At 41.7% G+C, this 70838-nt stretch overlaps 1 protein-coding gene across 1 annotated transcript; it reads left to right on the top strand.

The window, feature by feature from the left end:
* The first annotated feature begins 12886 nt into the window (after positions 1-12886).
* mtss1lb (MTSS I-BAR domain containing 2b) lies at positions 12887-63261 on the top strand. The gene is made up of 15 exons (XM_030765004.1): positions 12887-12971; positions 23067-23128; positions 23667-23740; positions 50987-51071; positions 52074-52165; positions 52435-52509; positions 54264-54272; positions 56158-56315; positions 56754-56861; positions 57125-57222; positions 58770-58986; positions 59333-59407; positions 60756-60935; positions 62044-62209; positions 62444-63261. The coding sequence occupies exons 1-15, from the start codon at positions 12903-12905 to the stop codon at positions 63259-63261; spliced, it is 2286 nt and encodes a 761-aa protein (XP_030620864.1). The 5' UTR covers positions 12887-12902.
* Positions 63262-70838: the final 7577 nt, after the last annotated feature.

The following is a 70838-nucleotide window of genomic DNA, read 5'->3' as shown; positions in this document are numbered from 1 at the left end:
TCCTCACATCTAACAAATTTCTTAACTCAACTTAACTCTTTTCTTTAGGATCCCTCTCTGTTTTTCTGATGCTTCTCTCTTCTCAGGCCACTGTTATCTATCCCTTTTTCCCTTCCCCTCTTTACTCAAACTCTCTCTGTGCTATCCTAGACCTTGGATCAGATCTGATTCTGTGTGTGCCTGGTGTTGTTTTATAAACTGTTTTGTCTTTACGCTATTTTAACCTGTGAGGACCTGCTGAGAAGCAGTGTCTCCTCTGGGGGAATGCCAGAGGTGGAGGTGATGTACGGGAGGTGTAGATGTTTCTTTGCCACAGCTTGTCACATTTCCCCACCACCAACAACGTAATACCTGAGAGTCTGGTTTTGCTTTTTTTCCCCCACACCTTTGTTTTAGGAACTAATCTTGATATTTTCTGTGGTGTTTACCTGACATCATGCCTTGAACCAATTCACTGCACTAACTGAGGGTAATGTCTTGGTCACTGATTGGTTTAACATGTGTCATCATCTCCTTTCAAATGCTCAGACCACAGATCATCACCAAACCAGCAGAGGAATGTTTGACCAACAGTGGCAGGACTGTGTTGTTTGCGGCCACAATACTAAGGAAGAATTGTGATGTGATCAAGTCAGATGAATGTGATTTATTTGAGTAGGTAGTTATTACAGCTCTCAGTGATCCAGTTTGAATATGCGGATTAAATAGATAAATCTAACTCATGCTAAAGCTGAGGACTTAACTGAAACCATCTACAGCCTACTTGGTCATGACAACCAGTGTTTGCAGCATTCATTAATTTCTTAGGCCGCTTGTCATAGTTGGGATAGTATAGATGCTGGAGCCTATCCCAGTATTCATTGGGCAAAACACCCTTATAGGGTATAATTTAATGTCTCCAATTTGCCTGACCTGCACATCTTTGGACTGTAGGAGGAAACCCACACGCACCAGGAGAGTGTGCAAAGTCACCCTAGTCGCCTGACCGGGAATCAAACCCGGGACCTTCTTGCTGCAAGGCAGCAGCACTACCCTCTGCGCTACCACACGGCTAGCAGAAAGCTTGCATCTTCAAAACTCACAGAAGAAATGAGCACACGTTTGAAAAGTGTCCACACGGCGGGATGAGGCACATCACACACATAAGTGGCACATGTGCACAGTGGTGTAAGGCATAAGAGGCTTATTCGATAAACATGTAGATATAAACCTAATGACAGATTCTGTGTCATTTAAATGGAAAACCACCTAAAAAACCACAACAAACCTGGCGTTATAAGCATGCACTAACAAATGAAAATCAAGTCTCAGCTGCATCAACTGTAAGCTGCCTTACTGGAATGAACTCTTAACGTTTCTTTCCATCCAGTGTTTTTCGCACAGTTGCTGCAGCTGCAATCTCCCAATGGTAGGGACATCTGTGAGACTTGGATAAACATAATTCATTCTAGTGCATTTTACATGGCTGGTTTCAGTTGGTTGGAACTATTGGCTTATTTGTGCTCTTTCGACTGTAACAATTCAAGTAATACGTGGAAATTCATGAATTCAAGTTGTTTCAACATCAGTTTTCATTTTTTTTGAGTGTACCGCAGGATTTGAACCAGCAACTTTCTGTTACCAATTAATACCTCTAGCATTTGAGAAACCTGCCGTACGCATTGTATTACTGTGTATAGATTGTTTGCAGAACTAGCAAGAGAGTACAGATTCCAAACACATTGGTAATGCCAACATAACTACCAGTGTTTCTCATGATTACAAACATTTCTGTTTCCTAAGGGTGTGAATGTTTGGTTAATAGTTAGGGAATTTAACTTCACACACAAGACCAGATGGAGAAGATCACATTGATGATGATGATGATGATGATGATGATGATGATGATGATGATGATGACAAAGGGTTAACCAAAAGGAATCGTGGATGAAAATGTGTTACCATTTTTGAAGGTTTTTTTAACCTTATTTTTTGCTATTTCGTATTTACTTCTGTTTGTTCTCCTCAACCACACTCCTTAGTTTTCCAGGAGGATGGCTGAGGGAGAGGGGGAGGGAGAGAGAGAGAGAGAGAGAGAGAGAGGGGGAGTGCATGCATGTGTGTTTATGTGTGAACCTATGTGTTTGTCTGTGTATGCATGTCTGTACAGTTGCATATGTCTGTGACTGTAGGAATCTACAGTAACACAGAGACGGATCTCCTGACACACTTTAGCACACAGAATGCCTACGGCCACGCTTCGCTTTACCCTGGGCTGTGTTCATGTGTGAAAAGTGGGGAGAGGGTTGCAAGGGGTAACACCCCCCCAAACACACACACACACACACACACACACACATACACACATTTGTATATATCATGTAAGATGAAAGCATATCCCAGTATGGAAGTTATACTGAGGCAGAGCATCTGCTAAGTAAATGAAGCTTAATATAATGCAGACATACAGTGTGATAAACATATCCATTTCCTCATTAGACTTTGTTTATATACATATATATGTCATGTGACCAGGACTATCATCAAACATGTGTGTCGTACATGCAGGGTCTGACTCTGGAAGCACCGATACATCATTTATTTAACAGGATGAATTGTTAATGATTGGCACTGAACACAAAGATGTATCACATCAGCCCCTGATACAGAGGCTGGGTATACCATGTGTGTGTGTGTGTGTGTGTGTGTGTGTGTGTGTGTGTGTGTGTGTATTTGGGGAGGGGTGGGTAAGGGGTTCTCCTTTAATATGCTCCAGTGGGAGTTCGTTTTGGGGGTTTTACCTCTGAAATTGCCCCAGAGTACCTTCAGGGAGGGAGAGAGAGAGATCAGGTTGTGTCATCAAAGGACAGAGAGGAAAGAAAAAACAGAAAGAAAAAAAAATGCTGAATAATTCATGGCAAATGAGAGTGAAAGTTTAATGAGTGTTAATTTGATTCTATCCACAAAGTCCTGCTACCACACAACCTGTCAGGCACTGGAGAGAGCCTTACGAAATGTCTCCAGTTTTCCTCTGCTCACCAACACAAACCACACTGAAGAATAAAACATTGAAAACATTTTGCTTCACTACAAAGTGGTTCAAAAAGTTATTCGTGTTTTAAAGATGCCAAAAAAATACATTTTCATTTTATTTAAAAAGCAGTTCTGTTGTTTATCTGTCATGAAAACCTCCACTGGAGACTGGATAAATGTGCCAATCAGGGTTCAGTAATACAAAGTGGAAGATACAAGGCTCAGGGAACAAACTCAGACGTGGGCAGGTGGGGACACAGAACTTAGAACAGGTGAACCAGATACAGGGAACAGGTACAGATGGGATTTCTGGAACTCACAGAAACACAAGGCCTAGTATTGTTCAGAACAGAGTCAGAGAATAAAGAAAAGACATGGGTATTTAGACGCGGAGACAAACAAAGCTAACAAACAGGAACCAGGTGTGACAAATGATTGAATGATTAACCAGTTAAACTAAAGAAATAGAGCACTAAAAAGCTTTGCCAGATGGAAAGTGTTGCATCAGAGGCTTAAAATGATCGTATTTTGAGGAAAATTATCGTACCTGAGTCATAACCAAGAGAACAAATAGGGGACTTTTGGCATTATTGATTGCACATCGTACAGAGGGCAAAATTATCGTACAAATACGATAATTATCATGCATCTGATAATGCTGGCACCAACAGACCAGCAGAGGGAGGAGGTGAGAACAGAGGCGTGACATTAACATTCAGAATGCTGCAGCAAAAAAAAAAAAAAAAAAAAAAAAAAACCCTGTAAACTAACTCATTTGTTTACAAAGGTTTCTTAATCATTTATGACACGTTGTGTGTTAGGCTTTGGTTTAACTTTAGTCTGCAAATTCTCATTACTCATGAATGAAGATTTGAAAGATGCATGTATCATTTGTTTGGACTATTGAAATTTAGCATCCACTACCGGATGTGTTGATCCCAGACTTGAGTGTTGAGACTGAGGGTTTGAATTTGGATTTGATCTTTACCAGAGCTGAATCACAAATGCCAGGAATATGATGTAGTTATGGGAAGCCTCACTGTGCATGGATGTGTATGTGTGTGTGTGTTTATGTTGGAACGTCTGTGTGTGTGAGTGCCTATCTGTTGTTTTCTCTCTCTCTGTCTCTGTTTGTATGTTATTGCCTAGTAATGGTTTGGCATGCGGTTGAGGTATTTTAAAACATCTGAGAGAAGCCCAGTTCTCAAACAGATTCGTTTTGGCCTGAGCTCAACGCCAGCCATCAGCTTAAAGGTGGGGCGACGGGAAAGCCAGATGACCTCTGGTATTAATGACCTGGAAATGGGAGATGTACCCATTCCTAGATGGAGGAGACCATCTTCCAAGGCCTAAAACACTATGACTTAAAATAGCATCTTAATCCAGACCATTACTATATGAGCACCTAGAATGATCCATATATGTTCACCTACACACACACACACACACACACACACACACACACACACATATATATATAAGACATTTAAGACACACACACACACACACACACACACACACATATATATATATATATATATATATATATATATATATATATATATATATATATGTGTGTGTGTGTGTGTGTGTGTGTGTGTATTTATCTAGCACAATTACTAAGCACCAGGATACCTTGGTCAGAGTGGACAGAGAGAGAGAGAGAGAGAGAGAAACATGGAACAGAACTCGTGAAATTAATGGCCTTATTTGTTACAGTCCTGTCAGACTAGATTATAGCAGTTTTTTTTTTTAATAGTGCCTTTAAATGTCACTGTCAGACCAGTTTCACAATCCATTGGTCCAGGTTTAAACAGATGCAACAGATGCAGCAGTTAAACTGGTAATGAGCCCTTGCTTACTGTTTGATAATAAGTTAAGGTTGAGTCAACATGTCACAATAACCTGTTTTCTGTGTCATTACACAAATGAATTCACATAATGCTTCTTTCTCTCCCTCTCTCATATACATCTGCACTATAGTGTGTATGCCCATACCATTCTTCTATGAATATGATCACTGAGCTGAAGATCAGATATATACACATACACACATAAGTACACCTATGCATGTGTAATAGTGCATGTTGAGAAATATATTTATATGTACATACACATATATGGCTAGTTGACAAATGGAGGTGATGAAACAAAACTCATTTTCCAAATTTATTGATTGTTAGAAGAAATGTATGTAGTTTTATATTCTCTCTCTCTCTCTCTCTCTCTCTCCATATATATATATATATATATATATATATATATGCGTGTGTGTGTGTGTGTGTATATATGTCAATTTTAGAATTAGGAAAATTTAAATATAATTATTAGTCAGAAAATGTGCAAGGACTGATTGTAATCATTAACAGCAAATAGAAACCCTTTTCAACATATTATCACATATATTTCACATATCTATGGAATTTATTGTACTTTTTCTCCTTCAACTCCACCTCTCTACTCCTCTCTCCTTCTATCCCACTTCTCATCTCCTCTCTCTTCCATCCCAACTTCTCCATTGCTTTCTCATCCTATCCAGTTTCTCCATTTCCTTCTTGTTTTTGTTCCACCTTTGTCCTCCTATTTAAGACATTAGTTTATAAACCAAAGAGACAGCTATTATTGGCAGTTCACTTTCTCCTTCTTTCTCTATGGATTTCCTCCATCCTCCTTTCATCTTGGTTTGTCCTCTCACAGTACCTCTTTGTACTTTCTCTGCTCACATCCTAACAAGCTGATGAAAAATTAATTTTTAATTTAGATTTCAATGGCAGTACACATCCAACACATGAATCAGTTAAATAAAGTGGGAAATACGTGGCCTCACACATGAAAGAGTACAATGAAAATGATCCTAGTAACACATACAACACAACTATGATTTTTTTTAAGGTATTTCAGAGAGGTAAGTTATGTTACACCACAGGACAGTGCTGTCACCCAACAGGACATCTGCAACTTTGTGGTCATTTTTAGCTTTTACTGCCAATAGTCATGCCTATTACTAGCACACTGGAGGGCATTTTGCATTTTTAGGATGAAGATAGTTGTATTTTTTTTGTGCTGTTTTTTTTTACTGTATATATAAATATATACATATATGTGTGGAGAGAGAGAGAGACTGGATTCATGTTGCATGTGTGTGTGTGTCTGTGTATACATGCCTGCTTGCATGTGGTATGCTGCGCATTCATATGTTGAGTGTATGTGTGCAAGCATCTCTGATGTCTGAGTAACTGGGGCAGAAGTGATTGGTGTTGATGGCTGTAGGCGAGCAGAGACCTACATTCAGCAGAGGGATAGAAGAACAGAGAGAAAGCAAATGCGAAAGATACAGGGAGAGAGACAGCAGAAAGGAGGTGGGGGGTGTTGGTGCAGAGAGAACATCTTCAGACCCCCCACCCCCCTCCCCTTTCCTATCATCCTTACCCCCACCCTGATCATCAGCTGATGAGAAAAAAAAAGAATGTCTAACCAAGAAGGGGCCTGATGAGACAGGGATGAGATGATCCCTGATAAAATAAAAGGGACTATGTAAAAAGGACAGTAACAAAAAGGAGCTGCTGTGATAGGTAGATCATAACAGGAGCAGATAGCTCTGTCTGATTGGCTGAGATCAGACAGAATGATCCATGCACAATGTCAGTACTTTTCCATCTTCACCTTCCAGAATATTCTCATGAAGCCATACATGCAAGGATGACTCACAGATATACATACATACTCTGATGGGAGGAAAGAGGATAAAAGAAGAAAGAGAGGAATGTGATATGGGGGGGGGATTAAAAAGATGAGAGAGAGGGTGCTGAGTGTGAAGGAAAGAGAGAAACAGAGAAAGAGAGAGAGAGGAAAAGAAAGAGAGATTGTTTTGCGGTTACACAGGAACATGCCAGATGACGATGCCATTTCTTCTCTTTCTCCACAGTCCACTCACCAGTACTGTGTGTGTGTTGGTGTGTGTATTGGTGTGTGTTGCACTGTGGTTGAGTGTGGGTGTATTTTTGTGTTTGAGTATGCGTTCCCCCATGATGCCCAAGTCTCATGCAAGCACCCTCCCAGAGAAGTCATCCAAATCCTGGAGAATTATTTAGATAAGATCAAATCAAACTGGTGAAACTCTCCGTCTCGTGGGACATCATTGTGCCACAGTTGCTCAGGTAATTCATTTGCCTCTCTGATGTCAAACGAAAATTAGGGATAGCCAATTAACATTTTCTGAGACCAGCTGACTTCAGTCTCAAAAAATACCCAATTCACTCAACAGCTAAGAACATTACAAAGTACATAACACTTACATATTTGCACGCACAATTAGGTTGTAAGAAACAACTTGTATTACAGTAATTTTGCCTTGTATTAGCATTCTTTTTAATCCTTTTTTTTTAATTAGGGAAGGTCCACTGAGAATGAATTTCTACCGCGGAGCAACTCAGTGGGCTTGTGATTGCTTTTCTCAATGGCACCAGAGCAGAGATCTGCAGCAGAGCTGTGAATCTGTAGCTGTGCGTGCATTCTCTAACGTTCTGTAAGTGCACATACATTTCTTAACATCCCGTCATTGCAGATGTTTCTGTAGTTTCAGGACCGAAACCAGTGACTCTTTGATTCTCAGTTAGTAGCCCTATCAAAATCTGTGATCCACAGGTCAGTGTTGAAATGTATTGTACAATAAGATCCATTCAGTATGGGAACATTGTTCTAGCTTTACAGTCTTGTGTATTTTGCAGCATTTGAATACATTAGATGTCCAGCTCCCACTGTTAAAAGGAAACATTAAACTAGTGATGGTTTAAAGGTCTGCTAACTTATGACCTATGACTCCAAAAGCCTTGGAACTGACAAGCATGCTTCATTTTTTCCTCCATGTGGGAGAGCACTCTAATGAATCCGGCTGGAATTTCACACAAGGCCAAAAGTTAAAGAGCCAGAGGTGGCATTCAATCAGTGGAGGTCAGCTGTTTCCTCTGGGTTTTAAGGGGCTGATGGTTTTCGTTCTATTTCGAAAGAGAATAACTCACAGGCTTCGTCCTTCTTTTGTGACAACTGAGTGCAAATCCTTCTGTTTTCTCCCTCACTGACATTCCAATGTACATATGAGATATAGCAAGGTATGTGTGTGTGTTTTTTTTTTAAAGCAGTCATTATTAAAATGCCATTTGTTCATTCATAATTTCATTTGCTACACATTTTTGCAAAGTTTTAGTTGTTAGGGGCCGGATTCACAAAGGTGCTGGAACACTGTTATTTTTGATATTCTTCTTATATTTCTGTTCGTGTTCCATCATTTGACTTTCCTAATGCAACAAAAAGGTGCAGTATTTTTAAATCTGTTTTGAGAATGGCATTTTTCAACTTTAAACTTTTTACTCTACATAAGTGAAACTCTAGCATCTTATTCCCAAAAATCATATTAAACAACTAAGCCTCTCTCCTCTGGAGTCCTCCCTGGGTTTTGCCGTAATTTTGTGTCCATAGATACAAGATACAAGCACTACCTATAGGGCACAGGTCAAATTTAAGTCCAGAACCTTTTTAGTTACTATGCGCTGATACACTATGTCATAAGGTCAAATTTCCAAGGTTCACCACAAGGGGCACTATAATGCAGGAATGTCACACACATCCCCCCAGTGTCCACAGAGGTGCAGAAACATGATTATTTGAATCTATGTCCTTTAATCTTCATTCAGTTCTTCCAGGTTCTTGTTTGGTTAGAGAACTACAACTGAATTTCACATGTGAGAATACTGACAGAGACTGGTCGACTTGCAGTGGCGGAGAAGTGGAGAGAGAGAGAGTGGGGGTGTGGAGGGAGAAGCAAAAAAAGAGAGTGAGTGAGAGAGAGAGAGAGAGAGGAGTGGGTTGTATGAGTCATCCTGACCCAGTTTAAGGCGTGAATGGGGTAGGCTGGATAATGCTGAAATATGGTAATACAAGTTTTTTTCTTTTTTCTTCAGAAATGAGACAGAAGACTGTAATCTGCACAAGCTGAGGTTCAAAAATCAGCAGAACATTGACATTGAAGAACATTGAATTTTTACATAATCTGATATGTTGCTTACTTTCCTTTCATTGGTTATGTCTTTTAAACAAAGTCTGCACTGTTTACAATAATTATTAACATGATACATTTCACACATAGTTTAATGAAGTGCTATAACCCACTGCTCCCTATTCTGAATAAGCAAAGGGAAACCACCGAAGACAGTATAACTAGTCGATCAATTATCACCAAATTATTTGCCCATTTTTACAACAGTGCAAATAGTGTCTGTGTCGCGGTAGAGACCAGAAAGAGGCTGTCACGAGCTGGGGTCCCGTGCCTCCTCTCGGTTATACCCAAAATGCCTGTCATTGGCCTCGTAGTTTATGTGTTGATACAGTCACACCACATGTGGGTCTATTTTTGAACTGGTATCTGTGTTCCAGTTCCATGAAAACCCAGTACAGTAATGGCACCACTGTGACCACACATAAAGAAGGAATTTAAATGTAAACACTGAGCGACGCTAGTGATGGAATAGGAGTAGAAGAAGAGAGAGCTCTCAAAACGCCCCACGTTCCAAACTCAACAGCTATTTAGAGGCTTGTGGTAACACAAAAAAAAAAAAAGGCCTGGAGATCAGCTAACACTCAGCAGAACAACGGTAATGGTAAAACGCCGTGAAAAATACGAAGGAAAGGATGAGTGCGGTCATCACCGACAATCTTATATAGCAACGCTGATGTCATGTTGTGCCATTTTCATGGGGGAAAAGACTTTTGGAATGAGGTTTCCTTTGGCTTGAAACATTGGACATGTTTCTCTGAGATTCTTGAACAGTGGAATAGCTTTTTATTATAGCTGCTCTCTCCTCCATTAAAAGCATCATTATGGTTGCAGACTCAAGAATGCAGCTGGAGTTGAGTTTCCCCCCTAGAAGTCAATCTGATGCAATATACTTGGAATTTGGTTGTGTGATGTTGTGTGTGAGAGAGGGAGAGGGAGAGGGTGTGTGTGTATGTGTGTGTGTGTGTGTGACGAGAGAGAAAAATAGAGAGAGAGAGAGATTAACAAGGAACAAAACTGAAATAAAGGATTTAAAATCACCCTACCACATTCTACTTCAAATTTTTGCTCTCCCCCAGTGATTTGACCACATTTTCATTGCCATTTTAACTAATGTTTGAAAAGTTCAGGAACGTACTTGGGAAACTTGAGAAATGGCTTCCGAGCAGTCATTGATTTAGTGATTGATTTTGAAATGCACCCTATATGAGGACCTTACTCAAGGTCAATGACTGACACACAGTCCCTGTAACGCACAGACACACAAGTGCACACACTCACATACACACACCCTTACATGCATGTTTGTCACACTACAGTCACATACCTTTATGTAGCTCTGTGGTTGAAACCCAGTAATGACCTTTGACCTGTATTTTAATATAATCAGGGAAAACCTTGGGGAGAGAGAGAGAGAGAGAGAGAGAGAGAGAGAGACTGTATATATAACAACAGTGTACATTGTTCTCAAATGGTGTGTGCTTATTACACAATATAATAATGTAATTACATTATTATTACAAAGTATTATTTTCAAACAATTTATGTAACTGGGTGCTCATTGGGTTCCTATGGCATTTTTAGGCAATGTTCATCTAAACTATTATCACTTACCATTACCATTACCAGCTGATCCATTTTCTCCTCTCTTTCTATCTGTCCTTCCAGATTTTGAGTCATATGCAGTGATAACACTCATATTAAAATATTTTTAAAAACAATACCCTGAAGGTTTTGCCATCTTTCTGTGGTATTTTTCTTTCTGTCTCTCTCTCTCCCTTTCTCTCTCTATCTCTCTCTCCTTCTCTCCTGGACTCCAGACCCCTTGTGTGATTCCTGTTGGTTGTTATCTAGGGACTTTTCAGTAGAATGTGGAGCATATGTTTTCTCTTTATGCTCTGTCTGCAGCTCTTTGTCCATCTGCTCTGCATAAAGACAAAATGAAGAATAAAGGAGAGAAGAAGAAGAAAGAGATGGATGTGGCAGGAGGAGGAGAAGAAGACATTGGGAAACATTCAGATTGTCACAGGTCACTTAGAAGTGAGGGATGAAAAAAAACAGCGGAATCTCTCCATAGATCCCTCCATCCCCAAACTTCAAAACTCCGGGGTTTTGTAAATAGAGAGATTTCGCTGAATAAAAGATGAGTGACAGGTGAGGGCAGGGTTCCCCCAGCTGTGAAGAGATACCAGGGCCAAACAATGCTGAAGCCAGCAATCACTGTGCCAAGCTGAGGAATGTGTCCCCCTAGAGAGAGAGAGAGAGAGAGAGAGAAAGAGAATGCTATGTAGTAGTCTGCAGGGTCAATAGCCTCTTTCAGGCACTCTTAATCCGTCGTATAATACTTGTATAGATATAAATGAGTAAATGAGGAAGGGAGGACGAAAGCTGGTGTTGCTGAGCGGTGCCAGCCAGGAAAAATGTTTTCACACACTTCTGATAATGCTTTGGATCCTACTGCAGACCTCTAAAAAATCACTAATATTGGTAAAAATATTAATTATCTCAGTGAGAACAAGCGATTAAAATAAATTGCACCTGTATTGCATTAATGTGATCTATCACTATAGCGAATAGAAAAGTACACATATTTAACCCAGTCACTCAGTGATTTGGAGCTCCCTGTTAAGAAATTGATTACGCTACAAACGAGCTATGTAAACGTGTGCCAACAGCTCAGGAATTTCCCCTTAGTAGATAAAATAGCCTGCCGTTGCTTTCTGGTCACATGCTGTCATTATTGCCACAACCCCATTGAAATATATGATTATATTTATTTAGGTAGAAACACTCTTCCATACTGTTCTTGGACGTAGAGGGTTAAGCAAATTTCTGTTTTTATCCTTGCCCTCAAAGTGTCCGCATGACGATTTGAAAAGCATATGTTGTCACTCTGATACATCAAATAATTATGAATCCGTTAATTTTTCTATGAGGTGTACGACAGTTAAACGAAACGAGCTTTATCTGAGCTGTCAACCCTCATTAAATCAAGGCGCCGTTCTTTCCCGCAGCTGACAAACGCACGGGGCGCGCGCACGTATTTTGTTGTACCCCGTGCCATTGTTCGGCACAAGTTAAATCTGTTTGACATACCCCCCATTCCGACTGAAAATTTTCTATGTGTGCGCGCACCCCGCTTCTCCCCACCCTCTCGCCTCCATGTGACAAGAAAGCTTGTCCTGCCCCCCCCCTCCCCACGATACCCATAGATCGTATTACTGCCTGCTCACTCCCTCACCGCTTGACTCTAGTGTACCTACCCGATCGCGGGCGGCGTAGCGTACACCGGCTGCTCGGAGACCGACTACTCCACATTTTCATACTGTGCTCCGGTATTTATGTGCTCCTCTTTTATCGGTGCAACACAATTTGTGGTCGCCTGATTATTGCAGTGCCATCTGCGTGCCTTTAGAATTTCCAGTCGGGGATAGACCCGGAGAGAGAGAGAGAGAGAGAGAGAGAGAGAGAGAGAGAGAGAGAGAGAGAGAGAGAGAGAGAGAGAGAGAGAGAGAGAGAGAGAGAGAGAGAGAGAGAGAGAGAGAGAGCAACCACTCTCTTCTCTTACCATCACTGCCCAAATTCTGTTGACACAGAGAGGTGGTAGCAAGCCGACAGTCTACGACAGAGTCAATTAAATCGTATTTGGTTTTGCCTTTCTTTCGTATACAAACACGAACATCCTGCCTTTCACTCTGGGAATTTCACACCGGGTGTCAACGAGATCGGATACGACGGAATACCGTCGCTGCTACCGTGGAAATCAATTCAGCGGTGGTCTGTTATTTTTTTCGTCATATTCGTGGCATTCGATATTTAGGGAAAGCTGGATTCTATAAACATGGAGACGGTGGAGAAGGAATGTGGGGCGCTTGGAGGACTATTCCAAGCGATAGTCAACGATATGAAGGTATGTTTGAGGTCGTATTATCATGATGAATGCCTTTTTAATAAATCCTCATTTGACTTGTTTCGCATTCAAGTGAACTTAAACATTGCAAGACAGCGGAACCTTTATCACGTTACTATGGTAGGAGTTTTTTTTTCAGGACATTTTTCTAAGTTTTTTGAAGGATATTAATGAATCTATGGCAGGATGACAGCACACGCTATGGTACCTTGCAAGGTTTTGTGTCGCATCGATGAGCCATTTAACACACATATTTGCCTACATGTGCTGCGTCCACGAATTTGTGCCCATACATGAGGATATTTTCACGTGTGTAATAAAACGTCGGTGACAGCGTAGGTACTTAAGCTGTTTGAATGCATGGTAGGAGTGGAAACGGACAGAATTTTTACGGACTCAGTAAGAAAAAAGACGTGTCGCTCCAGCAGTGCTGATCTAGCACATGTAACCCTCGCCATTTCCCTTTCATCCCATTTATTTAATATCCGCTGCACCCAACAAGATTGGCGGTATCTCTGTTGAGTCTGATAGAGCGAGAGGCATTTTACTCTCATGTGGAAAAAGCGGCACATCGATTTCCTGTCCAGTGAAATTTTATTTAAAAGACATCGTGACTGGACAGACGCATGAGAGAAGTCGGTCAGGCGTCGGGGCACCCAGCTTGCTGCCGTTTCTGTCTGGATGTGCTATTGGTTTCTGTGCCCACCATTGCATTAAGCTGACGGTTATAAAAGACAAGATTAGACAAGAAACGTAGGATATCAGAGTAGAAAAGATTCAAGGGGATTTCCACCTAACTCTTTGAGGTGAATTGGTTTAACAGGGGAATCGCGTTATTTCTTAATTCGTATTATTGCGCAGTGGTTAATTGTGTAAATAAAATACCAGTTTTGTTTTACACACATAAATGTAGTCATCCTATACTATTAAACGTGACATGACATTTTTATGTTTGTGCCTAAAAAGATGAATTGGCTGTGACTTGGACGTTTTGTAGCAACCTCTGTCTGATATGTAAACCACTCACACCACTAGTATGGACATCACCGCGTAATGTTAATAATATGTGCAGAGGCCAGTAGTTTGTTCACGTTTGAGCAAGAGTCAGGCAGACACCCTGTGTTCATTGTTCATGTCATTTGAGAGACTGATAGTCTCTGTGGTGTAGCATGGGCATCAATAAGCAGTAACACAACAAAAACTGCTACATCATATCATTTGTACCCTACATTCGCAACATACATTCACATTTCTCTCTCTGCTCTCCCTTTTCCTGTGTTTTTGTTTTTGTACATGAAGGATTTCTCTATTTTACTCATATTTTTTTTCTCTCTGTTTTTAAACAGGCACACCCCAAAGGCTCATTCAAAATTCATTTCTGAGTTTTGCAGGTTTCTCCTCTGTGCTGTTCCCACTCTCTCCAGTACTGGGCACAGTGGGCTATGGACTGGGTGAATGTGGGTCAAGCAATAGCACCAGCATTCAGGTCATGATAGTTGTATGAGGTATGAGGACACAGCAGCAGGGAGAGAGAGAGAGAGAGAGAGAGAGAGAGAGAGAAACTAATTTTGTTAAACGGTATTATGTTACAATGCAACTGTGTAAATGACAGGAAATTTGAGTGTCCCATGAGGTGGTCAGCATCAGTTCAGACAAGAGACCAACCTCGACTATCCATTTGTACATGAACAAAACAAAAGTGTTCAGTAACCAGGCATAGGAAAGTAACCTGTGCTCAGTATGTCCTATTTCGCATCACTTTTAGCTTATATCTGCCACAGAAGATATTCTGGTGTCTGTATGAACGTTTGTGTAGAAGTAAAAAAGCCAGGAGGTGAGGTAAGATGGAGTGATGACATTCCAGTGACAAATTCTATCTCTGTGTCTGAGTAATGTTTCCCTGTAAAGTGGTCTCGTATGTTTGGTCATGAGTGATGCACTGTCCGATTTTTTTTTTTTTTGCTCCACAATTTGATGTACAGTCAGCAGTACATGCCTATGATTTGGGAAACCAACAATAGAAGTTTGGTTGGCCATAAGTATGAATACTGTTGGTTCTGGTGTTTAAGCACTTCTTCAATCTGTGTAAGGTTTATAACCTACTTATACACATTTGGTATATTGGGAGTTCTCTGAAAGGTTCAGCATGCATATATACTGCTAAGAGGTCAGTCAGATGCACACACACATCCACACACACACATCCACACACACACACACACATGCTAACAAACACAAACATGCACACACACTCAGAGTAAGGTCATTTAGTTATGCAATATGGGGAGAGTAGTTTTTCCAGCTGATTTTATACAGATATATTGCCATTACACTAACATTTAGTTTATTAAAATAAGATCTAGACATATTACAGTACACTGCTCTCATAACCCCAGTGCAGCTTTGTGGCTTTGTGAGTATAAGCCTTTTGTCCTGTCTCTCTACCTCTGTGTATGTGTGTGTGTGTGTGTGTCTTTGTTCCTGGGTTGTTTGACACCCTGTGGGTATGCCTAGTCACTTCTCATATGTGTATGATAATCGGAAGGAGAGTAGAGCTCTCTTTGTTTGGCACAGATTGCAACCCCACTGGTAGAGGACTGCAATATAATAATAGCTGATCCAAAATTGTCCCTTAAATGAACAAATATCTAGTAGTGCTGTGGATGTAGATAATTAGGAATGTACATACACTAATATGATATAAATTGTCTATTCAGCCCCTCTGTACTCACATCACTCTGTCTATGTGTTCTCATTTTTGTGTGTTTTTGCCTGTGTGTGGGTAGCATTTTCATGGATGTAGCCTATATGTGGTTTTGAGTGCTCATGAGTGTGTGTGTGTGTGGTTGCTGTGCTGTGGTGCTGTCTGCATGCCACTGTATTAGTATGGCTATACTTTTCGTATACTTTTTTTGAATATCATGTCAAATTAAGGAGTAGGAGGTTCAGATTTTAGGTTCCAAAGGTCTCTTAAGTCTTAGGTCAGTTGTATGGTTAGCTGACCTCTCAGCTTCCTGTCTTGTGTTTAATATTGGTACGTGTGTGGCCCACAAGTGTGTGTGTGTGTGTGTGTGTGTGTGTGTGTGTGTGTGCGCGTGCGTGGGTGTGTGTGTTTGTCAGAGAGAGAGAGAGAGAGAGAGTGTCTATGTGTCTAACAGACCTCTGAGTGAAGTGTGTGTATCTGATTGAAGTGGAGATGAAGCAAAGTTGTGTTGAAGTGCTTTGGCCATCTGGAGCAGCTATATATCACTAATGTTTACATTCACAATTCACATTCCTTCTCTGAGATGTGGCCATGCCAGTAGGCACACACAAACAGGACAGTTCGTTTGCCAGTCAAACACACTGTTTAAACACAGTGGCATCTCAGTTGCAAAACGGTGTCTTGAAACACAAAAGCTGCGAGTTGGGGACTGAGTACTATGTTAATTAAATTTTAGTAATAGGTTTTGACCACTAAGCATTGATTCTACAGGTCATTTTCTTTTGACTAGTCACACTTTTGCTCACATAATCAGTCTGTCTCCACGAATTCTTCAGTTTGATATTTCTTTCCTGTTGCCATTTTTGAACATTTTTCCATGTAGTATTGAATAATTAATTTAGGATCATCTACCCAAAATCACTCTTTATGTTGAACGCTAAAAAAAGAAAGGTGTATTATATATATATATATATATATATATAGAGAGAGAGAGAGAGAGAGAGAGAGAGAGAGAAGATATATATAGATATATATATATAGATACTCATATATGGGGCATTTAATGTCAACAGCAATGGAGACCGTGTGAAAGAGAGCACGTGTTGCCCCTTCAAACTGCTCGACCCATTTCCATTTTTTTGGGGCCGGGGGTGGGGAGGGGTGAAGTGGTAATGAGGCTGAGAGTCCTCGTGACACCCATTTCTGCGGCCACCCAATTATTTATTTATTTATTTATTGTTTATCGAAGGGATGTCCGTGACAACGTGCTAACTTTTTAAATGTGCAAGCACCCCAACGCTTTCGCTAGGCTCATTAAAAATAAACCGACCCATTTTCGGCACAGAGAAGTTTTCTTGGGACTTTGCCAGTGCTGCTCTGTGTTCGCTTTGTCAGTTCTGTCAGGCTCAACTCATCCGTTACGACTGCTGACTTGCAGTGAAAGAAAGACGGGGGGAAAAAAAAAACTTCTTAAAGACTGATTATTATGTATGGAGAATTGAATCAGTGTCAGATCAATATCTTTTGACTGCCTCCCTTTGACAGCTAAAGCTCATCCTTTCACCCTCAGCCATAGCATATGGAAGTCACAAAAGACATTATTATTTTGGGGAGGAAAGTGTAAACCTTTTAGTCATTAAGATGAACTGTAGGGCCCACTTTTTTATTTGATCTGATGGTGGATGTTCAGTTACACTGCGTTTTACACTGATACCCCATCTTCTTTGATCCACATGTGCTTACCAGTCAAAGCCCATTTTATGCCAGAGTCCTCTTTTATACAATACACATATCTGCATTGTCGTAAGTGTGCACTTTTTGTGTGTTTGTGTGTGTGTGTGTGTGTGTGTCTGTTTGTGTGTGTGTATTTTTGCATGCACGTGTGGGTGTGTGTTCATTTGCTTGCATGTGTGCGTGCGCAGTTTTATGTGCACATGCATGAATGATTGCATGTGTTCTCTTCTATCACAGAGCCTCAGTTTCTCTGAATGATAAACAGCCTGTGTGCACAGTGAGCCTTTAGCCTGATTGAAAGATGTAGTATATGTCTTCAGGCATGTGTCAGAAAGCTCCTGCTCACTCTAATGTATCTGAACGCTGGGTCTCACATGCACAGTCAAATTTCAGTCATTCTCGACCATGGATGGAGAGTGAGACACAGTAAGAGAGAGGGAATAGGGAAGAGGCCTTTATTTAAGGAACAAGTCACATTCATATGTCCTTGTATGAATGTAGGATGAGAGAGAATGATACTGAATGAAGGAAGAAGGAATGGAAAATTACAGAACTGCAAAAGAAAACACAGAAGAGAAAGAGAAAGATCATAAGCCACAGTTAAGAAAGTGAGAAGGATATATCAGAGAGAGAGAGAGAGAGAGAGAGAGAGAGGCCACTTTAAAAGGGAGAAAAAAGGAAAGGGCTTTCCGTTCAACATCGCTCCATCATTCATTCATTTATGCTGTGAGTAGAACATACACTGCGTAGGAGAGCTGATCATACTGAAAAAACAGCTATTTCTGTCCTCCGCCCACATCAGTATTAGACCAATCCACAAAGCCTCTGTGGAGCCCACCATCCAGTTTAGCCAATCTGACATTTGCTTCAATCCACCAGCCCCTCAATCTTTCCCTCCAGCTGTCTGTGCATCACCCCATTCCTCCCATTCATCCATTTGTCTTTTTGTGGAGGAGGGGTGATAGACAGGAGGATGCAAGGAAACAAAGATCATTGTTGCTTTTTCTTCTTTCTTTATGGATATATCATTCTCTGCATACAGCAGTGTCAGGTTCATGTAAATATATGGAAAAAAAGAAATAAAGGAAAATTAATTTGTATTTTTGTTATTCTTGCTTCTGTGGCAGCCAGCTAGCATCAACATCATTTTTAGCATTCATTAGCATGTCGGAATTTGTGAGTGGTCTGCCTCTCCCTCTCCCTTTCTCTCTCTCTCTCTCTCTCGCTCTCTCTCTCTCTCTCTCTCTCTCTCTCTCTCTCTCTCTCTTTCTCGCTCTCTCTCTCTCTCTCTCTCTCTCTCTCTCTCTCTCTCTCTCTCTCCCTCTCATAAATTATGTAGTACATACAGTCTTTGCTTTGTCCAACAACAACTTGCTTTCTGTCACTTTTCCTAGTGTTCATTTCAATTTTGTTGTAATTTGCCAGTGTCCCAGAGATCTAATATGCTCCTGATAAGCAGAGTTTGCGGTTGTGCTTGAATGCTGCTCTCAGATTGGGTGGAGCTGAAAGAACTGACATTACTTTTGTTGTCAAATTGGAGTTTTTCCTCACTGCCATAACACCAAGTATCTATTTCATGCTCGTTTGCCATTTCAAACTCTAGTACTTATATGATCTTTATTCATAAAATTATGACTTTGGGGTAAAAAAAAAGATGTTGGCATGGGTTCACCGGCTATGGAGCAATGTGTTAACATGTACATATTCCCTGAGACAGTCATGAGCAAAGGAGCACCGCAGTTCCATGTAATGTAAAGCAGTGTCATGAGCAAAGCACTGTAATATCAGCAAAGATCTTTAATGTTCAGGAACGAAACCCATGACCCTCTGGTTTTTAGACATATGAGCTCCAATACTCTGTTGCGTAGAGAATCCTCCTGGGCTATAGAAACTCTTTCCTAGATTCAAGTAAACCAAGTAGCTTATTGTAGCTTTGGTGCCAGCCTCCTGTGCTTACAGATGTGTGTGCCAATTTCCATGTATGGTTCTACTGACTTACAGTGATTAAGCCAGGTAAGCCAACCTTAGCAGGCCCATAAATCATGAGCTTATGAATGTGTAAACTTCTCTTTCAGCACACACACACATTCTGACTTAGTGATTTTTAGGACTCCACACTTCATAAACTCCACAAATTTATTACTGAAGTTTGATTACCCTTAAGGCTTAAGGAGAAGGTGAAAAAGAAATAGAGGTAATCATTGACAAGCACAAAAATATGGTTAACTGAAGTACAAATTCATCAGGTTTTTAAAAATTTCAGGGTTTTTTTTGCCATAAGTTAGCTCTGTAGAGGGTAATCTGAATTCTTCTTTTCACTTGGTTAATTGGTGTGCATTGGCTGAATTGGTTCAATGGATGAGATGGAGCTGGGTTTATGAAATCTCATTTTCTGTTCTATGTGTTCAAGCCCCAATTGGTCTCAATTGAAAAAAGGGTGGAAATGACGATACAGTACCACGACACAGTACACCATTCATTTTGTGAACACAACTGAATATGAGTCATTTAAACAGAGACAGAGCAGCCCTCAAATGGCTTTTCTGCTGCTTGGTCAAGAGAAGTTCTTTGTTCTTTGAGATGGTTTGTCAGTAGCTTGTGGTGAAATCACAGTCTAGTTTTTGTCTTTTCACAGAACTGTGATCTGTAGGGGTTTTCTGATGGGAAGTAATAAGAGGGTGTATCTTTTACGAAATAAAGTAAGCAATTAAAAAAAAAGTTATGGAAGCTTAATTTAGAGTCCTGTAGACTCCAGATACAGAAAAAGGGTTCTGACACTTACTCTTTTGGGCTTGAGGCTATCAATCATATGACCTCTTAAATTCAAATCAGCACCATAAAAATGTCCATTTATTTATCTTGTGTACATTGTGAATTCTTAGATGAATACAAATTTGAACCCAAACATTTGTCTTTTTTCATAGAAAATTGCCATACTGATCTTGGAAAATGATTTGGGACAAAGATTGACCCTAACTTATGAAGACATGAAATCACGCGAAGCACATGGTGAATTATTGATCAGGGTGGAGCAAAGCTGATCAGTAAAAGTGCTAATTAATCATTGACTCAAGCATACAATTGATTAGTTAGATGGGAGCTATGAAAAATGCCTTTGGATATTTAGGATTAATTTGAATCTGGGAAATTTGGAATCTGAGAGGAGCCTTTGATAATTGGTGCTTTTGTGGTAAAAAAAAACCCCCACAAGTACAATATTTCATTTAAGCCTGCCGTGGCTTCACAGAAGTACTCTGATGTGTACAGTGCCGATATATTTACACTGCAAGGAACTCAACGGCAGGCTTTCAACTGTTTCTTTAATGCTGTTCTGAAATTAGCATACGAAACCGTAAGCCGTTTTGTTCTGCCTCTGATGTAAAAGGATATTTCTTTTCTCTTTAATGTCTGCTAGCCATTCTGGCACCTTGTTAGTTATTTTCTGTCCTGGATAAAATGTAGCTCTAATGGTATTTTTCCCACCTGGTTAGGCTGAGCAGAAAATAGCCCAGTTCTCTTACAGGGACTGTCTAAGCTTCATGTACCGCAGAGAGAGGTACTTATCCCATTGTTTGTGGGTCATTTGACAAGTCAAGAAAGAAAGAGAGAGGGGGAGAGAAGAGAGAAAGAGAGTCAGAAGAAAAGAGAAAAAAATGGGTCTTGGCAAAAACGAACCCAGAGATGATCTTTGCATAATTTGGATCTCTGCTTCTGTGCTGCTATTGGATTAGCCCTCAATATGCTAATGAGAGTTGAAAGAGGGGGTCTGGGTATGCAGTTTGTGTGTGTGCATGTATGCATGCCTGTGTGTGTGTGAGTGTGTGTGTGTGTGAGTGTGTGTGTGTGTGTGTTTGGGACAGTGGTTCCTTATCGCATGTGCACAAGCCCTCCTCAGTATGATGGACCCGAGGCCGCCGTTGCAGATTAGAACACTTCAAACAGTCCAGGGGTTCCACTGGGAATATCACCCTCAGATTACAGACTGAATTAGCAGACATCAAACGTGCTGAATGAGACAGAGGATCAAAGGAGAGATGTCCATCAGCTTTGTCTTCTCTCTGTGCTGGCTTTTATAATGTCACCAGTAGCTGTGCCCCCTGTATTTGCCCCTCATATTTTTTTTTTTTACTGTTTTTCCCTTTTCTCTCCTTTTCTTGCTCTCTGATCTCTCTCTCTTTTGCTCTCTATTTGCCTTAAATGATTCCCCCATCCCTTTACCTCTTTTTCTCTCTCTGCCTCTCTTCCCTTTCCCTCTCCCTTTTTGGTCCCCTTGCCCCTCCCTTCTTCTATGTCTTCTCTCTCTCTCTCTCTCTCTCTCTCTTTCTCTCTCTCTCTCTCTGAGGGGACTCTGATCTCCAGCTGTGATGTGGAGTGAGGCTAATTTCACTCTTCTGCCCACAGTGGCCTGTCTTATCTGCTGTAGTTTAAAGGCTGCCCTACAGCATGTGAACAAAGGCAGACATGACAAAGCACTGTCTCCTCACTCTCCCCACAGATAGAGCCATACACACTCATGCGCTCAAATGTCCCTGTGCAAATGTGTACACACACACACACACACACACCTGAGAGTGGAATAATGCACTGCAAAAACTGCACAGAAGGAGTTAAAATGGGAGAAATTAATTGTAGGTTGGGTTTTGATTTCTACAATGAAAACAGTCTCGTGTAGCCTTTGTTATCAGTGTGAGTGTGCGTGTGCTTTTTGTGGTAAATAATAAAGTAGCCCTCTGATGAAAAATGAAATAACAATGTATTAAATGCATTAAAAAATTAATGTTAGTGGTATACATTTGCAGCGACAGTGAATAGCAATGTGTAAGTAAGATAGTTGTCAGGTTTTTACAGAGTTTGAGGAGGTGTGGCCAGGCGAGAGGTCTGATCTTGTCTGTTTCTGAAAAGCCAACTCTAAACATTATGACGGTGACAGCTGGCGTGAGAGCAGAGGGCACAGGGAGGGGAAGAATTCACAGAAGCGTACAGACATGGATGGGGATAGCCAGGTGGATGACTGCTTTAGATACTAGAAATCTTCATTTGGCAGTTGCTTTGATGGACAGTCTCATAGTTCTTCTCTTGAACCTTCGTTATTATTAAGTCATTCTTTGTGTTGGTAGGTTGTGTGTAGCACCCCAAGGTTTTTTGCCTGCAGTAATTTGGATGCGCAGTATTGTCAGTGATGGGTTTGGATTGAGGCCTGTCTGTGTTAAGGCAGATATCACAGAAAGCAGTGCACCCAAATTGTTTCCTTGGTAACAAGGCAGAGGATTGTAAAACATTATTTCTCTTATCGCAGGTCGACAACCCTCTTCTGCTACAGGGCACTGCTCCTCCTGAACACACTGTGAAAATGAATTCCTCCTCACAACAACAAAACCAGTGGAAATAATAATAATAATAATAATAATAATAATAATAATAATAATAATAATGAATTATAGTTTGTTTATGCCATAGAAGAGCAGGACTACAGAGTGCTTTTCAGAAAGGTGTAAATTTACATCAATGTAAATACTTTGTTTATTGGAATCACTTCTTATGATTTGTTAGGTTTTTCTCTCTTTTTTTTGCCACATTCACTTAAACTCTGTCACATGTACGAATTTCTGTTTCCCACGCCTGTGTGTAATGGCCTGCATGTGTGTGTTTGATTGTAGTGTTCCTATCCTGTGTGGGAGGATTTCAGTGCCAAGGCCACCAAACTCCACTCTCAACTCAGGTGAGTCCCAGATGTTAGAATAAACTCACAGTTTACATCACACTGGAATGACTCATGCATGACTGAGAAATATGTCCAGACACACAGATGCACACACACACACACACACACACACACACACACACACACACACACACACACACACACTTGCTGAGGAAGCTCCATTTTACCATTTCCATTTTACATCTTTTATCCTCTACATTGGTGTAATGATTTGTAAGAGGACGGGGAGTGCTCCCATAATTATATTTCCCTTTTTGAGTGTGGAAAAAATGTTGATATGTTCCACAGTGAACACCTAAAGAGTTACTTTGACACTGATCAGTTTGTGTGTGGGTGAATATCTTATAATATCTAATATGTGTGACAGGTGCTTGTGGCACATTTTGGACTAAGTGTGGATATAGTTCTATAACACTGTGTGTGTGTGTGTGTGTGTGTGTGTGTGTGTGTGTGTGTGTGTGTTTGTGTGTGTGTGTGTGTGTGTGTACGTGTAAGCCTTTGGCTCATGTCAGTAATTCTTTGCTCTTCCTCTCAGAACTACTGTACTTGCGGCAGTGGCCTTTCTGGATGCCTTTCAGAAAGTAGCTGACATGGCTACCAACACGAGAGGTAGGAAATGTGTGTGTGTGTTTGTGTGTGTGTGTTGGGTAGGGGGGACTTAAGGCAAGAGATCTCCCTGTATATGTGGGTTAATCTCTACAGGAAACCATAGCATTTAGAAATCTAAGCCTGTGACAGTAAACCGGTGGCCATGGAGAGATGAATGTGTGTGTGTTTATGTGTGTGTGTGAGTGTGAGAGTGAGTTTTACTGTGAGAGTGCATCCCAAGGGCTGTTTTCACATCCTATCAATTATGCCCAGTGCTGATTTGGGGGAAAAGTCTTTTTTGTAGCGAAGGTTTCTTTGATGTTAGTGGATGATTCATCTTAATCCCTTGATAAAGTTCAACTGTTCAGCTGTTTTAATTGGGTCCATTGATTTTATGAAGTAGACTTTGTTCCATAACCCTGAAGGTGTCTTTAGTTTGCACTTTTAAGAGTTTTGGGGGTTGCAGATAGAGTTTATGAGTTGAGAGTCTAAAACAGCAGTATGTATTTACTTAAAACATAGAACACCATAGTTTTCCATGAAGCAGTTGAAAACAGGTGATTGCTGAGGTAATTTTAGTCAGCTTGGTTGGTGTATTGTCATGAGATTATGTCAGGATGTTTTGAAGAAACTTAGCTTTGAGAGATGCTGGTGGTAAGGAGAGCTCAGGGGTACACGGAAGACCATCTGTCTTACTTTAGCTGCATTCATGTGTTTTTCTCTTTGATCAAAGGTTTTTTGTTCTTACCTCTTGGAGTGGACACCCTGAGGTGTGGTTGTTTCCCGTGCCGTGGTTTATGTGTGTGTGCGTGTGTGTGTGTGTGTGTGTGTGTGTGTGTGTGAGTGAGTGTTAATAAGCTGACAAGGCTAGGAGTGTTCCTGTGTGCCCCATAAAATCAGTGGGTGCGGTGTGTGACCACCCCAACCCCCACACCCTGCGTGTTTGGTTGGGGGTATTTCAGGAGGAGGTTAAGGTGGGGTGTTGGATTGGTTGGATTGAAAGAGACAAAGTGAAGCAGAAATTTAAGGGAGAAAACAGGAAATTGAATAAAAAGTGACTAAGAGTACCCCTGTAAATTTATCTGAGACAAAGAGGGAGCATCTTTATCTCTTTCTCTTTCTCTCTCTCTTTCTCTCTCTCTCTCTCTCTGTCTTTCTCTCTTTCCTTATCTTTCCTTGTCTCCTTATTGCATTATGGTTACTGTTATTGTTATGACTACATTTAACTGAGTTCTTTAAAGATTTTTATCTCAGCCATGACATAAAAAAGACAGCAGAGAAACACAGACGTGTATCTTTACAAATTTAATTAATTAAATTACATATCAGTGGCAATTGTAGAATACAGTACACTCTGTAAAAGTACAGGTTAAGCCAATGAGTATGCATTAGGCTAAATAACTTCCCTATTGTCATATCTGAACATATCTGTAAAGATGGAGAGTTCAATACTCTGATATTAGGATTGAAAATATTGCCCACACCTTTTGGTCTTATATTTTGGTTTATACAGTCCTTTTCTTGATTTCATAAGAATCAGAGCTGAGGTGCTAGAGCTGTTTGGGATTGTTCCTGGGAGTGACATCCATATACTGATTTATAGAGAGAATGGCTTATTTACAGTCTGATACCTCAGGCATACAGTATATAATGTAGACAATCCAGATCATGCAGGACTCAACAAAGCAGTATTTGACACGACTGTACTCACTGCAGGCCTGGCTGAACAATGATAGGTGTGCTGGACAGTAAAATGTGAAGCAACAGTGGCTTGTTATGGTGTGTAGAAGTGTGTGAATCTAGTTTGTGAAATGAATAGTGTGTTTGTATCATGATTTTGTGTATGCGTGTGCTTTGGCCAGAGGATAGAACTGCTGTGATTACTACAGGTTCATGAAGAGACAGCGGAGAGAACTTCTCGTATGAATATAGGCCAGCCTATATCTGGGAACTCATCTGAGAATATTACCATTTTATTATATTTCTGTTCCAAGTCTGAAACATATTAGGAAAACTTAATTTGTTTTAGTGAAACACTGAAATCTATTTAAGTAGCTCTGTAAACCAGACGCCCCTTACAGCTCCAGTTCTGTTAAAGATACACCATGTTGGACACACAGTGCAGTTGTAAACTCAAAACTCAAAATGTCATACAAGGTTATGGATCAGATGCGAAGTGATCATACTGAGAGAGGATGGAAGGTGGATGTGATAAATGTAGTCAGTGGGAGCTAGGCTTTTTTACTGAGAGATCTTATGATGTTGGTAGTCATATATCGCTCATGGGAAACCCTCTGTGGCTGGAAGATTGGAGCTGTGACTGCTCTTCTCATCAAAGTTTAAGGCTTTTTCAGCCAAGTTGAGGCTTTGCACAAATTCCACTAATCCATTCAACAGCAGTCCTTAACGCACACTGTTGAGCCCATTTCCGTTCTGGCTGATTAATAGTCATGTTAGGTACCCTGTTCTATGTCATACACGCGCACGCGCACACACACACATACACACACACACACATACACACACACACACACACACACATGCTAAGAAAATTTCATTTTACATCCTTTTACCCTTTTGGTATAGCAGTTGTATACTGGAATAAGAGTTGTCAGCCAATTATTAGCCAGTAGTTAGGTGACCTTGACTGACATGGACTTTGTGGATGCCAAATGGAGGGCAGAAGCCAGCAGACTACTCACCTCACAGGCCTGCTTCATAGAGAGAGAGGGAGAGAGAGGGAGAGGGAGAGAGCTAGAGGGAGTGCAGATGGACAATGGATGAAACAGTCAGACATGAACTTCAGGGTTTCCCTCTTGAAAAGATCAGAAAACAATATAAAAAAAAGGAAGACACAGAGAGAAATAGAATGAAGGTAAAATGAAAGTGATTTTAAAGTACATTAATATTGTGGATTGAGTGTGCACCTGACTGATCTACAGATAAGTAACAGAAACAGAAGCAGCCTCTGGATCAAATGCTACATCTCCTTGTCCTGGATAAAGAGGACAGCTCTCAGGGTTGAGTCAAGGTCATCCCCTTCTAACCAGCATATCTAACAACACAAGACTGACACACTGACATGATGCACGAGTTTGTCTGCTTTCACTGTAAGGATCTTCTCTGCTCTCCCATTTCCAGTGCCAGAGGTTGCCATGGAGCAGGAGGGGTACGGGGTGGGGGCGTGGAGTTGGGGGGGGGGGAGCACAAACGGAAACAAACACACAAACACAAACCACACATCAACCAACCTCCCCCCGAGCACACGCACACGCACTCGCACGCACGCACACACGCGCACACAGACTTGTGTGTGCCTTGATTCTCACTGCAGGGGACTTCCTCAATGGAGAGAGAGGAAACCATCTCTTCCTGCCTGTAACAACCTCTAATCTGCTTCTCATCTAGACTCGTTTTTACTGCTCTTCCTCTCATCATCTGTCTCTATTCCCTCCACTCTTCTTCCCTCATGGCCTCCTGTTCTACATGGCACTGAAGCGTCTCACTCTCTGTCTCTAAGCTATGAATTTAGGGAACGGAACTATGGAAAAAGATGCGTTGGTAAACGTTTCTGTTTTACAACTGTTGATCGATTCATAAGCAACACGCTGAATCCCACAATTACTCCAGAGCGGTGTGTGTGTTTGTGCATGTGTGTGTTTATATATGTCTGTGTGTGTGTGTGCGTGTGTGTGTGTGTGTGTGTGTGTGAGAGTGACTTTTTGTGTGTAACTTTGAAGAATCATCAGAGCTTGTTTGTAAGTGGCTCCGGAGAAGAGCGTCAGATAATCGCTCTCAGAGTTACAGGATTAAAAGTGAGTCAGATGCATTGTGGGGAAATGTGTTCTTTTGGTTTGGCAGTGTTGTCTCTGTCTGTTTCTTTGGCTGCTGTCTTGTTTGCCTGTTTTTTTTTTCTTTTTTAAATGGGTGTAATTCGTACCAGAGAGAGGGAGACTGCGGTTCACTGAGAGTCAGTTAATGATCAGAGCAGTGGTAGTAAAGAGAGAACAGACAGATGCAGTGTAGTGTGTTTAGCTTTGTGTGGGTGTTTTTTCATCTGCCTGTATTAGCAGACTCACAGACAGCCATGAAGAACATTATAGGTCTGGTTTATACAGTGGGGGGTAAGGTGACACGGAGAACACACAAGAAGTACATGTATTTGGCTGGATTAGCAATATAGAGGTGTGTGTGTGTGTGTGTGTGTGTGTGTGTGTGTGTGTGTGTGTGTGTGTGTGTGTGTGTGTGTGTGTGTGTTAAAGAGAGAGTGTGTGTGGTCAGGGAACTTATTATTTCACCAGATGTTTGACACAGTCTGGTGTAGGTAGTACGGTGATGGTATTTGCAGAGACATGCAAGTTACCTGCTTTATCACACACACACACACACACACACACACACACACACACACACACACACACACACAGGATTAGGTCCACTAAGAGTGCTATTTGCTCAGTGTATTACTGCTTCACCAGAGGAGCGCTGTCTCCAGGGTTCACACACTGACTACCACTCACATGATTATAAAAATACCCATACTTTTGTGGCACACTAGATATACTCATAAAGTCAACACATCACACAGACCAAGCTGAACCAAACTGAACCAAACTGAACCAAGTCATCCGCTGAATATCTTCAAAGTTTATTATTTGAACAGTCAGGCTGATAAACGTTTGAACAATGTTACATTGAATACATTGGGCAATATGTGTTAGTTCTGTCCTCATGTTTACTAGACTGACTCGACAGCAGCCATTTCTTCTCAGGAACAAAATGTCAATGGACATGACCCATCTTACAACACACACACACACAGAGAGAGAGAGAGAGAGATAAAGAGAGATCTGTGAGAATTAACGTCTGTGTATGACAGCTCACACTGCTCCTCTGTGTGTGTGTGTTTGTGTGTGTGTGTGTGTGTAAGAACAACTTGAGCTCAGTAACCTTGAATGTGCCCATTCCCTATTCTGACATACACTGTTATGGCTTTTAACTGTAACCCATTTAAAACAGACTCTTTTCAAAAGAAAAAAGTGACTAAAGGGAGCAAGAGAAGGGAGAGTCCAAGGGAACAGAGAAAGAGAGAGAGAGAAGAGGAAAAGGGTTTTGATCTTTTTTTCTCCATGTCTGGTTCAGATCAGGATTAAGACAATGTTGTATAATTGGCTTTGGAGAAACAGACAGAGAGAGAGGGAGAGGGAGAGAGAGAGAGAGAGAGAGAGAGAGAGAGAGAGAGAGAGAGAACAGAGCGTTCTGTTGACTAAATCCAAGGTCAGATGGAGACCCTTGAGGTTACTCCTTTGCATCTGTTTCAGAGCAGAAAGTTCACACTAAATGCAAAGTTGTTCTTCACAGACAACCTCTGACCTTGAACTCACTCCCCCTTCAACACTCTCTCATAAGTGTGTGAGAGGAGGGAGGAGGGGAGGTCACGTGTGAGGTATAGTTCTGCTGGACCTCCTGTTAGCATGGCTAGCCTGACTCAGCTTTTCCTGAAGACTCCCTCCCACTGGGAACACCTGTTCCTTATGGAGAGACAAAGAGGAGAGAGAGGGAGAGAGAGAGAGAGAGAAGAGAAGGAGTTTATGTTCACATCAGCATTCTGTAAACCTGCACTGGATTCTCTTTCTTATTAACACCGCAGAATTGATGACAGAACATTCTAGAGTGTGTGCCACGCTAAACAGCTAAAGATCCAAACAACACTGATTTGTTCTGTATGCTTTCCCCGAAAATAGGCATAATAACAACATTTAGCATTATCCACAAAGACAAACCCTAGACACACACACACACACACAGAAAAAGTATGACATTTTTCACAGAATTTTGACAAAGCTGTCTGAAGGTATGAGAATTTATGGCGTTGTATAAACTGTCAGTCAAATGGTGCATGTTTCTGAATGTACACAAATGCCCTTTGAGAGGAAGATAAAGCCGCAAATGTTGTCTACTTAATAAACAATTTACTAATGACCACTGGTCACCCAGCAACTCTCCCTGTCAAAATCTCTCTGAGCGCGAACAAATTCTGGTCTTTTATTAGAGCGGAAAACTGTCTCTGTCCTAATTTACTTTTTTTTTTTTTGTTAACAAAATGTAGGCCATCCACACAGGCACGTGTGCACGCACACACACATGCACACACGCATGCACACGCACACACACACACACACACACACACGTGCGCGTGCACACACACACTTTCTAAAATGCTTTGCCAGCGTAAATTAAAAAAACAGACACCTTAAACACCTTACTTTAACTTCCCTGGCTAAATTTTAACCCACACAGAATCAGAAGTTCTTTTTTTTTTTTTTTCCTCATGTACTCTTATGAAATTCTTTGTAAGGGACATAGTTATATTAAGTGAGCGCTGTGAAATAACTGTAGGGCAGTAGCTTTTCATCTTTTTGCATTATGAAATATTAAAGAATGACTTGGAAACAGAATTGTCGTCCTAATTAAGACGTCGGTCTTTGTCAACCCTCTGGCAATCTAACATGGTGAGAGAGGGCCATTAGGGAGGTTGAACTGGGAGCCTGTAAAGGATAAAAGGAACCATGCAGAGGACTTCAGAAATTCAGTGAAAAAAACTGTTTGCCCACAGGTAAACACTGTGGCTTCTGACTGGTAAAAGAGTGCTGTAGCTATGGCTAAAAAAAAAAATCTTTGTATAAAATGGCTGTACGTCTGCATTTCCTCTGTTCTGTTTGTCCTCATGCTCAAATTAGAGAGGCACCGATGATGTTTTGCAAAGCCATTGAATTTCCCTGAGGAAAAAATTAAATGAAAAAATGAAAGACTAGAACTGAGGCAGGCTTTGTGATGGGATCTTTGTGTCATGAGATCTTTCCACTGTATCTGTCCCTCTCTGGTTGTTGTTTTTCTCTGGTTCTCAGACCGGCTGTGATGGCTCAGTTTGGATGAGCCTCTGGTCTAACGCATTCATTCTGAAAGTTTGCACAGAGATCAGATCCCCCCAAAATTTGCAGGTGCTGATTTTTTAAATGTAAAATTTGAGAGTTATTTGAAGTACTGTTGTCCCAGGCTTATAATTACTAGAAAATTGCTTTTTACAATCACTGATTTTTATTGTTCAAAATCACATTTACTCAGCTTAGTGTGATATATTAAGCAGATGTTCATGTAATCCACAGTTAGCACTCTTGAGGTTATTTTTATACTGACCAATTTGCTGTGAATGGAGTAATTGGGGGTTTATCTCTGTCTGTGTTGAAGTAGATTCCAAACTCTACCACCACCTTCACTACACAAGGAGGAGGCCAGAATCCGGAATGTTGCCTAGCAACAGAGCCAGAGGTGCCCCAACCGCTTCTAGTGTTGCTAAGCAACGAGAATTTTGTCTTTTTTTTTCTCTAATCACGAAGGATATTTGATAACAGGATATTGTAAGAGAGAGTGACATTCTTCATGGACCTCTCAAAGCCTTAATAACCATACAGTTAAAATTAAAGGATGCAGCTAATGTACCTATACTGGTAACAGTAATCTCTCTCTTTCTCTCTCTCTCTCTCTCTCTCTCGCTCTCTCTCTCTCTCTCTGGCTGTGCTGCTGCTTCCCACGTACACACTGCTGTGCTGCTGGCTCAGGTCACAATGAGAGTGTGTGACACCAGGAAGTGTTCTCTCTGAGAGGCAGGGAGGGAGGGAGAGAGGGAGAGAGGGAGAGAGGGAGAGAGTAAAGGAGACAGGGAAATTGATGAACATCCCAAGTGCAGCTTAATTAAAGACAATAATGCTGTTTTTGTAGGACATTCTCACAAACAAAGGCCTGTTTAGGGAGGCAGAGATGGCCTACTTACTGAAGAGAGAGTGAGCGAGAGAGAGAGATAGAGCAAGAAACATTCTGAGTTTGGAGATAATGATAATGAGTCTGCATGTATCTGGTCAGTCGCTTGTGTATGCATGTTTTTCTGTCTTAGTCATATTAAACCAGCTCTTTGTTTGGCTCGTGCTATGTGGACAAGAAGTTCACAAATAGAAAATGCTGGCATAAATCTGGGATTCACAGTTTAGATCCCAGCTTCCTCACTGTAGCCAGGAGGCGTGGGGAACATAGCTGACCAGGTTCCTTTAGATAAGTATGTTGGCCAGAGTCTCATTTAGTCATTATTTATTTTTTACTCCTAAATGGTGAAACAATCAACTGTAAGTTGCATTCTGCCTCGTGATTTGACATGTATGGCAAATTTTTGCTTAGCTTGTTTTTCCCTCACTGGAGAGTACATACTAGTTTTAAATTGAATACCATACTCGTCTGATGTCAGAATTCATGTTTTACCGTTATTAAGTTTAGATAAAGAGGAAGGAGAAGTGTGTAGTCATCACTTTTGATTCTTCCTCTGGCTTTTGTGTCCCAGAACTGAAGTCCCAGAGTTCAAAGACCTGGCCGTGACCATGGCCTTCCTGTCCCTGATCCTGATTCTGTTTGTTTTTTTTTTCATTTCTACACACAGTTAAAAGAATAACATTCACATTGCTTCTACATTGTGTAACTGAGGATACATAACCCAGCCTAGTGACGGGTTCAGATCAAGCCAAGTGAGGTGGTTTAGACCCAGTCCAGTGACGGGTTCAGATCCAGCACAGTCAGGGGATTTAGATCCAAACCCAACTGTGGGTTTACACACAAGGTCTAGTCACTCTAATTTCTTTATTTCTGTGGTGATAGATTTTGTTGAATGAGGGGGAATCAAGATTTTGTGTACGAGAATGTATTTCAGATGCATATGCAGTGTGAAGTGTGTTTGTAGAGTGTGTGCTGTTTATGTCGAGTATGAAGGTTTTCTGTAATAGTTTGCAATGTATGAGTGTCCATAGAGTATGTGGTGTTTGAGAGAGAGACAAAGTAAGTGTGTGTTTGTGTGTGTGTGTGTGTGTGTCTGTGTGTGTATAGTGTGGTAGTCCAGCTCAGACAGTGTGAGTGTATGAGGGTAATCCTGTTATTTAGTGTATGTAATCAGGCGTGATCTCCTACTGCTGTTACTACTGCTGCCTCAGCGAGAACTATCCTCACACTATATTAACCCTTCTCTCTCTCTCTCTCTCTCTCTCGCTCTCTCTCTCTCTCTCTCTCCCTCGCTCCCTCTGTCTACCAGTGTACTGTTTAAGGTGTGTTGAATGTATTGGGGTTCTCTCCTGGTTTTATTGTTGTCATAGTGCTCTATACTGGGGTTGAAAGTAAAGGTCATTGAAGGTAAACTTAAGCAGTGGCTTAAGCGCTCCATTTATTGTTATGAGGAGCATTAGGCAATGCTGTGTGATGTCTGGCACGCTCTGCTCAGTAGTCACAATGCTGCTGCTTTGTCGCCTCTACACAGAGGAATCGACCTTAGGCATTTCACCTCTATGCACCTCTACGTATATACATGAAATAATACATGACTGCCACTGATGAGCACAAAATTTATGCCTGTATGAACTGGACAAAGAACAAAGAGTGCAGGACTTCTGAAGGGTGAACGGAGAGAGACAGACAGAGAGAGAGAGAGAGCGAGAGAGAGAGAGAGAGAGAGAAAGAGAGAGAAAGAGAGAGAATGAGCATTTTAGTATCAAACCTAACTTTGTCCACTGGTGGTTTTAAATATTTGGAGATTTATGTAGGGGGTGAACGGTGTGATCACCCTGGAAAAGAAAGCAGGGAGAATGCAGGCTGTCGTTGTTGACTTTTTCTGCAGTAGTCTACACGGAATACACAAAGTGCTTTATTTTTCATGAGAAAGGACAAAGGACAGTGTTTAGTCCATCCGGTAAACCTACATTTGAAATTTGACAGAGGATTTGAGACCTGTCAGCTTTCATTCTTGGCAAGGTTGAGAATCAAGGGGTTTGTGAGATATTCTTCCAAATATATTGTTCTGTGTTTGATGCTAGGGGTCTCCTCTTAATGTGTGGGTGTTCTAAGGACATGACTTTTAATGTAGCATGTCAAACTGATGTCCAGCACCTCAGTGGACTGGCCACTCAAGGAGCCTTTTCTTCTTATTGCTTAGTTGGGTATCTCTTTGGATAGAGGCCCAAGGACAGCAGATACTTTAGCAGTGGCAGATGTTACAACAGAGAAGCCACTAGTAACGGAGGGTAGCACTGTAGACAATGCGGATGTCGACATGACTGGTGGACCAGATACTGGAGAAGTTCTGACAGGCACTGTCTGAGGAGAACTGTTTTGGTATAGGTCTGGCCAGTTGGAAAGTTGAACCCAAATGCTTCTGATGTCTGCTTCAGGTTTGACATACCCAGGAGAGCCCAACTAGTGTTGAAGTCCAAATAGGCACGTGTTTTAAACCCAGCAGGTCTCAGGCACGAGGTAAACAGTCTGAAATAAATGGTGACCAATAACTTCTTTTAGGAAAGAGACAAATTTTCATTGTTCTGTACATTGCGGTTGATTATCTTCATTGTTCAGAAGATTTGTTCCGAATGTCACAGTTTGCTTTGCTCCAGAAGGGGTTTAATGATGTTATTTATATATGGTTTTCATTATGGTAAAAACATTTAAGAAATGCTCAGTTAATTCATTTTTTGGGGCAAACAGAAATGGCAGTGAACATGAGAAGAGAGCTGAAACCAATGCTTGTTTTGGGACTGGACTCTTTGGAAGTGTTCAAGGCTTTAGTGATGGCATTTATAGCACCTGAATACAAACAGGTAATATCCAGGGCCTCAGACAGATACCGGACAACGATGAGAAACCGTGCTCTGAAAGGAATGGGGCTTTTATCTTTGGAGATGGCATAGGGTAAACACCATTCAAAATTGCTTTGCAGAAATATGTAAATGATATGCATAGCATTTTGGTCTGTGTGAACATTGCACCTGTTTAATAAAGTACTGTTAAAATTCCACATCCTTTCTCTTCCTCAGAGCTTGGGTCAGTTCGTTCAGCGGTTAAGTACCAGATGGAGTTTTCTGATGGGCTGAGACGACTGTAGATGAAATCTGCCGTTTAATTTGACACTTTCGTCGACGTTTTGTTTGGATGCACTGCTGTCATTTCGGCTACATTTACCCGGTGTGTCCCTTCACGGTCTCATCTGTGTTTTGCTCGTGGTTTTTCCCTCTTTTCTGCCTCGCACTGTGACATGGTTGCTTTCTTTTGTTTCTCCTTCACATGTTCCTAGAGAGAGAGAGAGTAAGAGAGAGAGAGAGAGAGAGAGAGAGAGAGATAATGTGATGCCCATAAAGGGAGATTTACTGATGGAGGTTTGGCGTGCCAGTTGTTCCTCAGCCAGTCTCTGTGAAAGATGGGATGGGGGGAAGAAATGGCAGTGTCCATAAATGAGTGAAAAGGCTATAAAGAGGAGAAGTAATACCCCAGTGAAGAGATATATGGCCCACACAATCCCTCACCAGCATGTTACTATGAGCTATGACAGAACATGCAGAGAGGAAAGAAGGGTTAAAGGAAAAGAAGAAAGGAGAGAGGAAAGGGGTGATAAGGGGAAAGAAAAAAGGAGAGAGGAAAGGGGTGATAAGGGGAAAGAAGAAAGGAGAGAGGAAAGGGGCAATGAAGGGATAGAAGGAAAGACGGACAGAAGACATGACAAGAGCCAAAGTACACCACAGTGCATCTTTAACGTGTTTTAAATGGTATATTTCTTTTTTCTTTCCCCTCCCATCTCTCTCATTTCCTTTCTGTCGTTTATCCTTCAATAAGACCATACTGTCTGTTACTCACCCTCCTTTTCTTCCTCTTCTTCTTTGCCCCTTCTTCCTCCTTCTCCCTAGTAGAAAACTAGTTTAAGAAATGGTTACATTTTTTCTCTCTCTCTCTCTCTCTCTCTCTCTCTCTCTCTCTCTCTCTCTCTCCCTCTCTCTCTGTTGTTGGTTCTGTGGATGTTTGCATACAAACTTTGCATTTAATTATTCTGTCACATAACCAGTCTTTTTTACATTGTGGTAATATGAATTGTATGTATACAGAGGCTCTCTATCACATACAGTCTGCATGTATATTTTCAGGATTTGTTTATATGAATATCTCTGTGTATATTCTATAAATCATTAGTGTTTTTCTCAAAAGACTTATGGTTTGACCGTGTTAATATCCAGAACCATGTTCTCTCTCTCTCTCTCTCTCTCTCTCTCTCTCTCTTTCTCTCTTTTCCACTGCCTCCCTATGGAGAGCTAATTGTAGCTTGTCTGTCCTCTTTTGCTTCTCTATGGAGAGAGATACAGAGAATATGCATGCATGTGTGTACGTGTGTGCTTGCATGTATGTGTGATGATGTATAACAGATATCAATATATTATACATCTGCACATTGAGGTGTGCATGTATGGATGTCCATCTATCTATCCATCTATCTATCTATCTATCTATCTATCTATCTATCTATCTATCTATCTATCTATCTATCTATCTATCTATCTATCTATCTATCTATCTATCTATCTATCTATCTGTCTATCTATCTATCTATCTATCTATCTAATATACATATATTTAGACTTAGGGAATGTGTGGGATTTGGCCACTGTTTGTACCACTGTTTGAGTCCGAGTAGGGGTCCCTCAACTCCCCTCTTGAGGTGTTGGAGGGCTACAGCAGGATCCAAAATTCTCCAGTTGAAGTCTCTTTTATCCTGAAAGGCGCATTCTTTCTTTTTCGTCTTCTTTTTCAGTTTTTTTGGGGTTTTTTTTTTTCGTTCCTAGGGTGCTGTTATTGTCTCACTGTGTTTGAAACACAGAACACGGAAAAGGTCACAGAGGCCTGAGGGTTTTCAGACTTGATAAAACGATTACGGAGCTCTGTAGTGGGGGACTTTTTTTCCCACAGTCTGGCCTGGAGCTTGGCCAGTCGGATTTGATCTAAGCAGGATCATTCTCAGTGAGTCTAGCCACCAACACACACACACACACACACACACACACATAGACACAGGGAAGTAGCGCTGGATCCAGTGGAGTCTGAAAGAGAAATCGTTTGGTGGTCTGTTTAGGGTGAATAATGCCTTTGCAGATATGAATTGTTAAAATTTGGACAACGACCGGTTGTAGAGATTATTGGGGAGATAAATATCATCTATGATCAGTTCTGAGACAAGAATTCTCTCTCTCTCTCTGTCCCTCTCTTTCTCTCTCTCCCTCCCCTGTTGTTGGTTCATGGAATTGTTTGCACAGTAGCCAGTCTACCCCCTTCCTTCTTTCCTTGTGTGATTAATTCTCATTGCAGACTTAATGCTGAGAGCCAGTTGTACTCTGATTAGTCAGGGTGTCACAAGATCACGGGTGAAGCCTTGGAGAACCCCGGGATGTTTTCCTGACCCAAACACCCAACGTGATGATACAGTGAATTCTCTGTTCAAGTTTGAAAGGATGTGTCAGACTTTTAATAAATTGCTTTGACTTTATGACTCCAGTGATTGCGCGTGTGTGATGTGTCTGTGTGTGTATGTGATGTGTGTTGTGAGTGTATCAGTGTATAGTGGGTGTATAAGTTTCCAGATGGGGGGTGTTGTCAGTATGCTGTTAGTCAGTGTGAAGTGGATGGATCTAGAGTCAGTGTGCAATGGTGGGGCAGTTAAGTAGTTGAGTAGGTGGGTTATTGTTCAGTAGGAGTTCAATGTGTGGGTTGGTGTTCAGTAGGGGGTCAGTGTTCAGTAAATGGGTTAGTGTTCAATAGGAGGTCAGTGTAGTGAGTGGGTTAATTTTCAGTAGGAGGTTGGTGTTGAGTTGGCGGGTTAGTGTTCAGTAGGTGTGGCATTTGCCTGTAAACTGCTGGCGAACTGTGGTTCCGCAGATGGTGTGTATCCATGGCAACCATCTGGCTGCAGTCAAGAGGAAATTGACTAGCATGTCAGAAGTGTGTGTGTGTGTGTGTGTGTATGTGTGTGTGTGTCACATGCGATAGAGGACATGCACATGCATGTCCTGCAGCCCCACACAGACTGTACTGAGGTTATGACACAAAGCATAAAATCACTCCACTGTGATGAACAGTCTGTGTTTGTATGTGTGTGTGTGTGTGTGTGTGTGCGTGTGTGTGTGCGTGCTGTGAAGCTATCGCTGGTGTTGAGCATGCCATATATTTATAACCCAAAATTGGACCATTTTCTCCCAACAGACTTCATGACCATTATCACAGAAAACAAGACTCTTTAAAAAGATAACAACGTTAAGAGGTATGAACCAGAATTCCTCATGCAACGGGCAAATGACAGGGAACCAAGGACAGACTACCCTTTAGTGGCCTTCTTTTTGTGCCCCACCCTCTCTCTCTCTCTCTCTCCCTCTCTCTCTCTTTTTCCTCTCCCATTATTAGCAGAAAAAGGAAGCAGGAGCCATACGAGTTTGCAGATTCTGGGGGTGGGGTGAGATGTTGTGCCTCCATCTGTATGTGTTTGTGTGTGTGTGTGTGTGTGTTTGTGTGTGTGTTTATGTGTTTGTATTGTCACTGTAGGCCTGACCCCTGTGACCTCTTGACTGCCAACACAAACTCAGCTCCCTGGCAGTCAGCACTTTCACTTCTTTACTGGTTACAAACAGACTTTTCCGTACTTTTTCTCTCGATCTCTCTTTCCCTCTTTCTTTCTCACACATTCTTCTTTTGTCTTTCTCCTCACCATCTCTCTTTCTCGAAATTAGAATTCTGTTCCGTTTTCTCTCTTTCTTCGCTTCTCACTATCAGTATTTTCTGCCTCTTTGAAAAAAAAAAACAAAAAAAAAAACTCTTGAGCTGAAAGTCTGTCAGTGCCCCATGCAGGAAACTAGACTTCCACAACTTAATCGCCTGTTTGTTTCTCCTTCTATCAAAGGCATTTTTCACTAATGTGTCACTTCACAACAGTAACACCAAAACTATTCGTCTTGACAGAATACATTAGTGAATATGACTGTGTTCCTCTGGGGAACAGATCACAACCACAAAGAATAACAGCTTAGCTTCAGTTTTCCTGTCATTTTACTGATGTTTTCACCCAGAACTGGACAAAACTCAGCCTCACCTGCTTTGAGTAACACTGTACAAGCAGAGCCTGGCAGTTGAGGAATGCTGAAGTGAGGCAGGTCGTATTACCAGCTTATAGCCATCACGTTCTTTCTCTAAGCCTTAATGTTTTCTTTTACTTTAATGGTTGTACTGGTCATTACTCATCCCATTGCTCATTCCCCACTCTGCAGGAGTTCCCGCACTCACTGGCCATAATACAAACATTGAGATTGTGTGTGAGGACCATATGTGTGTGTGTATGTGTGTACTGGATTCTTGTTGCAGGATAGTGTAACTTAAGAGGTGAGTGAAATACTTTGACTGTGACTGTGTGCTGTGTACACACGTCTCGTTCCCTCTCCCTCTCTGGTAGAGGAAACCATATCAGCTAAATACAGCTTTAACACAGCCAGTGAATCTGATCTGACCTCAACTCATACCAGCCCTGAAAGAACTGGAGCCAATACAACTTCAGTATCACTAATAGTGTGTGTGTGTGTGTGTGTGTGTGTGTGTGTGTTATAGCTGATTTCTAGCCCACACGTGGTGTAAAGCTGAAAAAGGATTTATGTTCCCTGGCCCTTTGGTGCTACTCTGACCTTCCCTGTGCTTAAATTCAGAGTGTCCTTTTGTGTGTGTACAGAGTGAGTTAGCTACAGTTACATGCTCCCCTTTCGCTTTCTCTCTCTCCCTCTGTCTCTTGCTTAGACACACACATGAATGCACACACTCTCAAACACTTGTAGAATTCAGCAGTTAAAAGAGTGTCTCCCATAGGTCATAATATGTATGATGACCACAAATCTGTCTTTTACATGATATCAACACTTGGTTGAGGAAGAGAAGAGAAGAGAAGAGAAGAGAAGAGAAGAAAAGAGAAGAGAAGAGAAGAGAAGAGCAGAAACAAATTGAACTTTTGCCTGTACTCTTGAATTTTGTCCATGTTTCAGATTGCGTGAGAGTGCTTGGAAGTAGTTATGATATGCTTAGCTAACACTGAATAAACACTTCAAAGACCACTCAAAAGAAAAGTCTCACCCTAATGAATTAGTGAGAAAAAAAAATGACTTTTTAAGTATGAAACATTCCAGCCAACACAACAGCATTGTTAAGCCTCACAATTTAACAGTGAGCTCATGTCTTGTGTGTGAGTGTGTGTGCTGTTTTTGCAGCCCACTGTACAGACACCCCCTCCAGCAGTCCAGTCATGAAGTCAGCATGTTTCCATAAATACTGTGGCAACCATCTGAGAGAGAGAGGGAGAGAGAGAGGAAGGAAGAAGGGAGGGAGAGGGAGAACAAGAGAAGCATGAAGAGGGAGAGTAGGTTGAAGCACACAGTGAGAGATAGATAGATAGAGAGAGAGAGAGAGAGAGAGAGAGAGAGAGAGAGAGAGAGAGAGAGGGAGAGAGGCCCAGGTTCTTAGTCACATATAATGGCTGTTTGGGGGAAAATTCTCTCTCTCTCTCTCTCTCTCTCTCTCTCCCGTCTCTCTCTCTCTCTTCTCGTCTTTCTCTCTTTCTGTTTCTTGTGATTGGGTATGGGCAGTGGCATTTGAGTTTATTTTTAGTTTCAGTGCTATCCCTTTGGCAGGAACTTCCTTTCAGACTAAATATCTTTTGCTTTTCTTCTCTCTTTATCCCTCTCTCTCTCTCTCTCTCTCTCTCTCTCTCTGTCTCTCTCACTTTGGCCTCCGGAGAGTCGTGTAACTGCTTGCTAATCAATCCCAGACATTGCCATGGTTACAGACCCAGCTGATTTCAGTGTTCCTCTGTTATCCCACCGCAGTGAGCAACAGCTGTGCTGATTGGTGGGTAATCTTCCCTCTTCCACTCAGAGGTCAAACCGCTCTTTCATATTACATTAGCATAGCCACACAAATCAGCATTAAATCAGTGGCCTCTAGATAAGGTGAGTAAATGTGGTGGGTCTGCACTGCAAAACAGTGGTCTTTCTTTACGTTTTAATATGTCTAATTAAGATGGTAACACAGTAAATATGTGTTTACAGTTAAAAGCAGTCGTGATTAAACTGTTTTCCCCACAGGCAGCGTTTATGGTCTAGTTGTCAGGCCACTGTTTCTCTCTCTATCTTTCCCCCATCTCAGAATTCATGACTCCTTACACTTTGACTGCCCGGGTTGGAGAGTTTGGTCGTATATTCTACAGTCAGACCTTTAAGAAACTAATCTTGTGGATTGGAATCCCTCTAGATCAAAATAGGAAATATACTGTTTACTGTTCGTATACATGTTTTTTTAATGCTAGATCTGTAGCAGGAATCAAGAATCTAAGCTTGAATGTCACTAGTTGAGACTACCAGTTTGAATATTTATTTATTTGGTTAGGCTGATGGAGAAGATACATCAGATAACCCTTCAGAGCTCTCTGGTCTGCCTATTTCCTTCATGTTAGTCATTCTGTTCAATCAACAAGGCCCATGGCTCCCTCTCTTCATTATGTCTGTGGAGATGAAGGCTTCTAAAATGAACTCAGCTCCAACTGCCTCTAGTTAGACTCCAAACCAAATGTCGCTAAGTGTAAACCGCCCACACTAATCCACACCACTATGCTATCACTACATCACATTTGATTGTATTCGGTTAAAGACGTATTACCTCAGCAATCTTCTGGACTTTTTTTTGTTTTTCTGTTTGAGTTGGATCAGTGTGTGTTTTCCAGTTATACGTATCCAAGAGTGTATTTTTGGGGTGTTGTGTTTTGAAGAACTAGTTGAGAGCAGTCGGTCTTTGTAATGTTGAGTCTGTAGTCGGTGGGGTGTGTATTCTTTCTGTGTGCATGAGTGTGTTTGTGTGTGTGTGTGTGTGTTCTGCTTATGTCAGTATTAGTTACATGCTCCAGCAGGAACAGATCACTAAACATACACACAAAGAGAACAGACATTATCCAGAGCAATCCGAAGCACCATTGTTTTTAATATCCTTGATAAGTACCTGGGTATGCCCAATGCAACTCCGATTTCCTTCACTTTGTTCCCCCTGTCTCCATGGCAACAGTACGCGGGCGTGCGCAAAGATCTTTAGTGACCTGATTGTGACCTCAGAGTGTGATTGTGGGTTCACTGGTTGAATGGGTCCTGCAACGCTAATGGAAGGTGACAGTCTGAGTCAGCAAAGAACACACATCTAGAGCCTTGTAACACACAGAGGCATACACATTTGAGCTAGGATCTGCTCTTTTTCATGAACTGTGTAAATTGGGTTTGGCTATAAGTATTAGACCTGCCTTGCGCTCTGCTACTTGCTCCCTGACTTATAGATTTGGTTCCACTGCACTCAGAGAAACCCTTTATTTATGTTAAAGAGAAGGTTTTGTGTTTATGATTAAAACAGTCTTAATCCATGTTGTGGTGAGCTATGAGCAAGTCCATGGTTACAAGAGCAGCAGGTGACTGAGGCTCTGTGTGTGTGTGTGTGTGTGTGTGTGTGTGTGTGTGTGTGTGTGTAAAGTATGCGTGTGTGTTTACACTATACAGTTTGAAGGTGACATGGACGTGTGCTCTCCCAAAAGCTTTTTGTATAAACCGTGTTCAGTGAGAGGCTCTGAGAAGGTGACATTCACTGATAACAGTTTACGTTGTATGTTTTTGATTGGCTTTTTGCACATAAATATAAATTGCTAGTTCTCTTGTTTAACCACCTCTTTGATGTCTTGTTGAGTTATTCCCTACAGAAGCTAAAAAGGCAGTTCACTGAGTGTGTTGATTTATGTGGTCATTTGTTCAAGCTCTCTCTGCATGTGTTGCAGGTGGAGTATGTTAGGACCAGAGTTGAATTATAGTTGCAGTTAAGGGACGTCAAGAGGTTCTTTGACCGTGTTTCATGCCACACAACCCATTCCATTTTGCCCGATTCCAGCCTGTCCAACTGTGTGTTTTACATACCGACTGTGAATTTGCAAGTGTTGATTTCCCAGAGTACATCTCAGAGTTATCTTACACATTTCAGTACCTGCAGTCTGGCGTGTTGCACAGCAGAGTGCTCACCTAATAGCATTTATCTCAGAGTTATCTTATACATTTCAGTACCTGCAGTGTGACGTGTTGCAGGGTGGTGAGTTTGAGTGCTCTCCTAATAACGATTTCTCTGCTCAGTGTTGATAATGTAAATTCTAAAATTCAGTTTTATAGTGTGTGTGTGTGTGTGTGTGTGTGTGTGTCTGTGGGGATCCTGAAGACATCTTTTGGAGGCTGAGGGAGAGGAATGAGACATGCGAATACATACTGAAATGAGAATCATAAACCACATAAATTATTCTGTTTCATTTACGGGTTCTCTCTCTCTTTCTTTCTCCCCCCCCCCCCCTCTCTCACACACACACACACACACACACACACACTCTGCAATAATGTTATCTTTCTCCTTTCTTTCTTCTGTGTTTTGCTGCAGAAATGCAATTATAGGCTGTGTTTTTTGTTATAAAGTCATGCTGTGTCTCTCTGTACTTTGCCGTTTCAGAGACAGTAAGATGGCTTGTCACGAGTGCAGTGTCAGATCATTGTGACAGTGCACAGACTGCAGGGAGGAAGATAAAGATGATGCTGATGGTTTTTATACATGTGTGTCTGCTGTGACTAGCTTGGAGAGCAGGGCTGTGTGTGTGTGTGTGTGTGTGTGTGTGTGGGTAGAGTCGTTGTTGGCATGGCTCTCTGGATGCTCAGTGACTTGAGAAAAGCGTGAGCTGGGGCTTTATAGAGCCTGCAGGGCCTCTCAGAGGTATAGTGGACCATGAGAACTAGGCCAGTCCATGCACACACACACACACACACACACACACATACACACACACAGACAGACTCAGAGAGATATTAAATCACAGGTTGTAATGAATGGTGGATGAGGAGCTATACTGTGATGAATATGATTATGAGCATAACTGCATGCTTAGATTATTAGATGCAGTAGCCATCATTAGCCGTTAACACACATATGTACATATATTTACATGCATGTTTTGTGTATATATTTACACGTACATTCACATGAATTGTGCTGAGCTGACACATACAGGCAGCTCTGTTATGCATTCTGTGATGCTGTACACCAGCAGACTTGTGTGGTTTTGTCAAACGTATGTGTGTATGGGTCCCACAGCAGCTCTGTAATTCTGTCTCCCAGCAGGAACGTAGCTCATAAAATAGCACTATTAAAACTCCCCTTACCCCCGAGAGAAGCTTGAGGGATAATTAGGAGCAGAGCTCTCTCTCTCTCTCTCTCTCTCTCTCTCTCTCACTCTCTCTTTTTCTCACTCTATCCTCAGACACATGCCCATTTCGATAAGCGGCGTGTGAGTATGTGTATATATGATTCTGATGAAGAGTAGGGAGTATGGAAAAACAGGATGTGGTTGTCCCCTCTCGATGTGGGAAAATTCTGCTTTGTATTAATGTCACACTGTGCATCCATAGCTGACACTTTTTTTTGAACTGGTCTGTGTTGATATGTCTTTACCAAATGATCTTTGTGCGTGTGCGTGTGTGTGTGTGTGTGTGTTTATTTGTGTGTGTGTGTGTGTGTATGTGTCTGTGTGTGGATATGCATGTATATATGTACATGTGGGAGGGGGCGGACACAAATCCCTCAGCAGATTTCAGGATTTCATTTTGTTGCCATGGTGATGCACTGGTGGGAAGTCCACAGAGCCAGAGGCGTTAAGAAAACAGAGAGAGAGAGAGAGAGAGAGAGAGAAAGAGAGAGAGAGAGGAAGTAGGGATGGTGTCATTACTGTGCAGAAAATCGTAAAGAGGCTCATTGATATTCTCAGGGAATGAAGGGCTAGATGTGGGTGTAGAAAGACCCCTCTCTTTCCCTATCTCTATCTCTCTCTCTCTCCTTCCTTCTCTCTCCCACTCTCTCCCTTGTTCTCTCCCTCTCTCTTGATCTGAGTGATTGGGTTTGTTTGAGGGCGACGGGTTGTGTGTCCCCCTTTTTTTCTGCCTCGCTGGATGAAAAGAGAGAGCCCCTTATTCAGATGAGTGCACCCCTCACGCCCCTCCCTCCCTCTGGATTCTCTCTACCAGACACACACTACAAATACACGTGCACACACACACACACACACACACATACACACACACATGCACATGCCCACACACTTCCCAAACTGGCCTCCTGGCCTCTGTGTCCTAAACAAACTCCCTCTCTCAATAATATCCCTGTGTCGGTCAGATCCATTTAGACTTCTGGTAAATGTTCTGATGCTCCAGGTCAGAAGGAATGTTTTGAATTCCATTTCCCATTATGTAGGCTCTGATGAAATTGTCTTGTTGGGGTTTGTTATGAACATGAAATGATTTCTGGGAAAGAGAAGCTGAGTTACTGTCAAATACTGCCGGTTTTACTGGTCCATATGTGTGTCGTGAAAGAAACATGTCCTCTGGTTATGATACTTGTTGAGTTTGTGATGATCATTTGCAGTTGTGATTGGGGCAGATTGGTATGTCAAGTGAAGAACCCATTTTTCTGCGTATATATGTGTGTGTGTGTGTGTGTGTGTGTGTGTGTGTATGTGTGTTTATACATCTACAGCAAGTTATATTTGTGTGTGTGCCCAGCTTGTCTGACCTGTTTTTATCTTTCATATTGAGTGCTTGGTGACACATGCTATTTTTCTGTGCGTGCGTGTGTGTGTGTGTCTGCTTTCACGGTCTCTCAGTATCGCTCTTTGCCACCCATGAAAACCTGTTCTGATTTTGTCTTACGCCGTTGGGATGACAGGGCAAAGACACATGGAGTCACTTTATCAAGCTGCTGTATCTCACTGACTTTGCTGTCGTGGCCAGGCTAAGATTACGGTAAAGCAAGCTCTGGTTCTTGTTCCGCAGTGAGACAGTTGTATAAAACTTCAGTGGTAAAATAAGGCTTTTCCCCGACAGGAAAGCAAACTGTAACTCAACTCCAGGATATCAATGGCTTTGTTTCTCTTGTATCAGTTACATCCACGCTCTGTTCCCATAAGCGGCTGTTTTCACAGCAGGTCCTGTCCCATAGGAGCATATTAGGATGTGCAGTGCAGTCTGATGCCTCTGCATTTGCATCAAAATCCAAATCCACTAGAGTTCCTTCTGATTTACAATCAGCACTATGATGCACAGGCACGTTGATGTGAAAGGTTGAAAAAAGTCAGATTTGCGGTGTGTGATGATGGTTTGGTCCACAGGGTAAATGTTGTCTCAGTCACACTCATTCATCCTCAGTGACCACACACACAGTCATGAGGCAGCATAAGCTCATCACACACAGGTCTTATGACGGAGAGAGAAAAATAGATATTAAAATGGAGGGAATAGTTCAGATTTGTATGATTTGTTTTTTACGTGTGTGTGTGTGTGTGTGTGTGTGTGTGTGTGTGTTCATGAAACTGTGAAACTGAGCAGATCCATACAGAGACCATCCTTTGGCTGACAGAGAATCCTCTTTCCCAGAGTACCTAGCAACAGCGCTACCCACCCCACCCAACATTCTGCACTGTCATGACAACCGGCTTACCTTTCAGTCTGTGAGAGCCTTGAGTAATTTCCGTGTGTGGGGTTGTGTGTGTGTATGTGTGTGTGTGTGTGTGTGTGTGTATGTGTGCGCACAGAGCTCTCTCTGTCCGGGAGTGGAGAAAAGGAACCACTCTTCCCTCTCTCTCTACCTCCATCTCTGTTTCCCAGGAAACAAGTGAAAGCCAGTGAAAACATGCGCACACACATACACACACACACACACGCACACACAAACATACACACGCATAGACATACACACATGTAAAGCATTTGTCATGTAAATAAGAGATTACTGCTGTTGAACTGCTTCCTGTGCCAGCATCAAACTACAAACCAGCATGTATTGACATCCGGACATGCATCCAAGTGATAGCTTTGCAAGCAGTAGTCAAGTCTTCATTTTCCAGGTCAAAAGGGATCACCTACTATAAAAAAGGCTAACAGCCTGGCTCTGATCTAGCCAACGTTTAGCCGTACAGGGAAGGTAACTAGTTTGTGTTCACTCACCTGTGAACTACCAAGTCACTGCCACAAAGAGCGGTCATCAGTAAAATGGAAAGAACGTCACCCATGAGTCTTTAATCACTTGCTGTTTAATTGCAAAAGAAAAAAACCCACAAAGAATAAACAGACAATTTGAATCAATAATTTAAAACTAACCAAAATATATAAATAGTGATTTTAATAATAGGTATTGCCAAGCTATAATGAAAGAATTGTTTTATGACAAGGCTAAAGTTCTGATGATAAAGTTGTGGACTCTGTTAGTGGAAGAATTCTGGCTTGGTAAATGATTGTTATGGGCATTATTATTTGGGCATGCTGGCACAGACCACACACACTCCACCCTGGCAGGTTGGGTGTAACAGGAAATCCAGCAATGGCAGGAAAGGCAGAGTGAGGGAGGAGAGAGAATAGAGGGATGTCCCAATGGGGCAGTCCCCTCCTTACCCTAGAGAGAAGTAGAGAGACAGAGAGGAAGAAAAAGAGAGAGAGAAAGAGGGAGAGAGAGAGAGAGAGAATCAGCAGCACTCTCAATGCTGTCTTCTGGAGGAGTACCTTGCCCCTGTGAACATAGTCACTGCCTACCTTGTATCTTGATTCATTAGTGAATGATGGTGGTGCCATTTTCTCTGTGTGTGTGTGCGTGTGTGTGTGTGTGCGTGTGTGTGTGCATGTATGTAAGTGTGCCCCAGTGCAAGTGCTTAGCTGCTGGACCACTATTATGCCTACCCTATAGCTACAGGTGCATCTGAACTCCCAACTACAGTCACATCTGCTTTCTGCAGCTACATTGTCCCTGCTTTTACATCTAAACAAAAGGTTGTTCTCTCAAGCGCTCAAGCAACTTTCTGGATGATCCAGACCTATACAGATGGTACTACAACCATTTATAGTTGGTGCTACTATCATAGGGCTGTAGACTGCTTTATTCTCACTTCAAGTGGCAGATCCTGGCTCATGGACGTATGTGTGTTTTCTTATGTGTGCGTGTGTGTGTGTTTGTGTGTGTACGCAAATGCGAGAGTGTGAGAACGTGTGTGTTTTCTTGTCTGCGTCAGGCTCTTATCTCCAGGAAATGCAAGTGCTGATGTCTTGGAAACCGTACCAAAGCAGAGGAAAAAACAAAGTGAGAGGAAGAAATGAATGCGTGTGTGTGTGTGTGTGTGTGTGTGTGTGTGTATATATATATATAGTTAAAAAAAACTAATTCCATACTCCGACAGAGAGAGAGAGAGAGAGAGAGAGAGACAGATGGGAACATAGTGATAACAGAAGACAATAGATCACCACATTGTCACCCATAATTTCTCATGTTTCTGTACCTCTGGCACTATTGCTCTCTTTTTCTCTCATGCTCTGTTCCTCTCTCATCCTCTCTTTGGTCAGTAAATGTCATGAAAAAATCAATTTGTCTTACGTATTTAGGGGTTTAGCAGTGATGTTGAAAGTAAACATGGGCTGCTTTGAACAGATGGAGGCTACAGCAGACTGTGAAGACACACACACACACACACACACTCATTTTACAGGGCTGGACTCTTTCACACTCCTTCTGGTTGTGCGCATGTCAGAATTTTGAAAATGAGTTCAGTTTATTGATTTGAATTTTAAGAGAATTGATCACAGTAGGATATATCATCTTAATTTGAATGACAGGAAATGAATATATTTCAGTGGTTATCAAATTCAGTTCTACCCAGTCAGTTTGACAGCCGTGAACTTGGCACACTTACACAGAGGTGTGGATGTAGGGTGTGTGTCTGTTGGATGAGGTGTGTGTGTTGTACTTGGCAGAGATTGAATTATACAATGACAACCAGGGAGGGAGGTCTTAGACCCCTCCCTCTTTTGGGAGGGGGGTCTAAGTCTTAATTAGGGGGGGGTCAGACCCCCCCAATCCCCCCCCGTAATTCGAACCCTGGTACTTGGCCCGTTTTTTGTATGTTACCCTCCTTCACATAGAGAGAGAGAGAGAGAGAGAGAGAGAGAGTGAATGAGTGAGTTAGTTGTATGGTTTTAAGTCATCCCTCTTTTTCTCAAGATGTTTGTTTGGCGGATGTTGTCTGGATTGAGAGGAAGTCATTAATAGTCAATAATGGCAAACAGGAACACGCCATTAAACTCATACACACACGCGCGCACGCACACACACATGCACGCATATACGCACAGACATACAGAGCTCTGTGTCTCTCTGTTACAGTTGCATGTCATTAGACAGGGTTTTAAAGCGAGGAGGAGTGTGTGTTTGTATGCGTGTGTGTTAATGAATGGTTGCTAGGTAAAACAGAAGGCAGGAGGCAGGAATGTGTTAATTATGAATGGACTTTCTGTCTGTATTCCAGTAGAAGCTCTCTGCAGGCGTGTAGGCTGTACTTCTATGCTTCAGTTTGAGTGTGTAGTTTATGTGTCCATATAAAATGGTTTGCAGCATTGATATCCTTCCAGGAAAGCGTTCGCATAAATCATTAGCCTCTCACTCCTAAAAGAAAAATGACTGTGATGTTCAAGCAGCCTTTAAATTTGAATTTAATTCTATTATCTGTGCATTGCTGTCGTGTATCTGTATTCTCCTCTGATTTTTCTTCTTTTTTTTGGGGCTTTTTTTTTCTGCACAGACTCATAAGAATGGCATTTTTCTCTCCCCCCGTAGCATGATTCTGTGGTTAGCTTTAGCACGTCACTAGCTGTTATGTGATTGGTTTCGCTCTGAATGTGATATCGCCAGAGGAAGGTCATGTGACACAGCTCTCAATTACATGCACCAGAATCGGCTGTAGTAATGAATAAGTGCAATGTGTTCATGTGTGAATGTTCACTCATAGAGGACTCAGGTCATCTTTGCGTCTTTAACATCGCCAAAATGTCAAAACATCGCTTAATAGGTTGTCAGTTTGTTTGTCATTCATTTACGTCAATTGTTCTATAAAGATATTGCAGTAACGCAATGCTTGGTTTAGTTTCTCTCTGTTCTTATGTGCACTGATTCATTTAGTTTTACCTTTTTAAATCTGTCTGTGGCTTCTGGACTCCGATTGAGATTTCAGAGTGTTCACGCTGAGACAATTTCTCCTGTTCCAAAAGTTATGGTTTTGAAGAATAAGAGAATAGACAGGTAATGCCGAGGGTCATTTTTACAGGCATGCAAAAACAATTAGACCAGGAGGTAACAGTGTGCCTGAATGACCTTGGGCTGGTCTAGATTAACCCAGAAGAGCCAAGATTAGAAAAACTGGGCTTTATCTGAATGGATCACAGGACCTTGTTTGGCCTTGGGAAAATCTGTGCTCAGCTTGTGTTGGGTCTAGTCTGGGTGTTGACCCTAAATTCTGGTTCATTGTGGAGGGGAAACGGGTTATATGTCTCTATATCGCCCCCTGTTGGAAAAGGAGTGCTCTATCCTCTCTCTGTCTCCTGCTTCCTCTGTCTATGTGCTCTTGCTGCGTGTTAATTGAAGGAACTCAGTAATGTCCCAGTGACATTTTGAATGATTGGTGGGTGAAAAATGAATGGCTGACACCATGAATTAGGTGACCATATTATGATATTGTCATCCTGTTAATAAGGCCTTGACAGACGTCTTCTTGTTCAGCTGAACGAAGAAAAGAAAGAGAGGCTGTTCTTGAGCCTCTCTCTCTCTCTCTCTCTCTCTCTCTCTCTCTCTCTCTTTCTTTCTCTCTCTCTCTCTCTCTCTCTCTCTTTCTCTCTCTCTCCTCTCTCTTTCATCAGTGGGCCTGTAATGCACATTAATGATGTTATTGTAAGACCCTGTTAACAGCGTAGAATAACAGATTGAGAGTTTTCCCTCCGTTCTTCACTCAGTTCAACAACTGAGATTCTCATATAAACACAAAGACCAAAACAATAGCGTAGCGGCTACCTTCTATGGAAGAGGGAAACGTTACCTGCTCCAAATACAGGGGTCAGATTTTTCCAAACTATCCCCTTGCTCATTGCTAAAAATAGACAGAAGTTTAACACAGATTTTGCACACACACAGACACGTTGAGCTGGACTGAGCCGTGTGCTGCACTTTAAAGGGCCGGTCTGAGTGAACAGTAAACATTTGACTGAATCCAGGGGCTGAACAAAGGGTCTTTTTGGTCCATTTGATACTACTTGCAGATCTTAAAGCGTTAGTTGTGCTAAAAGTTTGCCTACTAGTGTTTCATGGTTGTTTATGCACTGCTACATCTCTGGTTCCCTGTACACATTTCAGTGTCTTGCCCAAGGCAGGAACTGCAGTTTAACGTTTTTGGGACAAATTTAACACATTGTTCTTTCGTGTGTTTTCCAGGTGCCACCAGAGACATAGGATCGGCACTGACCCGAATGTGCATGAGGCATCGTAGCATCGAGGCCAAACTTCGCCATTTCACAAAGTACGTTTCCACTTTTCCAACGTTCGCTCCCCAGGCCACATACTGTCATCAGTTTACTTCAAGTGCCGTGTGTTTATTTGGACTCTGAGCAAATGTAAACCATACTCAAAGATCCTTTAACCTTGACCAAGGGGTCAAAACAACAAACACTAAACTCTCATATCTCTTACGTAATCAGCTGACCTTGTCAAGGCTCAACTCTGACTAATGATCAGATTTAAGTTCAGATTAATTAAGTTCATTTGATTGAACTGTTGCAGAAGTATTTGTGTCTCCATTTCTCCTGAGCAATGGTTAACGGTGCAAAAAAAAAAAAAAAAATCCGAAACATTAAGACAGTTTTGGTTTTCTTAGATGGAATGCAGCATTTATATAACATAGTCAGTTATAGCGTTGTGTTTGCCTGTCTATCACAGGTTTAATCTGTGAAAATCATAGGCACAAGGCTTTGCAAGCACACAGCTCCAAACATAAGTGATGTAAGAGAGTGTAACCTGGACCTGCAGGATGGATCCACTGCTTATTTTGGGCGTGTATCACACACACAGCAGTGAAAGGCCAAGAAGGAAAACAGAGCAGACAAAATATAAAAAAAAACCAAAAACAAACAAAACAAATAAATAAATAAACAAAAAACAAGGCAGAGGATCTTGGTTAAAGCTTTGGGCTGTGTGTTTGAGGGCAGAAAGAGGAATGAGATGGGTCTGCTATAATAGTGTCTTATTCTTCTTTGTGATGATGAGGGTTGAGTTGCCAGTTTAATTGCTCCATAATGGTTTTATGACACAGAGAAATACCCTAAAATTACACACAGAGGAAAATGATGATGGAGGTTAGAACACACAAGAGACAGATTCAGTTTATGAATTCTTGGTGGTTCGAAAAAAAAAAAAAACATGACGGACCGTCTGATATTCATTCTTTTCTCTCTTTCTCTCTCTCTCTCTCTCTCTCTCTCTCTCTCTCTCTCTGTCATACTCACTCACACACACGCACACACAGTGCTTTGATGGAGAGCCTGATAACCCCTCTTCAGGACCGGATTGAAGACTGGAAAAAAACAGCCAACCAGTTGGACAAGGACCATGCCAAAGGTGACTTGGCTGCTTCTCCTGGAAGCTGCCATTTCATTTGGAAAATTTACATTTTAATAAAGGTTTTATAAAAACCACGATTGGAGCTGTTGCCATCTTAACAGGTTATTTACTCATTCTGCTTTAGATTATTGATTAAATTATAATTTAACAGCAGGATTCCAAAATAACTGAGAGCAGATGTATGTGGTATGGACTCATGATTACCTTGTCAAACTCAGATTGGTACGGAGAGGGGTTTTACTCCCTATACTTTTCCCATGTTGCAGAATACAAACGCTCTCGCCAAGAGATCAAGAAGAAATCATCAGACACAATGAAATTACAGAAAAAAGCCCGGAAAGGTAAAAAACACACACACACACACACACAACCTCCTTCTCTGCTGTGATATCCAAAAGACTTTAATTTGAAGTCGGTTTTGCATTTTGAAGATGATTAAAGATGTGTTCATGTTAGGAGAGGTTGGGAATTGTCTTGCCAGAAATCAGTAAAAAAAAAAAAAAAGATCATCAGATTAACCCTATTAACAGCATTTGGAGCAGTTTCCATGACTACAGGTAAAAAAAACAAAAAAAAACTGTGTCCTGTATTACATAACATTTCCTTGTGGTGGCACGTGCTCAGACACACACACACACACACACACGCAGACACTGGAGGACGTGTAACCAAGGTGCAATCAGTGAAGGTCATCTGCTAAAGGTACAATTTCCTGTGAATGTGTTAAATGTGTGAAAAGTACCACACATACCCATGCACACTCAAAATAGAGGCATGACATTTGATTGACAGAGGGGGTATATGGACTGTAGCATTTCGCTGGCAAAAAATAATCCGTGACTGACAGCACAGTCCCTGTAGTCATGGGTGTCTCATCCTCTCAAAGCCATGGAGACCATAGGAGAAAAGAGGAGACACACAGGCACGCACACACACACACACACACACACACACAGAGAGACACTAAGGGGGAGGGGGCAGGTCTTTGGCCGACCACGTTTCATTTAGATGACTGAACATCTTGTCATGACACAGTGCCTCCCCCTTGTGTTCAAAAGGAGAAACTGCAATGCTCAAGCTGTTTGTGGGTCACTGCCTCTTTTTCTCAGCAGCCAATAAAGTCTGCTCTTCAGTGGAGGTTGAGGGGCCAGGATGTTACTAGGAAGACTTCAGCATTAAAGGAAAAGATGCCTTTTACATGACAACACTTGGCTTCAGAACAGTCATGCACTGAAGTTATTTCTTCTCCACTGCAGCCAGTGTGGCTGTTAACCGTACAATACGAACATGTAGTACAACACAGTATGTGTAACCTCTTTCAACACTAAAGGTTTTCATCAATCCATACAAAGAGTCGAAATATTCAAAGGTTTATTCTTACTGCGAATGTTCTGATGACAGTCTCGTCTTTAAAGAATGCATTTCAGGTTATTGACTATATGACCTATTCTGTCTGTGAGTTGTGAGAGAAAGAGTATGAGAGATTTATCAAACTGTTCTTGAATTTTACATTAAATGTACATTTTACTCATGAATAAATGGTTGAGTGGTGATATAAACAAGTCTGTTCCCTAATGTAGATATGCACACTTGATTGTAATAACTGTTAGGGATAGACAGCATGTTATTGCTGTAGAAATACAGAAGATACAGTCATTTGGAAATTTTAAACACAAAATTCCATGAGGATGTCGAATGGAGCCCAGGCACAATGTGACGTCACATGTTAGATGTGATGAGGGTGTGTGTGGGTTTATGCTTCATGGGCTGGCTCACTGGTTTCATTTTGGTTGTGGTTTGGTTATGTTTTGGTTGCTGCAGCATATTTGGCTCTAACAGTCCTGAGGCAGTTTGGCTGTGAACTGAGCTGTGATTGCTTCCTTATACTAACCTTAACACAAAGCTCTCTCTCTCTCTGTCTCTTTCTCTCCCTCCCCTCTCTTTCTCCCATTTTCTCCCTTTTTATTCACCCCACTCTGTGCTTTATGCCCTCTTCCTGTCATTCTGTATTTCCCCCTTCTCTCTCTCTCTCTCCCTTTACTCTCTCCCCCCTTCTCTTCATTCTCTCTCTCTCTCTCCCTCTCTCTCCTTATAGAACTTCAGGGTAAGTATAATGTTGGCTCTCCTGCCATGTTCTGTTTCTCTCTCTTTCTTAGAGTCTCTCTTCATCCTTCTGCATGGCCATGAACTCTGTACTCCGCTTTCACCTCCTCAGTTTCCACTAGTCGGTGCGCACACCTCCCTCCCCGGAACAAACTAGAAACTTCCATATATTGAACATACAAAAGTCATACCAAATATTCATAGGAATCTATGTTTATGTGCAAGGCAAGGACAACAGCCTAGTGGTTTAAAAAAGAGCAGATGTTTCCTCAGGTGTCCTACACACACACACACACACACACACACACACTTTCATTTGTTCAACTGGATGATGCTCTTGTTTGGAGTACTGCCTTAGGTCAGAGGTCATGTTGGGTTTAGTACCCTTTGCCGAGGTCACAAGGTCAGTAGAGAGCTGTCATATTCAGTTACTGAACTCTGTTTATTGGACTTTTTCCCTTTACAATCAAGCCACTTTTGCCAATAAGTATTAGAAATGAAACAGTATTGTTCAAGTGATGAAGAGAATAATCAATAGTTTAGTGACATCCTGTGTATTGAACCAATGATTATTCAGTAAATTATTAGTAAATTTAACCTCAGTACCACTGACTTAGACATGGGTCTGCTCTGTTTTAGACATCAACCCAGTAATGCTGTATGTGTCCAACATGCTATGCAAATTTGAATGACAAACAAATTATTCTAATCTGTTAAATATAATGCATTGAAAATATGGTTTGTATACAATTACAAAATTAAGAAAATTATCTGATATATTACAATTTTGAGACATTTTTGTATCATTTGGTCTCTCCAGTGAATGGATAATTGAGGTTTTACGAAAGAGTTGTGACAGTAGGAAACAACGTGACCTCTGAGCTTTGAGAATGGTCAGATAATTGCTGGAATAAAGACTGCCATCTGAATCCCAGTGACTCATTTGAAAGGAAAAGGCCAACAATTTTTAACATTTAACCTCAATTTTCACTTTAAAATACCCCAACAGACTGAAGTGTGATGACCTCCACGGGCTATGATAGCTGGTTTTCAAATTTCTTATGATCAGCATTCTTATAGCTGGAAACAAGGGGAATATATGAAACTGCTTGTTGATACACAGTTAACAACACTGGAAATATATATTTTTTAAAAAATTCGTTAGCCTTTCCTTCAACCTGTAGATTGCTTTTTTTTTCTGTCAACACATCCACTCTTGGTCACTGCATGTTTTACTATTCCAACATGCTTGCTGCCTGAGATAATGAATGCTATGGATAAACACTGTGTCTTTATTTAAAATACTGAAAACTTCTAACATTACTGTTTGCATGAGTTAACACAGCAACATTGCGAGACAGCATTTCATTTGGTTTTACAGAGACGATTGTGTAGTTGTTGGCCTGAGTAGTGTCCATTTGTGTTAATCTTCCATTACTTATGTAGACGTTAGACTAGACTGTTCTGTTTAGTGTCTGACTGTTTCTGTGTTTCTTTCGTGGGAAGGTTATGGGATTTTCACAGTAAAATGAATATAGATTATATTTTGATTGTTTTTTTTTTCTTTTCTCTCCTCTCCTTTCTTCATCTCGCTGTTTTGTATTATTCTTTTCTGTCCTGTTTTCACTCACTTGATCACGTGACCTGTATATTTTCACACATCATGGGTAACACCTGCCACAATGTGCTGGTTACCTTCTCTTCTCTTCTCTTCTCTTCTCTTCTCTTCTCTTCTCTTCTCTTCTCTTCTCTTCTCTTCTCTTCTCCATTTGCCCTCTGCCACTTTCATACCCTCCTTCTCTTATTGCCTCCTGGTCTTTCGATCTCTCTGTCTCTCTGTCTGTCTCTCTCTCTCTCTCTCTCTCTCTCTCTCTCTCTCTCTCCAGGTCGTGGAGACCTGCAGCCTCAGTTGGACAGTGCAATGCAAGATGTTAATGATATGTATCTGCTGATGGAGGAGACGGAGAAACAGGCGGTTCGGCGCGCTCTAGTGGAGGAGAGAGGACGTTTCTGCACATTCATCAGCTTCCTACAGCCTGTCGTGGTGAGGGAGACAGAGAGAGAGAGAGAGAGAGAGACAAAGAAAGAGAGAGTGTGAGAGAGGGGTTGTAGCATGGGAGGGGTCAGAGCTATGGAGCGCGTAGCTGGTTGCAGTCTTGTGAAGTGGGGGGTTAAGGAATGCGTGGGTAATTATGGGGTAGCAGCTGTGTTATATTCCTGCTGCAGCTGTTTGATCCTTCAGCAAAAGCAACTTTGACCCAGGGGCATTGCAAGCACGTCACCCGTGTCTTCTCCCTCCCTCCACGGTATTCATACAAAAGACAAACTATGCGAGAGTGGAATGATGCAATGAATGCTCACAAGGCCGAATAATAAAATAACCAACGCGTGAGGTAAACAGTAAATCAAAACAAACCGATACCAAACAAATTAAATATGCACTCTGTTTTTTTGGGGGTTTTTTTTTCCTGTCCTTCATTAGAATGGAGAAATTGCCATGCTGGGAGAAATCACTCATCTTCAGGCCATTATCGATGACCTCACTGTACTTACCACTGACCCACACAAACTGCCCCCAGCCAGCGAACAGGTACACACACACACACAAACACACTCTCACTTACAAACACATACACGCAACAGTCAAGCTATAGCAGGTGCAAGGCTGCTTTTTCAGGAAATGAATTAGTGATGAAATGGATTCGTATGTGCAGTGAAATTGCTATGCTGAACATTTTTCACTGATCTCTCTCTCTCTCTCTCTCTCTGTCTGTACGCTCATTTGTGCTGGTTTGCGTGTTTGTATGTATGATTTGGATGTGTTTGTGTGATGTGTGTGTGTGTGTGTCTCAGGTAATTAAAGATCTGAAGGGTTCAGACTATAGTTGGTCCTATCAAACTCCCCCCTCCTCTCCCAGCAGCTCTGGGTCCAGGAAAAGCAGCATGTGCAGGTGAGACAGAGAGAGAGATACAGTCTGTATTTTTTCAGTTCTATAACCAGTTTCCCCTGTGTGCGCTGAGTGTATTTGCTCCTAAAAGCAATCCATATCTTTCTGCTGTATCATTGACCCTGGCTGTTTGTGTGTGTGTGTGTGTGTGTGTGTGTGTGTTGACCTATTTGCAATAATACAGATTAACTTTTATAAATATAACGTACCTTAACATATTTATTTACACACATGATATGTGGACTAACCCCACATTAGAGAGCTATTCTCAGCTCAGTAGACTGCATTGCCTCAGTCTCAACTCACACACTAGACAACAGCCATGTGTCTTAACTTATGTACAATTCATTCACCAGCTGTTGATTTTAGAAAATATAAGCAGATTTTTTTTCTTATACTATGGTTTATGAGAGAGATAAAAAGTCAACATCATTAAGATCAGCATGTCTTTTTTTTTTATTCTGAGGATTAAAACAGTTGTCAGACGTTTACACCTCAGTAATGCTAGACATCACTCATAATTAGACTCAGACAGACTCATAATTACACTCAGGCTCAGATCTCTGCATCATTACGTAGTACGGACTGATTCAGCTATATTCAAAATGCTGACAGAAAGACTGGAAATCTCATCATCTGTGTGAGAAGAGTTTGACTTGTTTCCTTATTAAAGGGAGGATGCTGTCCAGTTTTGCATGCTCTGTGTGTGTGTGTGTGTGTGTGTGTGTGTGTGTGTGTGTGTGTGTGTGTGTTTGTACATATTTGTGTGTACATATGTGTCAGCATCTTTAGCATGGAGGCAGGTTTCTATGTTCCTGAGTGTTGACAAGTAGTTGAACACACACCCTGTGTTTAGCTGTTGCACATTCTCACTCTCTTTCCACTTTTTGTCTTCTGTGTGGTCTCCTCCTGATCCTCGACCCTGACGTATAACCCTCCTGCCCCTGTAACCACCCTTCTCATTGTTGTCCTCTTCTAATCCCTCTATCCCTGGGTGTCTTTCATTTCATTTTTGGGTCCAATCTTCCTCTGTTCGATGTCCTCTCTACCTCCTTTGTTGTGACATCTGCTCTCTACCTGTATTTGGGATTGTCTCTCTGCAAATCTCGCTCATTTTTTAATCATCACTCTAATATTCTTTTTTTTTTTCACTTTATCATCCACCTTTCTTATGTGGGGTTATATTTTCTCTCGTTTGAAACATGGAAACTCTGCCACACTCAAAATGTCACTCCTCATCCTTTCATATCTCCATCGAACTATCCACCAATCCCTGCTCCTGCTTATTGCCATTTCCACACCAATTTTCCCTTCTCTTTTGTTCACATAATAAATATCTTTATTCCTTCATCTGCTTGGACACAATCCATCCAATCCCCTTCTTTGAAAATATCCTCCTCTTTTCCTGATTTTCTTTTGTTCTTCCTTCCTTTACGCTCATCTTTTCGCATCTACATGGTGTATTCTTCCCACCCTTTTTCTGCTCCACCACACCCCTGGTCAAACCCCACCCTCTCACCCCTCTCCATCACCCCACTCCCCAACAGCAGTGTCAACACCACCCACAGTAGCGCATCTCACTCGTCTGGTGGCTCACAAACACACTCACCCGGTGTGTCCTGTCGCTCTCGCAGTCTGGCCCAGCCACCACCGGGGGGCGCTCACCGCCTCAGCAGTGTCTCTTCCCATGACTCGGGCTTCATCTCACAAGATGCCAATATCTATTCCAAACCACCCTCGCCCATGCCCTCTGACATCACCAGCCAGGTAAATCCACCCACCAGGGTTTACAAAATAATTTTACCCCCAATGTTTTTCGTTGCAGATAGATCAAATGCTCAACAGCCGAGGCAAAAAAGTTTGGACCAAAAAAAAGTTTCCTATTTTTCATGTTTATTTCCCGTTTCTCATCTGCTGCCAGAGTGTTTCTCTGAAATTGGCGTGCCTAGGGCTTTTTGTCGAAAAATGATTAAAAACATTTTTCCCCCCCAAAACTAATTTTGTGAACCACTTAAATAAAAAATATTTTGCCTAAAAAGGAAGTTTGTATTTATTTTGTATTTTCTTTCTCTCTCTTGTGGAATTTGTCCGTGGTCCTCTCTCACCCCTGTAGAAATCGTCAAGCTCAGCCTCCTCTGAGGCTTCTGAGACCTGCCAATCAGTCAGTGAGTGCAGCTCTCCCACCACGGTAAGCACACACACACACACACATACACACGCACACACACGCATGCATGGAGGCGCATGCACACACTCAAACAAACTGATACATATTAATATACATATGAACCCATGCAGACATATACCTACAAGCACACACAAACATTACATTATTTAAGTAGATATGTGTTGTATGGTGCATTGTACTAAAGTGTCGGTCGCAACAATATTATTATTGTCATTCATTATAGTGAATAATTCAGGCTTGTTCCTGGTGTTATCATCACAAGACTGTTTATATGCATGCTACATTACTGGAATCTGAGTGAATGTGTGTGCTTTTTGAAACCTTGTCTTGTATTGTGTTTGACTGGTCTTTTGTGCGTGTCCTTGGAGACTAGCAGGTATAGTACGGCGTTGTCTGCGTTGATAGTGTTGAGACGCACCCTGGAATGGGTCGTCGGAGAAAAAAAAAGACGATCATGTCCTTCAGATTGTGTGTCTGGGTTTCAGCATAAGTCACCTGGCTTCTGCTCAACTACTTCACGCTGTTCTAACCCCTTCCTGTCGCTCTCGACGTGCGCGTGATTTTGGTCCAAGGTGCAGCCACTTTGAAAGCCCCCCCCTCCCCAGCTCCAAAAAAATAGGGGACGGGAGGGCCTCATCTTCTTCTGATCGGTTTATCTCTCCTCCGTTCCGCAGTTTGGCTCATCCTTCGCTACCTTCCGCCCTGCACTCTCTCACACTGGCACCATCAGGCCTTTTTCTGTCATCCTTCCTGCGTCCCCACCCTATATCCGCTCCCCTGGATCCACCAATTCCTCTCCCACATCAAAGGTTCCTTGCTGGAAGGTTTGTTTCCATCTGCACTTTTTCTTTGCAGTTTTCTGTCTTTCTAAATGTGTGTGTGTGTGTGTGTGTTTTGTGTGTTTAATTTGCTAATATATTTCCTGATTTGCTTGAATTAACCCTTATTTACAAAAAAAAAAAAAAAGTGTCACTTTTTAATTTCATCGTCCGCTTAACTTCATTCGTCATTTCATTGCTTTCTTTTATTACTCCGTTTAACACCTTTAATACCATTTTTCTGTTGCTGAATGACCCTTGTTACAAATCTCTCGGTGGAGATTTGTGAAATGTGGGCAGGCGAAGGATGGTGGTACCTGTGGTACCCGTTTTTTCCTTTTGGAATGAAAAGGGAATATGGTGAGGAACATATATATATATATATATACAGTATGTATATGATCTTCACCATATTCCCCCTTTAAGGATCCTCAAACTGCTGGATAGTGGAAGAATCCTCTCTCACCCGAGAGAGGGAGGGCACACTGTTACTGTATTTAGCCACACAATAACCACGCTCACTTCTTCAGGACTGGTCCAAAGCAGGTTCCCACGAGCAGCCGTTGGCTAACACGCTTCAGAGACGAAAGGAGCCCTTGGATAGGCTGAGAGAGTCTGAGTCCTCTCACGGATCACAGGGATACTCTGCTGGGATGCATCCTGAGGACTTCCAGAGGCTCAGGATGACCCCGGCAACCATTGCTGCCAAGGTAACAGTAGCTCAGGGAACAAGAAAGGTTACATTGACTCCTAGTCAGAGTCAAGTTACTCAGTGATACACAGGGAGGAGTCAGACTGTGAATTCGACATACTCTTAACAGCTTTTCTTTTTCTCCCAAGCTCAGACCTTAGTTTAGTTCATTTTATCTTGTCTAATGAGTTTCTTTGTGAAGGGACACATTTACAACACTAGGGCTAATGGTAGTCTCACACAAAATGTCAGTGTTCTCTGGTGCATGAAAAGCATAAATTCCACTCAAAAATTATATTTCCATCTTTGAAAGATCTGGACTGGGGGGGGGGGGTGTAGATCTGTAAAGACTGAAAACAATGAGCCTTAACTGTGCGTAAGATAAGCTGACGGGGGATAGTTGTTTTTCCTATGAGGATCTCTGACTCTTAGCTTAAAATGTGCGGTTTCATGAAAAAGATCATTGTTCTGTGTGAGTGAATACATCGAGAAATCAAATGAAATGTTGAGAGGAAATAACAGCGCTTCATCTGTTGTGTATAAAGAATTCTGGCATGATTTATGTTGTGTGTATTTTAGGGTGAGTATTTGGACTACTTGGTGGTGGTATTTTGGGACGGGGTGTGTGTTAACTCTATGGACAAGGTGTTTTCAGTTGGAGTATGTGTTGACTGTATGTAGATTGTGTATCTGACTGGTGTATATGCTGATGTGCAGTTTATATGATGGACTACGTATGTGTTCACTGTATATGTGCTGGTTTGGGGCCAGGGTATGTGTTCACTGTAGGTAGACTGTATTTTGTCTTGGGTATTTGTTGACTATGTAGATGATGATTTGAGTTGGGGTATGTGTTGACTGTATATCGGTTTTATTATGGGTGTAAACATTCGGTTTAGATTTAGATTTAATGTTTGTATGACAGTCAAAGCTGTATAGTTTGTGATCTGTTGGTATGCATGTTTACTGATATGTCAGGACTGTGAGTGTGTGCCAGCCCTGCTGATCTGTAGTTTAGGCTGTTAAACTTCATCAGAGTGAGAGAATGATTTAGTGCATGCTACTCTGGTGCATCAGCATTAATGAGTGTGTGTGTGTGTGTGTGCGTGTGTGTGTGTGTGTTACAGCATGGTGAGGAGGTGTCTCCAGCTGCCAGTGACCTGGCCATGGTCCTGACTCGTGGCCTTAGCATGGAGCAGCAAAAAAGCAGCAGAGACTCTCTGCAGTACTCCAGTGGATACAGCACACAGACCACTACACCATCCTGCTCGGAGGATACGATTCCATCACAGGGTAACACATGCACACGCACGCATGCGCGCGCGCACACAGACCACAACACAATCCTGATCAGAGGACACTATTCTATCGCAGGATAATACCATCATACACGTACAGCATGTACGCACATACAAACAGAATACCCATACATACCACTGAAAATCCTCACAGCAGCACAACTCTAAGTCTTAACTCATGTTTGCCTCTCTCCCCTCCTCTCTGGCTCTCTCTCTCTCTTTTAAGTAGGCTCAGACTATGATTGCTACTCGGTGAATGGTGACACAGAAACGGATGGTCAGGGTGACTTTGATAAATCCTACACCATCCCACGGCACAGTAACATTGCGCAAAATTACCGCAGGATGATCCAAACCAAACGCCCTGCCAGTACTGCCGGGCTGCCCAGCGCCGGGGGCACTCAGAGCGGACCCCCGGGGGGCAGTGGAGGAGGTGGAGGTGGTGGGGGTGGTGGAGGAGGAGGAGGGGTGGGCACCCCTGGCACTGCCACTATTCGCCGTACCCCATCCACCAAGCCAGGGGTACGTCGTACCTTATCCAACGCTGGGCCTATACCCATTCGCCCGCCCATTGTGCCTGTCAAAACCCCAACCGTGCCTGATTCGCCAGGTGGGTATCCAGGGCCTCCAGCACGGGTGGGAAGTGAGGAGTGCGTGTTTTACGTCGCAGACGATGCCTCTCCAGGAGCGTTGGAATACGTGAAGGCTTCTCCCAAACGCCTGAGTTTGCCAAACACCGCCTGGTCAGCAGGAGGCGCCGCAGGCCTGGAGATGAGCGTGTACGGGCACGGAGAAGAGGACCAGCAGATAGCGGCTAACCGCCACAGTTTAGTGGAGAAGATCGGAGAGCTGGTGGCCAGCGCCCACGCTCTCGGAGAGGGACAGTTCCCGTTCCCCTCCTTGCCAGACCAGCCTCCGCCTGGACCCGGACCACAGTCTGACCCCGGCGTACCCCAAGAGGGCGAGGACATGCTGGTGTCCATTCGCAGAGGGGTACGGCTGCGCAAGACTATTTCCAATGACCGCTCCGCGCCCCGGATTTTGTGATGGACTGAAACAAAACCAAGGTGCCCGAAAAAGGAAAAAAAACAAAACAAAACAAAAAAAACACGCTGGCAGACTCTGTAGAGAATAACCTCTGAAGAAAGAGGGGATTTAAAAATAAATAAATGAATAAATAAATGTTTAAAGAAGTGGTTAGATAAAATAAACAAAATATAATATTAATGATAACAAAGAAAAAAAATGGAGTTAAAATGAGAAATAACAGGCTCAGGCCACTATAACTCTCTGATTGTGTGTCTGGACGCATGTTTGTCTTATTAACATCACTCATCACTGAGGGAGAGTCTGTGAGAACTTTGTCTCTGTTGAGAGACTGAGAGGGACCAGGAATTGACACTAACCCACCCTCACCATATAACTATAATCCTCTGCTTCACTGTTCCTCCAAACTCAAGGCGATGACCCTCTTCACCAAACTGTGCTGGAAACTTCAAACAAATAGAGAGAGACAACAGAAAGAAAAGGATTATGGGAATCACCCCTTATCTCACCCTTCTGACTTCCCAGGTTTCTGACATCACACTGTTGGCTGGAGCTGTGACAACCAAGCCCATGTTGTGTGTTTGTCTGTCTGTGATATGTCCTTGTGGCTATCAATCAGGTTGGAGGTAGGCGGGGCTCTGCTGCAGGTCAGCGTGTGGTTCTGTAGAGGGGGAGGCGGGGCTTATCTCATGTTTGTGAGCTATCATCGTTTTAATTTTTTAAAAAAATATTTTATGCTCCCTGTAATTGCGGTGGAACACATATGTATATGCCAGGTGTATGTATTTTGTAGAATCCAAGAGAAAAAAAATGCCAATGTGAAATGGAGCAATAAAGGTTTTTTTTTTTTCTTTCTTTGTGTTGGTCAGAGGGGAGAGATTTGAAGAGGTAGCTTTCATTCAAGCTGTAGTTCATTTTTTTTATTATTCCGTTGTTGGTTTCAATGTTTGTCTGGCTTGTATATGCTTATAGGACTTGAGCTTCCTGTCTTGTCTAATCTTGTTTGAAAGACTTCTTATAGTCTGTGCTGTGTAAGATACAAAATATCAGAGAGGAAAAAAAAAAATGAGGCACTTTTTGAAGGTGTTTTAGGTAGTGTTGACCACTAGGAGCCACTGTGGCCACATTGAGTGTGGTGCGTTTTTTTTTTTTGTAAGAAAGAGAACGAGGCAACAGCATGTCCTGCACAGTCGGAATGAAAGACGCGATAGAAGAAAAGGACAAAAGAAGGAAAAACGAAAGTGTATCAAAATAGAGAGGGGATGGAAAGAGTAAAGTTGGGGAGAGGAGAGTGTGAATATGTTTTTCTTTTTTTTTGTAGTAGGGTTTGAAAAGGATTAACCAGAGTATTATAGTTTTATGAATAAGTGGATTTTTATTTTCTGGATTTTTTTTTTATTTATTTATTTTTTGTGCAAGCATCACGCCGTTTCTTTTTTTTTTTTTTTTTCCCAAGCATGAGAGAATTTAGCTGAGATTGTTAGAGTGAAGGGATTTGAAGAGTGAGTATGACTGGGCTGGCTGTATAGCCATGACAGAAGAGTCTTACACATGGGAGATACAGTTATAGCAACAGGAGAAAGGATTAAAAAAAGAGGTGGAGAAAAGATTGAATTCTGTGAATGAATGTCATCTTGTTTATAAAAGAAAGCGTTTCACTGCCTGACATGCCTTTTTACACACAAAATGATAACACTGCTCTACAATACAGTATTCAAATGTTTCTGCTTTTGGTTTACATTCATTTGTTCATACTTTTAAATTTTAAAACCGAACCGGACATGAAGTTATACCACTGCTGTTGGTTTGATGACTCTAAGTGAGGACAGTCTGTAGGAAGCGTCACTGCTGTTTTAGACAAAGTGTTGCATTACTGTGAGTGACACCCCCCCCCCCCCCCCCCCCCCCCCCCCCCCATAATCTACCCAGCAGTCCGCTGAAAATGATATGTCTGAACTGACAACTTAATGCTTTATGCTCTTTTTGTTTGTTTGTTGTCATTCTTTGTATTGTTATTTATTTTGGCATAAATAGTGCACTCTGTTTTAGGAATGCCTGTGGCTTATTTAAGAATTATGTATATGCTTTTGCAGAACTATGACTGTGTCAGATTGTTCTATCTTTGGCTAGAGTTTTTAGAGCGATGCAGATAAGCTAAAATAGCACTCAGAGGTGAGGTACAGGAGGAGGAGGGAGGTGGAGAGACTGGTTTTGGCGGGGGGGGGGGGGGGGCAGATATAGCGACCCGAGAGCAAGGACATCTCAAGAAAATCTTCCAGAAAGTGGAAATCATAATTTTGCACATAAATAACACACCTACATTGTTCTCCATGAGCGGGGGAACTGTAACCGTTCTAGTCACAATCCTGAAGAAGTAAAAAGTGTAGTCAAAAACTGTGCATAGCAGTGCTTTAGAGACCAAATGTGCAAATATTGTGTAAAATTTATGACAGCAATATGGTGGAGTTTTTAGTTCAATATAATAAGAAACCATATCTAACAATTAGAAAGACAGATACAGTATTGTTTTCCCCAAAGTGCAGCACATCTCTCCTCTCCTCTCCTCTCCTCTCCTCTCCTCTCCTTTCTCAGGCCTAATTTATTTTGAGTCTTAACATTTTTCAATGGAATAATGAAGTGAGAGAGAGATAGAGAGATGGACAGAGGAAAAACACTCAACAGAGAGAGGAGAGAGGGCAAGAGAAAAGGCATATATAAAACAGAAATGACAAGATTTTAAGTCCCAAAATCATCCGTGAAAGGGAGAGAAGAGCAGGAAAGTGAAAGAGGCTGAAAGGGTGCGAGAGAGTGGGACAGATTTAGGGGAGAGGGAGAGAGAGAGAGTGAGAGAAAGAGAAAGAGAAAGTTCCAGGCTGTTAGCCCACAGCTGCCTCACTGCAGTCATATGTCAAGTTGGCTTGTTTCACTGTTCACAAGACTTCTGGCTGGGATGACAACTGTAAGACCTGGTTTTACACACACACACACACACACACACACTCTTTCCCTCTCTCATACAGCTGAACTGATTCTCTGAGTCCTAAAATGAACAGACACCCTAATCTCTCTCTATCTCCCTCCCTCTCTTTCTTTTTGTCATTCTTTGCCACTGCCAGTTTCATACGCATACCCTCACTGGGCTATTTCCTTTTGTTCACATATCTCCAGCATGTCTCCCCATTTCCTACTTCAGTGTAACACCTGGGTCTAAATCCAAATTTTTCTGTAGAACCAACATCCACAGAGCCACTTTCAGGTCTGCAATAGTTTTTGGGTTGACACAGGACAAAGGAAAAAATTTCAGCTCTCGGATTCTTAATTTAACACTGCTGTTTGGGGTCTGATGAGTTACATTATCTGTCATAACCAATAATGATCAACATTTGTATGGCTGCAAAAACTGGGAGAATGGTTTGGTAATTTTGACACATAAATTAACTCGCGAGGCATTTTCTTTTTAAACTGCGACGTTGGCGGCCCTCCGAAGACTAAAAGAAATTGCACTCATTATCGGGTTACACGACTGTCTGGGGGCAAAGCGAACGAGATTTCTCAGCACAGTTGACTAACAGCCTCTCTCTGTGCTTCCTAGTGTCGTATTCGCAGGTGACGTGGCTGTAAAGGAATTGTGCTGAGGGACCATATGCTTGTATTCCTTTTCTGCTTAGGATAGGCATATTGACAGTGTTTAATAATTTTGCCTTAGTGGTGTTGTCTCAGTTAACAACAGTACATTCGAAGCTACTTCTTCTAACACACTCAGGGTCTTGGACCTTTTTTCCTTTTGTTTTCGAGAGCGCAAAATGCAAGACTTGTCGTGGGAACGGATGTCTTTCGAATCTCTGCTAAATACTGAGCATCCAGATCATTATTACAGCTATGTAACAAAACTGTGGATGTGGTTAGCCTATGGTCTGATACTGTGAGACAGCTCATCCGTGTGATCCTTCATTGTAGCAACTTTACATTAGCTACATTTTTATCCATTTTGCCGAAGCATTTTGAACAAATCTGTTCTGCGTCACTCCTCTCGTCCACCCTCGAACTGAACAGTCCCTCTGGCCCCATACATGTCTATGAAAGTCTGTGACTGATAGCAGCGAGAGTATCTAGGCCTTGTGAATAGAACTGGAGTTTTCTTGAGACCATTAGTCTTCTGGCCCACTTCGGGTCAAACAGCGGAAATGTCGCGATTTTTTCGTACGAAAGCATAAGCATATGTGAGCGTGTGTTTGATTCATGAGAATGCTATGAACCACATTGAAAAGTTAGGGATGGTATCCTTGTCTCTTACCGCAACAGGGTGACTCTTCAGTTGATTTAACGAACTGTTAATCATGAGATTATATCGATCTAGAAGCATGGGGGTTTTTTTGGTCATTTTTGCTGTTTACAAACAAGTTTTGATTATTTGGAGTAAGCAAACTCTTGTTTTGACTGAATCCCACAATAAACGTTGAGTCATTCACAAGGAAACGTAATCTTTGGAAGAAAGCTTAACGACTTAGTGAGCGGGCCCATCCATTGATGCATATGCCTCTCTCTCTTTCTCTTTCTTTCGTGTGTGTGTGTGTGTGTGTGTCGGGGAGGGGGATGGGGTATCTGTGAGCACATTTAGTACTGTGCCTTGCCTGTCCATCAGAGTATTGTAGGCAATGTTATGTACAGGCATTAGGGTCAGATCAGTAATGTGTGTCAATGCTTACTATAATTCCATGCATCTGAATGATTTTTATATTCGGAAGAGCTGTAGATAGATACCCATAGGCTACATGATATTATGCCATATGTAGACTTAACTGGGTGTGAATATTTCAAACACAGTTGAGAGAGGAGATCTAGCCATTCTGTGTGCTTTGTAGTGATAATAACCATGTAACTGGGAAAGGGAGGGGACATATCCAGCCCACATTATCACAAAAAGATGGAGTTGAACTTAAATTGTCCTTGGATTTTGCATTTCAGATACCTTGCACTTACTAATGTTACGTGTGTGCATAGAGCAGTGCTGGTGGAGTAGCATGAAGGGAGTTAATTCTGTCTTGACCACATGCAATGCCTCCTCTCTGTTCCCACACACGATCTGTCAGTGTCCTTCTGCCACACACTGAGAAAAATCTACATGCTGTCACTACTTAGGTGACTTAGAAAAGTAACCTGAGGTCATCTTTATTGCCACTTACTTTCTCCTATTTCTACTCCTTGCCATACACACATGCGTAAGTATACTACTTTTTTGTTTAATCTTCAAGTTCTGTTCAGTGGTACTTTACACATTTCTGTCACATTTCTCATGTACAAGTAAGTAAAAAACCTACCAACAGAATCCACAAATGCCAGATAATAACACCACTACTATGATGTTTTGTTTTTTTTAAATGTCTCTGATTTTCATTCATGTGTAGAAATATGATGTGCAAATTTTTTTTTTATACACCTTCCCTCCCTCTCTGCTCTCTTCCTCTAATGGAGTCAAGTAATGTTAGAGGTGCTGTTGTCTGCTCCTTGTTTTTCTTTGTCTTCTCCTCCTCCTCTTTTCTCTGTTTAATTTATTGTGGTCCTTGTTTGAAGGCTTATTGGCCTCTGTTGCTCTGATGACAAGTTTTTTTCTTATTTGTAATATTTATCCTCTTAATTTTTTAACTTTAGTCACTGCTAATGTAACAAACCACACTGTGATGAGTCCAGTATTAATAAAAGTTGTACTTAAACTGTGTGCGTGTGTGATGATGGTGATGATGATGATGATGTTGATAATGGCTTCTTCCAAGTTGAGTGGGAGTTTGGATTGCAAGCCTGTGACAACGCACATGTGGAGTGTAAAGTCATTTCATTGCTAATAGTCAATTACTGAATATGTGGTCTCACTATACAGCCTAGAAAAACAATGCAGCTGTTCAAAATAAGGGCACTATTGCTACTAATTGTGGGACCAAAAATAATGATAGGCTGTTTATCCAAAGTTTGTAATTTTCATAGTGATATAATTTACACTGATAGTCCACCTACACACTGCTCTCACCCCCTGTTATTAATTCTGACATATACACATGATATTGTTCTCTATATCTAAAACTTTTGTTAAGTAACTTTTAAATGCTATGTCTGATCTATCTATCTATCTATCTATCTAGCTATCTATATTTCTGTCTATCTTTTTGTCTCTCTGTCTGTCTATCTATCAGAATGTCAGTACTTGGCACAATGCACTGATGCAAACCGTGACAATGAAATGGTGAACTGGAATGCTTTGAAGGATTACGCAATGTAGTCAAGTAAAAGATGAGTTCTGTTGCTTTTATTGTCTAGCATTCTAAGGTAAACCCAAATTACTATGTATTTTAAATTAGAGTACAACAGACAGCCATCTCCCTTCAAAAGGGAAAAATTCTTTAAAATTTGCACCAAAACTTCCTAAAACAAAAAGGCATTTCTGGTCATTGTGGCTGGTCAACAAACTCCAGAATTTACCAGAGTGCATTCTTTTGTTTATTCTCATGAGCAGTGAGACTGAGTTCAATTTACACGTACTGGCGATGGTCTCCCACACCAAAAGAAATTAAAAAAAAAAAAAATCTAATTAAGTCCTTTAGTGGGTCTCATGACACTAATCTTGAGAAAATATTGTGAGCTCTGCTGTTTTTTTTTGGGGTTTTTTGACTGCTCAAGAGAGAATTTTGTCATTTTCCCTCTGTTCCTCTAGTACTGACTTTTGGTTTCAGATGCAAGGTATTTGGAGATGGGACAATGGAACATCTAATGGAGGTTGTGGTACCCCAAAACATCAAGGGTTTCTTAGAGTCCACATTTGCGTCTAATGACGGCAATGGCAGTCTGTCATCATTTATAGCACTAAATTAATGAGCAAATATCTTCTTACTGCATCATCTCCCCTGCCAATACTTTAACCACACAAAGGAAATTTAATTAAAATAAGTAGGCCACAATTAATGTGAAAATAGTTTACAATGAAATTTACTATAGAACTAGGGGACTGAATTTGAAACTAAGAGGGATAGTTGGGTTTATGGATATGGGGGTGGGGGCTGGTATTGTTGATGCACGGTGGAGCTAATTAAATGTCTGAGAGTGTTCATCTCATTCAGTTAAAAAAGAGATAGAATATTAGAAAATAATAGCTTATGTTACTGACATTGAGATGAGCATTAACATTTGCGTTATTTCTGTGTGCATGAGAGAGAGAGAAAGAGAGAGAGAGGGCACATTGCCCAGTTCTCTTGATCTGCTGAAAGCAGACACCCACTTTTAATTCATCTATTTATATGTAAATTTATTACAGTTGCAGATAAGCTAACTTGAGCAATCTAAGAGTAGTTTAGACTGAGAAGGGACCCTGCTTAGTGAGGAAGAGGTGACCATTAATGGCTGTTCTTTAGGTGAATTCCAGATTTGGACATTTCCGCCAGTACACCAGTCAGAACACATATTAATTATTGCAAGTTTTCTGAAGGGCTCCTCTGAAGTACGAAGGACAGTAGGACACTTTTGTTTTTGCAGGTTAAAACCAAGCTATGAAGAACTGTATGGGTGTGCTTCTTTAAAACAATTAGGAAGAC

This window comes from Chanos chanos, chromosome 2, assembly GCF_902362185.1.
Source record: "Chanos chanos chromosome 2, fChaCha1.1, whole genome shotgun sequence".
Taxonomy (NCBI): Eukaryota; Metazoa; Chordata; class Actinopteri; order Gonorynchiformes; family Chanidae; genus Chanos; species Chanos chanos.
Note: the sequence above shows the minus strand (reverse complement) of the source record. Positions and strands in the feature narration are given on the sequence as shown.

Bases quoted from the DNA above. Each gene is read 5' to 3' on its own strand.
- mtss1lb (XM_030765004.1), top strand. From the start codon at position 12,903: ATGGAGACGGTGGAGAAGGAATGTGGGGCGCTTGGAGGACTATTCCAA. The intron at 56,862-57,124 runs GTACACACACAC...TGTGTGTCTCAG, and splicing joins TGCCCCCAGCCAGCGAACAG to GTAATTAAAGATCTGAAGGG. The intron at 62,210-62,443 runs GTAACACATGCA...TCTTTTAAGTAG, and splicing joins GGATACGATTCCATCACAGG to GCTCAGACTATGATTGCTAC.